At 46.4% G+C, this 72,089-nt stretch overlaps 1 protein-coding gene across 1 annotated transcript; it reads right to left on the minus strand.

Moving 5' to 3' along the window:
• Positions 1 to 311: 311 nt before the first annotated feature.
• On the minus strand, positions 312 to 24,301 carry TSC22D2 (TSC22 domain family member 2). The gene is made up of 3 exons (XM_084212226.1): positions 21,986 to 24,301; positions 2,686 to 2,737; positions 312 to 1,920 (listed from the first exon to the last, which is right to left on the minus strand). Exons 1-3 carry the CDS (start codon positions 23,953 to 23,955, stop codon positions 1,681 to 1,683), a joined length of 2,262 nt encoding a protein of 753 aa, XP_084068352.1. The 5' UTR covers positions 23,956 to 24,301; the 3' UTR covers positions 312 to 1,680.
• Positions 24,302 to 72,089: the final 47,788 nt, after the last annotated feature.

The following is a 72,089-nucleotide window of genomic DNA, read 5'->3' on the forward strand; positions in this document are numbered from 1 at the left end:
ACATAAACCTGAGCAGAGTTAGACCTGCTCAAGTACTGAAGCAGATATTCACAGTAGTGACTGAGCAGGCCCAGATGTTTATTCAGAGCTATCAGTGCAAACCCAAACCCCTGCAGCCACTGACAGCATCAGAAGATGCTTCTCCTAGAAGAGAAGAAACCAGTCTGTTGCATGAAAAGTGGTAACCCTGGCATTGGTCTGTTACTGCCTCAATGACACTGCGCTTCTCTATGTTGGTCAGAAAAGAGCTACTGAATTTAATTACACTGCAACAACATCTACAGACAAAAAATTCAACAAAACTGGTTTAATTTCAGAAAATGTGTTAAAATATATATATATTTGTACATCAATTTGACACACTGCATTAGTTTACACAAATGATGGTCTTTTTTGAAACTGTATTTATGAAATGTACATTTTTAATTTAAATACTCAGTATACACTGCATTTAATCTGCATGTTGCATTTATTAAATACATTAAATCTGCAATGTAACAAAACGTTTTCTGCATACGAAATTCAAAACACCATTTTAAATGAACAAAAGATGGCTCACTTCATTTATTTGTTTTAACAACTAGTGCCTAGCACACTAGCTTAGCTCCACCAACACCAGCTGTTCTTTCTCTTTACTGACATTGTTCACAGACTAGTACATATTACACTAAGAGTGCTGGATAAAAACATGAGGTACGGAAGTGGTTCAAAGATTACAGGTCATGCAGATCATGCGAGACAGCAAAGAAAGTTGTGAATGAGAAAACACTAAATAAAAAATACATAAAGAATGTGCATTATAAAATAAAAAAAAAAAAAAACCAAAACAACAAAACAAAAAACCAACAACCAACTCAATTATACAGCTTTGCTTCTTTGGTTACAAAGTAGGTTGAACAATTTCACAGCTTTTTATTCCCACCCAAAAAACCAAACCAAAAACGAAATGTCAAAAAGCAGAGGAATCATGGCCCCCTTCTCTCTATTAAAAAGTAGAAACAGAAATGAGCAAAGTTTTCTTCATCAAAATAGCCCATCACTCATTTATTATATCACAAGGACTGGTGACTACCTGTACAGATGCACTATGGTCTTCATACTTACACTCTATACAAAATTTACATTCAAGCTGGATCTTTACTACCGTAAATAAATACCAAAGGTCAATTGCCATTAGTGTTAGAAATATGCCAGGATTCTTTGTTCAATTATTGCCTAGACATTTTATCTATTAACGCAATCCCACCTATCATTTTACCCATACAGACGTTTATTAAAAAAAAAAAAATTCAAAAGTTCTGTGACATTGTTCATGTACATTATGAAAATAGCAGCCCTGTAATAAATAAAACAAATAAATGAAACTAACGTAGGCAAATGTTACTTATATGAAAAGAACAGTGGCTCTGAAGAGGAATTGTTGCTCCTTACCAGACAGCAAGGCTCAAAGCAACCCAGGAGCAATGGGAACCTCGGAGAGCCACGCAAGCTCTGAGAGAGCTCCCTCCCGAAGCCAGGGAGCCCCGTGCGGCCTCCCGCGCGCAGCCAGGGCACGCGGGCCCCGCGGCCGCGGCGGCGGGCAGCTCCGGAGGGTGATTGTCTAATACTGAAAAGGCCAAACACACAACAGAAGCAGGCTGCTCGCTCGGGGCTGAGCCGGCTGGCGCAGGACGGGCCGGCTCACGCGGAGGAGACGTTGGGCTGCGGCGGCTGCGCGGGCGGGGGCTGCGCCTGCGAGGTGCTGCTGGGGGCGGCCTGTTGGCTTGACAGCTGGGATAACTGATCGTTGTTGGACAGGGATTTTAACAGTGCATTTTCTCGTTCAAGTAAAGAGTTTCTTTCAACTAATTCTTTTATTTGTTCCTTCAGAACCTCCACTTCTTCTCTCACTGCATACATCAAATGGCTTTTCACTAGATCCTGCAAAGAACACGTGGACAGTTACACCATGGGAAAGAACAAGTTTCCTTCACCCCAGCCCCAGAACTTACTGTTACTGCTTCCACTGCAGTAAGCCTGGGAAAAAAAAGCACTCATCACCAAAAATTTATGAATAAATCAGCCTTTGAGCACAAACAACCCAGCCCTTATGTGAAGTGGGCCTGATATGAAAAGCTCTGTCTCCAGCACTCCAGTCACTTCAGTTCCATGGAAGCCAAGGACAAGAATGATGACCCAGCTCCTCAGAAGGAAAGCACCAGCTCTGATGCTGTGACCTGAGGGTATGGGTCTGTGGTACACAGGCTCAGTCACTGAGGAGTGTGAGAACCAAATCCACAAGAAAGCTTTTATGCCATCAGAAGCAAAAATCCAACAGCTCTAACTGAAGCTGAGCAGCGTGTTACGGATGGCATACCCGACCCTTCAGAAAAACTAGTAATAAACTTGGCTAGAGTAACAGACAGAAAATATGCACTCTATTCTCAGCACTCCTTCAAGTTCAATCACCTTGTTCACAGCAATTTGTAAGAAAATTAACTGAAAAACATTTCTGGGACAACAGTAAAAGCAATAATGGTTTGTGGTCATTCACAGATGATACAGAAAATCCTTTATTGATGCTCTCAGTCTGACCCACCTGGAGGGCTATCACAGCCTCACAGAAACACAATACAGCAGGAAAACTTATGTTTGGTGATGAACCACATTAATCTTATTAGAAATAACAAATTATATTTTACTTACCATTGCCTGTTCTATTTTGTTGTCAATGGCAACAACACTTGCACCAGACGCACTGTAAATACAATGAGAAAACTCCGTGAGTGTTATTGTATCATCAGGTAAAACTGTGCACCCGCAGGACTCCTGGATCATGCTGTCACTGGAAGGCTGAAGCTTAGAGTCAAGAATCCAGTACACACTCACAGCGGGGGGTGTCCCATGTCCCCCCCACCCAGTTGCCCAGTACAGTTGTGATTCACAAGAAACACTGCTCCTTCAGTTTGCACCTTGTCATACTGGGCTTATGACACCCATAACCATAAAAATGCATTAGAATAAACACTAAATCAACTGCTTTGATTCCTGGCCTCATTTACCAGCCTTCTTCACTGAGGGAAAACAAAAATTCATGGGATTCTTACCACTAGCATTATTGATTCCAAACTGTTTTTATAAAGCAATAAAGAAAAAAATCCTGTTTTAACACCTATTCTCTGGACACACTTGAGTCCACCTTCCAGGTAAGGAGCTCCTGGAGCAGCACTGCCCCTGCAGCCTGTGGCAGCAACCAGCAGGAGTGTGAGACAGGACCAGAGGCCTGAGCCCGCAGCCACTCCTGGCTCACAGTGAATTCTCCCTGGATCCTGTCTGACAGCTGACAAACAAACAGCTGTGGGCCACAGCTAGGGCCAGGCTTGTTCCACAGACACACTGGTGCAGGATGCCTACCAGCACACCTCAGTACACTGTGAGGGTGTTATTTACTGGGCCAACAGGATCCCAAACTGGGATCTCTGACTCCTCTGTGACAGAAATCCAGCCCTTAATAGCCAGGGTCTGTTTCCAAGTCACACCACAGGCACACAAGCCAGTCCCTCACTGGCAGCTCTGGAGTTGGGATTTCGGCAGGCTGGGGATATCCTGTTCCCCCACAGACTCTGGTTTCCCTGTTCAGAGAGGAGCTGTGGCTCTCCCCAGGGCACACAGGGCTGCAGCCCGCAGCAGCACCTCCCCACCCTCCACCCACACCAGCCTCCCATCCCGGGTCTCAGGGTCCCATTTTCCACCCAGCCCTGGTCTGACACAGACAGTAGTTCCTGGGCTGTGACAGCACCACCACTGAGAGCTGCTGATAACACTCCCAGCCATGGGCATGGCTATCAGCAGTGTGCAGCCACGTTTAGTAGAGTTAACATGGGGAAAATGCAAGGCTAGAAGTAATGCTGGAAAACTTGCCTCTCTGGAGGTGTGCAACTCACCAAAACCAAGTGTTAAGAAAAAAAATCACTCAAGGCTTTTTACAAAGAGTATGGCAATGTGCTCAGCAGTACTAGTCACAGATGTGAAACATGGCTTAGCTCCTGAAAAGTGATACTGGTCAGAGAAGTTAATTTTAAGGGCTCCCACAGAACCATCAGCACTAGAACTGGGCTTTAACAAGTGGAGGCATCAGATCTGCAGACTGAGTAACAGCCTCTATTTCTACTGAACCAATCTTGAAACCCAAACGAAAAGCACTGAATACCCATTTCAGAATAAAATTGTTCCAATCTCTTTCTGTCTTCTAAGCGTCTTCCAAACCCTATCTACAGTAAACCTCCTCAGAATAAAAGCTATTTATAACTCATGCCAAGCGAAGTATGCCTTTCCATGCTGAGTTAACATATATCAGACTCATCTGACACTGTCAGAAGTATCTGTGTTCATGAGCCACAAAATCCCCAAGACTCCATGTCCTCTCGCAGTCCTTCATGGACACTACTCTACAGGTCACATGATGCAGCTCTGAAGAGGTAACAGCAAGAGGAGGACAATTAAAACAAATGGCACACTTGGCAGCGGGATCTACTTTCCCATCTCTGCACCACAATCGTACAACTTTTGTCAATACCCATCTAGTCAAACTTGAGATTGGAACTTTGTTCTTCTATCCCTGTTTCAGCCACCTTGTAGTGTGATTATTTAAAACAACAAACCCCACTATATGACTCTAAGTAAAGGCATTCAAGAGGTCTCATGAGAAAGACAGGCAACCTTCTCTCAGCCTCCCAAAGAGCTGTACCGGTGTGGCATACTGCAGAGGCACCTTTCCTGTGTGTACCTTGTGCTCTGAGCTCCCCTCTGCCTGTTGGGTGGCTGTAGGAGCTGTCCCTCTCCCTGCAGTGAGACTGGAATGAGCCAGGGAAGCCCTGCTTTACTACACACAGCCTACACTTGACATGACACCAATAGTGCTGAAAGCTCTAAGCAGCTTTATACACTACTTCATAATGCTCCTGCCGCCCTCATCCCCAGAGCAGCTGCGCTGAGATGCTGAGTCTGGATTCAAGCCCTGCTCCCTGTACACATTCTAGGTCCCAAATTCAGCAGGCAGGGGCTGGCACCACTCAGACCCCTACTCACCCACCCAGGAGAAGCTCCACACTGACAGAGGGTGCCCCAGTTTGCCATCAGGATAAAACCAGCTGACTATACTTCATGTCACTTTCTCAAAGCAGATGAGAATTACATGTTATGGTAGCACAATTCCCACATGATTTTGTTTTTTATTCATCTGACAGTGCTCCCAACACCAAGTAACTCCTGTGGGACATTCATGAGCAGAGCCCTCCACTGACAGATGCTCTCATGGGAAACTCCAAACATGCTGCCAAGTCTTAAAATTTCGTATATTTTTCCCAAATCCTAAACTCTTGACATCAAACTCCAGTTTGCATGAAAATATTTTATCCCATGGCTGCAGAATGACATTTATAAATACAATCAAGTCCTTATGAAAAGGCCAGGAAGAAGAAACCCAAAATATCCCTTAAACAAGTCTTTTTGGATAACTGAATGGAGAGAGAGTCTGACACATTCTGTGAGTGCACCATACACTGTAGAGCCAATGCCTCAACTTGAAAATCCTGGAATTAGAAGAGGAAAGACACCATTTAGCTCTTGTAAAAAAAGACCAATTGCTGATTGCTCCAAGAGGTACAGAAGTCTGACAATTATTGTCAAAACTGAAAAAAAATCCACATCAAGTATCACAGGGCAGATGAAGGGGTGCATTAAGCATGTAATACTTGTTTTTAACAGCAAAACCCCCATCCCACGCTGAGCTTCTGCAGCCCACAGAGTGTCGAACAGATACACTGAACACCACACACTTCACTTGACTTGGACCTCCCAGTTAAGGTCAGGTCCATGAAGGCTCTAACAAAAAGATGTTATATTGGTACACCAAGTTCACACTGAAGCCCACAAGGAACATGGCAAGATTTACTGTCAGCAAAAACATCAAAGATGCCCCAAGCACAGTTTGTCATTCCCAGAGATGGACAGTAATCCCAGTGTTTTCCTATCTTAAACACCGGGTAGACAAAACCCCATTTTGTCAGAGAAGTCCTCCTTTTGATGGTTAAAAAAAAATCTCAGTGGCTTTTGCTTTACCTATTAAATTGTCTTTATCTCAACTGACAAGTTCTCTCACTTTTCCCATTCTGGGAGGAGGAGGAGCTGAGCGAGTGGCTGCATGGGGCTTAGGGCCAGCAGGATTAGACCAAGGCAGCCCTTTTTGGCACCCAACATGGGCTTGGAAGGGTTTGAGGACCAATTTGACTGGGATGTTCTAGATTGAATGGACAGCTGTTCCTTCTGTGCAGGTATTGCCTGGAAGCTCCAGTGCTTGCCATGGGCTTGCTTGCCTGAGTCTGTTGGAGCCCATTGCTTGCTAGTGGCCACTCTTTGCTCTCACTGCTGCCAGACTGCTCTTATCACCTCACTGCTCTGCCTGGAACACTTGATAACAGCCACTAACTACCATGTGCCTGGGCTGGAAGGTGCCCAGGGCAGTGCTGCCACACTGGGCAGGCTATTTATTCCTTCCCCTCATTGCTTACTCATTTATGAGCTACTGTCTCAGCACTGGTTGAGCTATTCAGCCTATCCAGAGAAATCTTTTCTATTCTTGAATGAGTTAAGGTCTATTTAATTAGCCTCCACCCCATAAAGAGATTTTATAATGATAGCATCCCAAGCAATCCAATCACCTATCCAGCCTGGAAAGAGGATCTGTGTGAGTATCGCAGACCTCCATTATTTTTCTTTGTCGAAGCCACATGAGAATGCGTGACAACCTGAGGCAGTGAATTCACTGCCTCAGGAGTTCCCACACACACTTTATGAGTTAATTTATATTGTGAAGGCTGAATGCTTCACACAAATGCAATGGAAACATAAATCCTATTACTTTAAATTCACGATTCCCAATTATGTCTGTGCTTTAGGCAGACCCACCTAAAGCTGTACACCTTTACTGTGTGAAGACAACCCAGGCCCAGAAGAGCAATCACCCAGACTCACATGAATATGCCAAGAAGCCATTGTTCCCCTTCTTAAATCACATCAGCTGAAAAAACCAACACATGAGACTTGTGCCTTCCGCAACACCTATTCGAGCACCGTGCAAGAAAACATCCCTGCTAATGTGTCAGTAACAGTATCTCCCTAACACCTACTGGTCTGAGTGCCACCAGCACTCTACCTGCCACAGCATGTTGGTGAAAAATAAAATAGTTTCTATTCACTGGAGCAATTCAGCAATCTCTTGTTCTCTATTGCAGTATCATGTGTCTACCTCTGCTGACTTCAGCAGGTCCCCAGAGACAGCTACTCATAGGGGAATAATCCATATTTGTTAGAAAAAATACTAGAATTACACAGAAAGATTTTGTTTACCCTGAAGTCTCCTAAGTCAAGCCCGTCAGGTTCACAAAGTACTTCTGAAAGAACTGCAAAATGTAATTAAGAGTTCACTGCCAGCAGACTCATGGTCCTGGTGCTCCGCAGTGCGTCAACCCCCGCATTTTGTGATGGGCAAACAAAGGAATTCTAAGGAAGTCATACAAGTTATTTTTCTTTCCCAAACCAGGGATGACAAAAAGAAGCCCCACACCATGTTCTTCTTAGAGCCCCACTGTGTCCTGCCCAGCTCCATCCTGCAAGGGCTCCCACCACTGGCTGCACTGCTCACTGATGCCCTGGTGTTCCCTCCACCAGCTTTTACTGAAGTTTATAGCTGACAGCTTCTCAGTTTCAGTCACTCAGTGAAGGAAAACTGCCTAATATGACCTTAAAATCCAATAACTGGGGTATAAATGCAAAACCTGCAAAATTCTGTCAAAGACTTTGGAATTTGAATGGATTATAAGTTTAAAACATGCATCAATCCTGATGAATTGCATTCTGTGTTGTCACAAACGCTTGTTTTTACCACCAAGAGTTCACTGGCAAAGATGCAAAGTTATTTTAAAGGCAACCATTTACATTCTTCTACCTGAATTTAATGTTCTATATCCCATATTTCCAGCATTTGCTTCAGGCATTGTACATAAATGTCTGATTTGTGAAGTCTCCATCTTAACAATTCATTATTTGATTTTAGGGTTTTTTGAATTAGCTTCCTCATCTTAAGACTTATTTCGAGGCATGAAAATAGAGAAACAGCTAAAGGCTAGACCACAAAGTGACCTTTTGGTCTACAAACCAAATGTGTATTCTAAGTCCTGAAGTTTGTTCCAGTGAAATAACAAAGTCCTTGAAACCTAAATACCAACTCTGTTCCATAAATACAGGGAAAGTGGCATCATCCAGAGCTTGAAGCAAAAACATAAATTCATCCAACTTACTGCTGAAAAAGGAAGATGTGCTTTGAAACTGAGCTTAATGCCAGCACCCCAGCAATACAAAATAATTTTTAAAAGAAGAGCAGAACACTTAGCATTACTTATAACCTTCATCATTGTGCAGTATACAAACTGTTGCCAAGCAAACTTTAAAGGATTCAGTTGAGCTGTGCAAGTTGAGAAGCCTTTCAAGTCAATTACAGCCAGGACAGTGACGAAATGGTTATCAATACTTCAACAGCCAAACAAAATTTACATTCTACACAGCTTGTTAAGCAGAAGTTTTGACAAGAGCAGCACAAGGCATTAAATCACATCATCACTAGGACTTTGACTTAATGCTGACAAAAAAAAATCCCTCAAAATCATTAAAGCACAGGAGAGAAACAGTTTGCAGCTACTGATGAATTAGTAATGCACCTCTCTCAAGTCTTATCCATGCCAGATAAGACTCTGTTGCACTTCACTGCAGTTTCTCACCATGAGTTCAATGCTAAGCTTGGAGATTTACTTTGTCCTTGTCACAGTTCACCTATGTTCCCCATCCAGCTTTACTTGAGCAGAATGAAAGTAAACCAGAAAGCTTTTTTTCCTGGTTTAAAGATATAAATATCTTAACTTCGCCAAAATTGTGTTTAAACATAATATTTTCACGATGTGTTTTCTGATACAGGACTCAATGCCAAAAAGTTTCCTCTTTTGGAAAAGGAAACTGAATATTTAGGCGAAGGTTGCCTAGGAGCTGACTAGCATTAAACTCTGAGCTCACACATCATGTATGATACATGCATAATGGAAGAAGGACGAAAAAAAGTCATGTCATATTTTAGAGTTTGGTTCCATGTTGCAGAACAAACACTTCATTTCCATGACCGCTTTCACCTCTTCAAACTGTAGAAGCCCAATATGGAGTTCTGAACACAGGCAGCAGTTGTGTGCAAACAAAAACAATGAGAAACTTGCATAGAGCAAAGCAGTTCATGCATACCTCAGCATGTATGCATTCCATACTCAAGCATCCATACCTATCCCAGGTGGTCTTTGACTCGTGTAACTTGTTGAAATGGAACGCTTGGTAGAATGCAGTTGACGGATTCCTATGAGATCCAAGAATCAGACAGACATATTGAAAATGGGTACGCAATAAAAATACCAACTCTCTTAATTCAATCTGCATTACAAAGTGAATTAGCTGTCCAGACAGGTTAAACTAATGTTTGTAAGGCCTACTGTTTCTATGGGTTTGCATTAAGGACACAAGGATCCAAAACAAAACAGTAATTTCTCCAGCCCCATGGATTTTCAGGCTATATCAAGCTGCTCCTGTACAAAGATGAGACTGTAAGGCCAACAATAACACATCTCCCGTCCTGCTGGCAACACTGTATAGTTTAGCTGACCACCATCCTAATGCCAAACATACCTGAACCCAAGAGACACCTTTCCCATTTTTGGTATGTCCCAGACTACCTCTGCACACAGTACCCAGTGTTTCCATCCTACTTAACCCCCTGCTTTACACTCAAAAGAGATGATTCCTTCAAGGGGACCTGGAAGTTAGAGCTCAATACGCCACATTCAAACTAGAACAGATCAAGTTACAACAGAAAAACAGATCCAGCCAGAAATGAAAAACGGAAACATCAACTACCTTTGTAAGCACCTCTCAGCCACCTTCCCCTTCCTGAGGTGCAACAGGGCAAGGGCTGATGGAGGCCCCTGCCCTGCACTCCCCAGAGCACTCTCACAGCCACGAGCCCAGAGCACAGTCCCCTTGCCAAAAACCCTATACTGTGGCCCCATTCCAGTGCCAGTGCCCTGAGGCAGCCTGACCCTACTGCCTCAGCCCCACCATGGCAACTACACTGACAGCAGAATTAGAAAATTTTACTTCTCCAAAGACTCATCTGAATGCTTGTTGTAAAGTGGATACTGGATGAAGCAGACAGTTCTCTGCTGCCAGTGGCTGCAGCAGTGTTATACTGAAGCTTAGAAACTCCCTTCCTCAACTGCTCATCCTCATGGGCAGACCTACACCAGCCCTAGAGACAAATGCAACAGCATTGCTGAAAGATTTTCAGAAATGCAAGCGTGAGTTCAAATTCCTTTTAGAATCTGTTTTAAAATGAGAAGTTTATATCACATTGGAAGCACAGGTATCAATCTCTTTTCTAAGTTTATGGCAAGAATATTTTTAAAAACAACTGTCTTTAAGTTACTTAATTATTTCAACTGAAATACAATTACCGCATAATAAAAATCACATAAAAACATCACAGAAGCAGCACCATAACAAAACACTATCAGAAGTAATTAGATTCTCACGGCAGGTGTATACCAAAAATCTTGGAAGGATAGTGGTATTTGTGTACCAGCAATGATCAGGAAGTGTCTGAGTTTAAAGTGTCTGTCACTCCTTTTCCCACCTTCAGCACTGTATCCTTCAAAAAAAAAAAAAAAATCACGCAAGTCTGGAATTTAGCTTAAAACCTGTTACAGAAGTTTCTTGATCGAAACTGATAAACACCATCCTCCGATGTTGGTAATATCCACATTTTCCTAAGAAGCACTGCATACAACTCAACAAAGAATTACAGGAAGAGCAACACAATAGCTAAAGGACATTTGTGTAATAGGACTTCACATGTGGAAAACAATTGGCATCTGCAGATCAGGAGAGCGCTCCTTTGCTGAAAGCAAGGCCCAGGCTCTTCTTTCTAACACAGCTGTCAGGAGCATGTACAGTCCCTTCCTCGGAATGAGGCTGTAAATAGAAAGTCATTTAACTTCCAAGATAAATTTACTCATAGCATATAAAGCCATGTTGCTACTGTTAGGTATAAAAAGTGATTTATAACCACACAGCACGTATTCCATATAGTCTACTTTTGTACTGATACACTCTATGCTCTGTATTTATGTATTGTTTTTAAGCAAGCATCTGAAGAGATATAGAAAAATTTTCCTTATTAGATTCTCATTTGTGACCCCTACTGTTAAAATTGCTTTTGCATTACTTCAGACAAGAATGTTTTCTACTCCACAGCTATATATTTTAAAAACAATTAATGGAGGTGTGTGTACCTAAACAGGAAAAGTAAATCCACAGAGGCATCATGAATGATGTGTCACATGCAGATCTGAACTAATATGACTGAGTTGCAGACTGCTGAGGCATCTAGTTTAACCATAAGAAACAGTGAAAGGTTAGAGAACGACTAAAATGCCTTTCTGTTTGCAGAAACAACTGAGAAAACAGCATACAGGAGCACTAAAGCCTAGCCTGCTGCCGCTGTGCCACAGCTGGAGCCCCACAAGCGCCCCTGACACTGCCCTAAGTGAATGCAGGGACAGCCTGGACCAGAAAACCAGATCGACTATGTCTCTTCCCTGGCAGAATGCCAGGTCTGAGGTCAGGACTCAGTCCCAGTCCTTGGCAGATTGATACAGAGGAACTGAGAGCCACACAGGACAGAAATGTCCCAGATTCTGACCCAGAGACATAGCAAGCACCTTCCACAGAAGGTACTCTTCCTCCATCTCTGGTGAGAAAGACCAGGTATCCCCAAGGGTACACGGGCTCAATTTCATTCCCAGCACAGTACACTTAAACACTTGAAGTGTATCTCAAGTGGCCAAAAATGCCTCTATGCCTCTCTAAACAAGTCCTACAACACATACTGCACTTATGTCCTTTAAAAGCTCATGAATGCCCATATTCACAACTCGCTCCCACACTCTTGTTTCTAAGTACAGTTTTCATGCAACAGAAAATTTGATCCAAATTTAAAGAAGGAGCACTTACTCAGTTCTCTGAATGCCCAGGACATCAAGCTGTCCCTTTAAAAGGGAAGCCTAGACCTCATCCCATGTCTCACATAACAGTTGGAAGTGTATCTTCCCACTACCATTCATCAGGACAATATGGCAAATACAAACTTCATCCTTGAAGGCTCTGTTTGCTAGAAACCATGGCTGTGAAAGCTGGCAAATCATCAAGTACACAGATAAATGCCTTTTGGTTCAAGTAATGATACTGGCTTTGGACTGGGTACCAGCCCGACACACAGTGGCTGCCGCACAGATGCCTTGTTACCAGCTACTTCCTTTGAAAGAAATAGTAAGTCATTGTTCATGAACAAGCCCCAGTCTTCAAACTACTGACCAAACTCAGAAATTGAGGGCAACAACAAGAACACGTGTAAAATAGCACTTTTTTCCCAATAAAAAATTAATACCACCTCAGACAGCTCTCTCTCAACCTCACTGAGTTATTTTCTTTACGTTTGAGAATAGAAATGATGCAAAACATTCAGAAGGCCCGACCACCTGTCTTGAGACAACAGGTCAGACAATCCATGCCCAATACCTCTAAGGAAAACCAAAGAAGAACAGAAACACATACTTATAACCCAGACAGAAGCAAGCACACATGGTGACCTTTACAGAAGCTGACTTCAGCCATAATTCCCTCTGAGAATAATTAAAAGGTCTCATATAGAAAACTACAGGAGATGTGACCATGTCATAAAATGAGTTGAGCTTTTAATGCCAACTTGAGTGACATTTTTTTTTGGTAACAAAAGGCTGTTTACTGGGGTACTGACTATGACCTGCAATGGGCACTGATTACAGCTGCTCTCAAAATTACAGCACTTGGCAGGGCTCATCTGAGATCAGGATGAGGGATTTGATGATCACTTGATCACAGTTTATCAAGAAACTCGCAGCATAGTTTATGGCATTTTGAGATTATGTTTACACTAGTAACAGAATTCCTTCTCTATCCTTCTCCTTTTAAAAGATGTTTCACTTTATTTTTAGCACCTTCTATTTAAAGCAGCTGCAATTTTGAATTAGCTTTCTTTCATAAGACTCAATCTACAGAACAGTAACTGGAGCACAAAGCTTTGCAGGAGAAAACTAAGAGGGACTGAATGGGGGGGAGTCAATGCAAAATAACATCACAAGCTCTGAAGCGACGTGTTTAACTGCATATTCTGTTCACGCAGTTCCTTAAAGCCATTATACTTGCTATACACACCCCAGAAGACCAGCAAGAATTCAGAGCTTTAACACCCAGTTTTAGGTGCGTTCTAGCTACAGATAAAAGGAAAGACTGACTCAATGACCAACCCACATGCCAATTTTTGGGACAGCGGCTCTCAAACATAACAATGGATTTAAAGGGGTTTCACATGCTACTACAAAACAAAAATACTGTAACAGCATAGAGAAAGCACACTGCAGGGAACTGATCTTCACTGGATAAACCAAAAGCAGTAGCCCATACTTCTTCACCTTGTTCTCAAAAGAATATTTTGGCAAATAATTTCCTGCAGTGTCCAGAAGTGTCTAAGGAGAAGGAAATACCAACAACTGTCTCAAATACACAGAGTATGAAGTCTGGCAGAGGTGTTTCACTGATCACTTGCCTGCTCTGTTGAAACATTGGCATCAACCTTCCCCTGCTCTGGGTGGGCTTGAGTATTTAAAAACAAGACCAGGAATATTTTCCAAGCCCTACCAAGGTTATTACTTTTCCGATGTAATTATGTGATTTTAATAAATTAAAAAAAAAAGTTTCATTATTACCTATACTGGGTCATAACCATACACTAATTCTGAAGGAGCTTTGCTGAAGAGTTCAAATAGTGAATTCCAGTGTGACTATTTAATACTAATCATAGAAAAAATACAATAATCTTCAAAGTATCTTCTTATTCCTGATTTCAACAGCTGCAGCTCAAAACTCTGGAGTCCAGTTCCCTTGGGTCCCACAGATTGGTCCCCAAGGCTCAGGAGTGCTGCACACAACTGTAATCATAACAGCATTATGATTTCCAGATCCAGTGATGACCCTTTCCATCCTCAGCATGCTGCCTTCCCACTTCCTGAAACCAGGCTCAGTGCACTCCTGTCCCAGCCAGGCACCCAAGGCTCTCCTGCCCCTCCTGTCCCAGACAGCACTGCCACAGACGTAGCAATTAACACAGCACCTGCTAATGAAGCATGGCTCTTCTGTGAAGGCTGTCAGTCAGGCTGAATGTCACTTCACCTTACAAACTGTGTGAGGACTAACGTGGGAGCTTCTGTTCTTAAATCAAAATATGTAACAAGTGTAAGGTTTTTTGTACTAATGATTTGTCTTCTCACTGGATATAATCAACCTTCAGTTCTTGGGGGGAGGATACAGAACAAAGTAGTTGACATGATGCACAGCTTCGCTTCCAGGCAAAAAAAATACGCAGCAGATCACATTTTCAGAGAGAAACTTATGGATGACAAGCTGATAAGAGCAATGCAGAAAATCTGCCTGATCTAGTCAGGGACTCTTGCCTCTATTAAGTAGATTTCAAGAAAAGCCAATATTATCCACGTTTGAATTGACTGAGAAAAGTTAAAAAAAAAAACCAAAACAACAAAACCAAACAAAATCTTATTCATAATAGCACCCATGGTCTCAACAAACACCTTGAACTCCACTTTACACGGAGTGGAGCCCTTCAGCATCTACTGATACCTGCCAAAGAATATCACTATGCCACCATACTCTCCCACAAATTACCCAATCCATTCCAGACAGCAAGCTCTGAGTGCTCCTACCCAGCACACCCTGATACACTGGTATAAAGGAGGGAGCAAAATAATAAATTCATCATTTCTGAAATAAAAAGATCCACATTTGCTAGTATTGCATTATAGATCCAAAAATCTGCAAAACCCCTCAAAATTACTGACTTTTATACAACATGGCTGGTAAAGAAAAGGCATGTATTTGCATATATGAACATGTTATTGAAGATGATCGGGCTCCTGCTGCCTGTGATGCCCACAAACCCCAATTTTCTCAAACGCAGTGAGGAAGGGAAAGCTGCCTGTGATTTCTGCTGAAAGTGGCCCTGCATAGTGGAACAGGGCTTGAATGCTCATCCTCAAATAAAACGGCACTAAAATGAGATTTTTTTTCTCCCACTAAGTTGCAGTGACAACACTTTAGCTATTTCAGTCATCTATAAATACAAATGGCTGCTGTTTTTTTAACAACAAAATATTTCAGTATCTGTGCAGGGGGAAAAAATGAGTGGCTAAAACAGCTTCAAGCAGACTCAGATGAATCCCACCTGTCCTACTCATGTGATAATGGTCAGGAATGCATGTGTGAGCAAACGTTTCAAATTACACATTTGGCTTTTAAAAAAAAGATATTAGATCCTAGGCCATGTATGGCACTTTTTTTTTACACAGTATATTATAAATCTGTCTGCCTTCCCACCCCGTTTACAAAGTCTCTACTACTCAAGTTTCAGGCCAGCCTGTGCTGCCAGTGAGTGCTCACCACTTGGTTTACAGAAAAAGTATTTTTAAAAATGCATTTGTAGGGTTGGTCAAGGTATTTACAGGCCTTGCATCCACCAGAGAGTGTTCTACATAGGAGACATTCCCAGGAGCACTCATCCACACCCCTACAAAAATAGCCAAAGTAACTTGATGGAGGAGCAAGCAGGGTTTCTTAACCCTCATTTCTGACCACCCCATCCTCTCTTGGATATTAAATCTGCTTGAGATGGATGCAAAAGCTTCAGGTACTTCACTGAAAGCAGTATCTCATCTCCTATCCAATCTACACTCCTCCCCTGCAAGCTCACACACCTGCCACACTCATCCCCTCCCAGACAAATGGGTCAGGACTGTGCCCTCCCTGCAGAGGGGGTGAATGCTACCCTGGGCTGCACAGGGCAAAGTCCAGCAGGTGGAGGGAGGGGATCCCTTCCTCCCCTCAGCACTGCTGAGGCCACACCTGCAGGGCTGTGCCCAGATCCCCACTCCAGCTTGCAACCTTTAATGTGTACCAGACAAACCCACCAGCTGTCAGTGCAACTGACAGCTGACACCTCTCCAGGGCACTAATTAATATTTCGACCTTCTCTCTGCACTGACAAAAGCACTCAAGCAGGCTGTCACAATCCAAATACATCCTTCATAGCTTCAAAGGGAGAACAGATATACACACTCTTGGACTAATTTTGCCTTGATTGACAAAGAAAATTAAGACAAGCATATAGCTGTCCTTCATGTGGCCAAGTAATTCACCTGCCCTGCCTGAGTGAAAATAGACTATCCCATAAGGCAAAGATTTCCTGGCACTTAATACACATTCATATTTATGAAGTGTGAAGTTTAAAGATGGAGTAATTTTCAAGAGGAATGAAAGTACAACCTTACTCTGCACTTCAAGTGACCTCTTACGTCTGGAGAATCTCCTCAAAAGACAGTGGCTTTAGCAGTTACTATAAATACTTCTATCTTTATATTTGTCAAATATAGGGATAAAAGCAGACACCTGTGCCTGACAATCTAGATTTACTGAACAGAACCATCGAGATGTACTTTAGCAGGAGGAGTCTCACAGAAGTTTTTTAAGGAATCGTTGCTGACGCGTAAAGCACAAACAAGGTTTGCACTTCACCTGAGCAAGAGAAACAGCTAACTGCCAGCTTTTAAGCAGGAAAATTAATATACAGCCTGAACACGCAACAAGCTGATAACTCAAATATCCAGCAGAGTAACAGGGAGCAGCTCCTCTTTCCTATAGTGTCACCTGAAGTCATAAAAATTATCAGCAGCTCCCATAAAAATGCAGCCTCAGAGAACTTTCAGCCCTTCTGGTGTCTGAGAGCAGTTTGGTAGTCCTGCCTTTTCAAAACATCCAAATACTACAATATTCAACTTTTAACAAGAAGTTTAAAATAGCTTCCATAAATATATGCTGTTATTTCTGTCATACAGACAGCACTCAGAAATCAGCTATGGAACATCTTCTGTAGGAGATGAGGAAAAAACTAATCCCCAGCAGCTGAGCTGAACACTCGTGAGTCTGAGGCACAGGGAACATCTCCTGTCAGGGCTGGTCACTACATTCTTTGAAACAACCTGAGCAGTATCACTGTGAATTTCTTTCAACTACTTTCCCCATTTTCTCCTTTTAATAACTCTCTCATCTGAAACACTTCTACTTCATTAATGTTAAGACTATATTGACTCCTCCTTAACAAAGGCATTCGAATGTTTAAACTGGGAAACAGTACTGTCAAACAAGTAACCACAGTTTTGTTTTGCTATCTTGCACCACTCTAAAACTGACTGCACAGCACAATAGGCTTTCTACCATGCAGAAACCCATGCAGTGCTGCAGTTACCTTTGGTAATTTTTGTTATAGAAAGTACAGCAAGCAGCGAACACAACCAACTGGAGTTTCTTTCCATTAACCATTGTTTGCTGCCATGAGCTGCAGAGGCCACCTCAGAAGTCCCAGCTCAGTTTTCAAACTGTGCGTCAAACCAAAGGCTCTCCAGGCTCCAGAGTATGTCTGTCCAGGCTTCATTCTCACCTGCTTCCACACACTCACAAACACACAAGTCTGCAGCTGTAGGAGAGCTCAAACCTCTATAAAGTTTATGAGCAAGGTGAAGAAGGGGTAACACTGTGAGCTAATGCAATTCAAGTATCATGTACGGATAGGTACTCGCAGAAAACTTACATTTTTTCTTTAGAAGCACAGTAAAATATGCATCTAGGGCAATACTTAAGTGATCCCACGCCCAGTTTTGTCCTTATGTGATGAATATGGTCTCAACAGCACAGTTCTACCAGCAGTTAGTGCTCCATACAAGTATGTGATTTGAGCTCATGCAGCCACGCTGCGGAGAGCCCTGCACAATCGGGTTCTCAACAGCTCAGCTGCCATAGCTGACAGTTCACAATTGCAGCCATTCATTAGTGTTCCTGGAATACAGCCGGAACAGTTCAAGCCGGTCAGTTATCTCTGGAAAATGATCTATACTCTGCGCCTTTTCCAACAGCCCTAGTAATATTTTGCCACAAAAGTCTGCCAAACATGTAGGAGGTTTGAACAAGCTTTCTCAGTAACATTCTTTTAACAGAAGCCACATATTTCTTTTCCCCCAAGAGCCAAAATAAAGTTATTAAGCCAGATGAAATATTCTGCTTGTCAATTACAAATCTGTGTATACATGGGCATAAGGGCAAGCAGAAAACCTGACACACACTGATACCAAAATCCTCTCAGGTGCTCTAACTGCCCTCCATGCAAAATAATTAGTACTAGTGCTGAAGTCCAACAAAAGAAGAGTCAGAGCAATTTTGAGACCTAGTTCTAATATTTTTACACAATTAGTATTTTTCAGGCTCCCTGTGTGAGGCAGCCATACCATACCCACATCTGCCTCAGTACCAGTACTAGTTCCTCCATCCTTTATTACTGCTGCAGTTTATTTTATTTGCAGCCACATTTAAAGAAGAAAATGTGTTATGCTGTAAATATTTCATAACTTTCCCACAACATTTTTTTCTCTTTAAGAGCTTAGCAATTTGGAAACATCAACTGAAATACTGGCTTTGCTTTTCAAGGAAGGTGTGACACACTGAAGGCTTTTTTCTTTTTCATTCTTTTGGGCCACCTATCCAGCCTTTCTTCCCGCCCCCCCCCTCCCCTGGACAAGATTTTCCAATTAATTGATTCTTCACTATTCATCAGGTCAATGCAAGAAACCACAGGTTTTTATAGACTACTGTCAAAGTGTACTGGACTATGGGAACAGGAAATTAAGTCTTTGGGCAATGGCTTGGAAGAAAGCGATCTATAAACATAGTTCTCTTTATGTATCAGGCTAGATCACCTCCACCCCTCATAACCTTAGATGCTGTTCAATTTAAAACAGCAGACTGTAAGACAGGAGTAATAAAAAAAAAAATCAGAAATACATGAACCGATCAACTGTTTACATCATGTTTACTGTATTACCAACATGCTGCTTTCAAAGAATTTCCATCTTAACTATTTTACCTTTAAAAAGTTCCTCTTCATATTCAGAATGGTGACTTTCCAGGTAAATCCAGGGTATTGAGAGCTATACACTACTCCTTGATGAGTCACTGTTTCAGAAGATGACTATAGGAGAATGATCTACACAAGTCTGTGAAGCTTCAAGCACATGCAAATATTGAAGTATAACTGAAGGTGCCAGAAGAAACATGGATACCTGCCTCCACACTGAGCCCCCTTTCTGGGAATGTTACACATTAAAACTACAAAAGACAAAGAGAAAAATGCTTTCCACAGAATTATAGCTTCTATGACCACCAAGTAACCTCTCTGAACTGAGCTGTGCGCTAACTTCCTGGACCTGCCAGCACAAACCATGACTCATGATGTATCAGCTCCCTTTGTGCTTTAATAGCTTTATCAGCGTCAACCTCTAGCCTATTAATGACACTTGAAGGTCTTCATTAACTATTTCACCACCGATTCCAGTAGATAAGGCAGCTGGGCAAAGCCCATGGGAGTGGCAGCATAATTTAAATGGCTGGAAAGAGGAAAAAAGCAGGAGCAAGAATAGAACAGCAGACAAGCAGGAGACAGTTTTACAATAAAGCCATCTCAGAGAGTAAAGCAAAAATAAAAACCAAAAGGTAAAACAGTCTTAACAAGCTGCTAGGTTTTCATTCTCACCTTTCTCTGTCTGAAGTCAGTGGAAATCAGGCTACTGTTTGAGGGGAGCAAAGAATAAACTGTCATCTACTGTCTCTGTATCTATCTCCTACGTTATGTATGAGGTCTAGGTCTGTTTAAGGTGAGCTTTCATAGCTTACCAGAATCACCTTCCCAGCTGGGAAAGACTCTCACACCATACGTGTGCTCCTGGCTTTCTGACAACACAGCACACAGCACAGTTTTATCACCCAGTGCAGAAGCTGACAAATGACACATAGGCACTCCTTCACTGATAACCAGACATTCGTTTCTCTACTGAACACCACAGCATGGCCTACCAAAAAGAGCACACTGCATTCAGATCCCATTTCCATTTCTTACTCACAGTTCTCATGGCAAAGTGTCTGAAAGAGTCTCTTTAGACATGAACACCATGTAAAGCACCACTGCAAGATGGCAAGTTCAAGGATTAAACTAGAAAATTAACTTTAAGAATCACTGTTCTGGTAAAAGCACCAAGAACTGACCCACTGGAGTGCCACAAAGTTAGATGCCATTAATTTGAATAAGCAGGATAAGTTTTTCTCTATCTTTACACAGAAGTTATTCAGTTGTCACAGATAACTATGTTCATAGCCACAATTTATATTAAGTATTAGAAGCTATGGAAAACAAATATAAAATGCATTCCTTTCTTTCTGATTCCTGAATCAAGAGAATGATTAAACACCAGACAAATTGTCTTCTCAAAAAACACTGAGCTATGAAAAGAACCCACCAGCTTGAAACCAAACCTTATTTGCACAAGGCAGTTTGTCAGCCAGATTAGCAGTCCTCTTAAGGTAGGCAAACTGCGAGTAAATTTTAAACTTTTAGTCAGTTCTTTACCACTTTATTCAAAACCAGCACAGGTTTCCAAACCACAGCTTTTCCTTGCAGAAAAGCACAGCAGTTACTTTCTCAGACACAGCGTCAGCTAATGCTCCAGCGAGCACAGGCCTGCATTAAACCTGCAACCTGAACTCTTCCAACATCCACTTTGAGGTGCTCTCTCCATCCACTGCACCCCAACTCCACAGACACAGCTGCTTCACTAAAACAGGCTCAAAGCAATACTGACTATATTATCTTAATGTCTGGTGCGGTCTTAAGGTGAGAGAAGACTTACAGAGAAATTCACCACAAGCTCTGCTCATAATCCTAATGCTTGTTTTTAAAAACAAATCACACACATGTATTCCTTTCCTCCAAACTGCAGCAATTCTGACAGTAAATGTTGGGACTTAAATTCAGTGCTCCAACACCGCTTAATTCTTCTTTCCCTCAAAGTCGTCAAGTGGTTTGGCCTTCAGAGCAGTCTGACGTGTCCATGGGAACAGCAGCCACACACCCACTCCCTCTCTCAGGCCCTCTTAGGAGTCTGCTCACACCACACCCCTCACTTACAAGTCATAGTTCCAAATTACTTTCCAACTTAAAAAAACTCACTGTAAGGCTGTACTTCCCACCGTGTCCGCATCTTTGCCCAAGTAGTGTCTGTTTTCTCAGCACGAAGAACCATTCTCTGCAGAGCTTTCCCTGCATATGGATTTGCACACAAATCCACATTCGAGTGCAAGTACTTTCCTTACTAACTGACACTATAAAATGTTAACTCCACAGCAGGGTAAAAATCAAGAGTCTGTGTTAAAAGCCCTAAGAGAGCACCACACAGATTTAACATTGCAATACAGTGTCATTTTAACCCAGCTGTCATTGAAGGGCTTTATAATGCATTCAGGAAAAATGAGAACAATCCCTCTCACATCCTGAGCCACTGGCTACAGAAAGACAGCTTTCAGTCTTCTGATTTGGAAGAGGTAATATTTCATGCATTAAGCAGCTTCCAGGATACTTTGTACCCCATTTTGAGAGAAGAGTAATCACTCACACCCTGCAAAAAACAAGCGCAATTCACTACTGGCCTAATTACTTTGCTATGGTTTGCGCTCTTAAAATAAAAATATAGTCCAGGTGAACCTCGGCATGACTTTCTGAAAATATGAATTTACAAAAAACACTTGGCAATAACTTGAAAGTTGACTTTTTTCCCCCTAAAAACACAGGTTTTTAATGGCATTATAAAATAATTCATACCTGTCTTCATCACCATCAACAGGAATGGATATGCCAAAAACAGAGCTGGCAAGACTGTTCATTGGAGTACTTGCAGGTAACTGAAGAGGATTTGCTAGAGTGTCTGGAATGGGAGGCTTCACAAGAGGTTTATTTTCAGCTATAAGAGAAAGTGGTGGCTGAGGTAGGGGTTCCGATTTTCTTCTAGTATCATCAATCTGGCCTGCTAAGGACTGGGCCTGGGTCTGAAACTGTCCGAGGCTTGCCTGAGGCAGACTGGCAGGCGCGTTGGGCGCACCTTGCATCATCGAGTGTCCAACATGCTGGGACTGGACCGCGCCAGTGCTTCTGCTGGCAGAAGGGTGGCTCGTCAGCTGGGACTGGACCAGCGTAACAGGGACGTTTGGCATAGCAGCAGAGGTGGTGGTGGACGCACTAGGCACACTTGTACCGGGCACAATCGCAGGCACGCTCTGAACTCCAGGGACCACAGCATGGGGAGCACCCGGCATTCCTGACACTTGACTGCTTCCCCCCATTGGATGCTGAGTCACAGATTTCTGTTGCACAACCCCCGTATGTCCAAGGCCTGGCTGCACCACACCTCCCGGCTGCGGGAGGGCAGGCTGGCTCACTGGTGCCTGGCCACTCTGCAACAGCCCCGATCCCTGTCCGACTGCTTCGCTGGGCTGCGATGACACCGCCATCACTGGTGCTCCCACAGCTGAGGGGTTCTGGCCCGTCACCTGCCCCACAGGAAGGCTGGAGGCCACAGTACTTGGAGCAGAGCTTGTAGTAGCCTGCTGAATAGCTCCTTGAGACTGCATAATTGTCATGTGCTGCATGTATTCAGCCTGCCCAGGAGGCTGCGTCGGCAGTAGATGCACTGGTGGAATCTGGGACTGAGAATAAGCAAATTGTTGAGGCTGAGTCACTGGTATGCTTGCCTGCTGCACCTGCTGCTGGGCCCCAGGAATGCCTGACTGCCCTACTGTCACATTTGGAGGTGCCATGCCTTTCCCGTTGGGTCCAGCCTGTGAAACACCCTGTGGATTTACCTGTGGCTGTGGTTGCTGTGGCACTATCATTTGCTGACTTGCTCCCGAAGCCCCAGAAAACACAGGCTGAGCAGTACTCTGAGGCACGGCCCCACCCACGGGCTGTTGCTGTTGCCCAATGACAAAATTAGGTTGCTGCAGAGAGGACTGGTTCATTTTCTCTGTCTGAAGCAGCTGTGACACAGCAGCCAGGGAGCTGTCAGCTATAGAATCGGGGCCATGGGCAGACACTGGCACAGCTGAGATCACCACAGAACCTCCTGTGGCACCGAGGCCACTGTCTCTCTCTTGAGCAGCCTGTTCGAAGGTGCTGCTGTGCCTAATGCAATCTCCAGTCCTGCTCAGAACACCACCACCATCTGAGTCCCGGTCATAGTACTCCATACACGTCCATCGGCCTCGCCTGTAGGGCTCCCCAGTACCGTGGTCCAGCTTGATCACCCTGAAGCGTGAGCTGCAGGCAGCAGCTGCCGTCTGAGACATGGCCCCGGGGGCAGTGGGTGCAGAAGGCCCTGTGGAGGGCAGGGCAGCCTGAGCACTGCTGCCTCCCCCCACAGCAGTGCCAGGAGCAACAGCTGGCAGGGGCACAGCCGAACTTTTGGGCACAGCCCCCCCGTTGGGAGCTGCAGTTACCCCAGCAGCAGCCACAGCCAGCTGCCCGTCCAAAAGGAGATTGGGAGAGACGCTGCTGGGAGTTTCGGCCTCGCCCACGTTGTTGAGAGTCTCTTCGGAGGAGCTCCGCTCGCAGACGTCCTCGGGGCCGTAGTCGGTGGCTCGGGAAACATCAAAGATTTCAGAAGACACGTCCTCGGTGCGGGACTCATCCGGGTCATCCAGGCTCTCGGTGTCCTCGGTGATGCTGCTGGCCACCTGCGCCGTGGTCACGCTGGTGATCTGGAAGCAGCTCTTCTTCTTGGCCGGCATCTTGGACATGTTTCCTCCGCAGGAAGGAGTTCGGCCGGCCGCAGCGAGGCGAGCGGGGTGCTGGGGCGGGCTGTCACGGCGTGCCGGCCGGGCCCGCGACGCTACGGTACATCCTCCGGCGGCTTCCTGCGGCGGGCGGGGGGCGGCGGGGCTCCTCCTCTTCCTCCCTATCCGCAGCCCTCTTCCCGCGGCCGGGCCTCCTTCTCCTCCCTGCCGCCGCTCCGAGCGCCCCGCGGCTTCCTGCGGGCCGCAGCAGCGGGCCCGCGGCCCGCCCCGCGCGAGGGGCCCCGCGCTGGCCGGGCGAGGCCCGGGCGGCCCCGTGTCCCACCCCCCCCCCCCCGCTGTCTCCGCGCTCTACCTGGAGACCAGCGCCAGGCGCATCCTGCTCGCAACCGGCCCGCGGGCTCGCCCCACGGGGAAACCCCCGCCCCGGGCGGGGTGCCGGCGCCGCGGCGGCCCGGGGAGCAGCGCTCAGCGGCCGCGGGCGGGCGGACCCGCTGCGCTGCACCGGCCCCGGAGCTCCCGGAGCGCGGTAGGGCCGCGGCTCCTCTCGCCCAAGATGGGGCTCAACTTGTGCGCTGCACCCTGGGAGCGACGTGGCCACGCCCCCGGCGGGTGACGTCACGGCCCGGCGCAAAGCAGCGCAGCGCGGCGCGGGGGTGGCGGGGGAGCGCGGCCTGCGGGGGACAGTTGGGATATGGCGGCGCACTTCGAGTTCCCCCCTCCCCCCCCGGGGGTTGGTCGCGCCCGGCCGCACGCAGCGCCGGCCGACGGCGAGTGCGCGGCCCCGCCGGAGCGCCGGCGAACGCGAGAGAGCGCCCTCGTCGGGCGGGGCCGGGCAGCGCTCCCGCTGCGGTTGGACCAACGCCAGGCCCGGAGCTGCGCGGAGGCCCCGGCCCGGCCCTGACCCGCGGCCCTGACTCGCGGCACCGCTGCCTCATTCCGGCTGGAACGGACCGCTGAGACCGAACTGTGCCCCATGCCCACCTTGTCACCCAACCCAGAGCACTGGGTGCCACGTCCAGCCCTTCCTGGGACACCCCCAGGGATGGGCACTCCAACCCTCCCTGGGCAGTGCCAGTGCCTGAGCCCCCTTTCCTTGGGGAAATTCCTGCTGTGCCCACCCTGAGCTGCCCTGGCCCAGCCTGGGGCCGTTCCCTCTGCTCCTGTCCCTGTTCCTGGGAGCACAGCCCGACCCCCCGGCTGTCCCCTCCTGCCAGGAGCTGTGCAGAGCCACAAGGGCCCCCTGAGCCTCCTCTGCTCCAGGCTGAGCCCCTGCCCAGCTCCCCCAGCCCTCCTGGGGCTCCAGCCCCTTCCCAGCTCCGTTCCCCTCCCTGGACACGCTCCAGCCCCTCCGTGTCCCTCCTGGGCTGCGGGCCCGAGCGGACACCGGCGGTGCCCGGGCAGGGACGGTCCCCGCTGCTCCGGCGGCCGCGCTGCTCCCGCCCGGCCGGGCTGCCGCTGTCAGGAGGGCGGCCAGGAACGGCTGTGGCGGCGCTTAGTGCGGTCTAGCGAAGAGAAAGGGAGATTAATAAAAGGGTAAAAAGGTAAAGGATAAGGAACAAGAATGAATAAGGTGAACTGATTCACTAACAAACCAGAAAGGTTTCTGAAAAGTCAAGTACGAAAATTGCTACAGTCCACAGCCAGATTAGCCAAGATCCACACAGTAAACCACACAATGGCCTTGTCAGTGTTACACTGATAATATTTTTGCGACGTTGAATTAGTGCTGAACAATATTCCAGTATGTTGGGCACAAATACACTGATATTTTTATTAAGTGTCAAGCGTGTACATATTCCCTTTTTTCCTTCAAGAAAAACATTGGCCACAGTTAGTTAAAAGGCATTCCCACGTGCCTTCTGTCTGCGTGTGCGAGCACCAGCGCTGCGGCACCCTCCTGGTGTCCTTGTGCCGGTTGTTTAGACCTGGGCAGGACAGCAGGAGCAGGCAGGGAAGGGCAGCAGTCTCCTTCTCCGTGCTGCTGTTTCACCTGACGGAGGTTTGAGTAATTCTGCCCCGCTCTCTCCATCACCTTCACCATGACACTCTTCACTAGGAGCGTCCCCATACAGGTTTCAGCGGCAGTGAGACCCTTAGTGGCTTTCCTTGTGGTTCTCCTTTTCTCACTGCGGGTGATTTTACATATTTTACATACTTTGCCATTGAAAGATCATGCACCAGTCGTGTGAAAGAAGCGTGTCTCACACAGACTCTGGACTGAGGGCAGAAAGGCTCCCACAAGTGATAGAAGACAAAAAAAGAAGCTTTTCTGGAGCTGTAGGTATCCAGTGAAAATGGTACCGCAATGTTCTGTTTGTTTCTAGAAATTGAAATAGTCAAAAGTGGGTGCTTCCAACTGATGGTGGCTGAAATCTGTGTGTCACTAGCACACACTAAACCCCTGAATGCTTATGGAGTGCACACAGCCACACATGTGCTCACACCCAGAAATGAATGCATGGCTGGATAAAGATGTATATTAATATACATATATTATATATTATTATACAGTAATATTAATGTATATTAATAGGTGTATGTGTACCTTTAAGCTTTTGAAAAGCCCTGATATAAACTTTAAAATTACAATGTTTTTCAAAAGAAAGATGTAGGAATATTAAAAGGAGTCCGTTTATTAGTATCTAGAGTGCATGCCTTCAGATATCTCAGCCTTTAATAACATTAGAGACTAAAATCTCGCCTGGGGATGCCATTGATCTAACAAATAGGGCATCTACTCAAGTGTCAGGAGTCCAGGCTGAGACTGTTTGAGGGGAAGTCAGTAGGAAATGTTCAGGGGATTGTTTTTTTAGCTTCAGTCTCACCCCTCAGTTGGCTTTGATCTGCAGTACGGCCTTGTACAAGTTATTTTTCATTCTTTGATCTTCATTTTTTTCTCTCCCATCTATCATCTGCCTTACCTGCAGATACAGAGAACTGTTGAGGGCTCTACTTACCATTCTTTTGTGCATTGAGTACTGAGACCTAAATTTTGGTCAGGCCATGTGATACTGTCTTAGCAATAGTAACATACTGGCACAGTAATGAACAAGTGACAAGCAGTTTATTTATCCCTAGGGTCTTTTCAAATTTGAAGAGAAATTTAGGAGTTACTAGAAACTGGGTATTCTAAGATTGTACTCTGTTTCTGACGACTCATATCAAATCCTGCATTAACATTATAAATTTTAAAATAAACAGTAGTATCAGAAATTCCTTACCGTAAACTGTACATTTTTCTTTTTATGAAACTCATGGTTCTAGACCGTAAGACATTGACTCAAATTATTCTTGTTTTAAAGACTCTAAATTACCCCAAATCATCTCAAACCCGACTGAGATGCAATTGTAATTTGAATATCAAGTTCTTTTGAATTTCAAGCTGTAAGACACAAGACCTGGAAGACAAATATCAAGTTACAGACTGCTGGAGGGAAGAAGGGCACAGAAAATAGCAAATTAGTTATTTGAATGTCTAAGTGGGATTTTTGCATTTATAAAGGCCACTAACTATCCAGAGAGCCATGAATAGTACTACAGTATTTAGCTTCAGGCTCTTAAAGTTTCATGTGACAAAGACCACAGAATTTTCCTCTCCCCTGACTCTAAAAAAATTGCTCTTTTTGTCTTTGTAGTGTTCATAGTCTTCTACATGGGAAATAATAGGCACTAAATCCAACAAGTAATGAAAAAAATCATAGGAATGACAAGTGAGAAAAAGGGACACTGTTTCACACATTGAAACACATTGAAAGGGCAAGCAGAAATGAATAAATGTTATGAAATGCCATCATCTGTTGTTAGCCTGATCCTGACCCCTTTCAAGTCAATGGCAAAACCCATCAAATGTCAGTTGCAGGTGTGTCTTTCTTTACTGAGAGATGTTAAAATCTAGGATGTGCATTTGTACAGATCAGCAGGTTTAGCATATTTGGCTCTTCATGATGGGCACCTTTGCTTTTTCCTGTAGATTTTGTGCTGCTCTCAGTTGTGGTGTTTGAATAGGAGCAGCTCCTCTAGTCAGAACGATGTGTCAAACGCCACTGTTCTGTAAATTATACTGTAAATAACAGGGAAATGACAGCATTCTGTGGAGACTGCCCTTCCACTGGGGGGTCTGAGGTGTCTGCTGGTGGATGGTCCCTGCCAATGCCTCCTGGGCTCTATAAGCCCCTGTATTCCCAAATCTGTGGGATTTGGCTGTTCTTATTTACCAGAGCTGTTCTCAGCCTTGCTGTCTACTGTATTTTCAACCATTTGTGGTTTAGAGGCAGAGGGAAGAGAAGCATGGACAAAATCTGAGCTGCAAATCTAGTTTGGGATTGTAGTTTGGGATTGTTCTTGATGCTAAAAAAGAACTCTGGATTTGGAAGTCATCATAAGGCAACTACCATGTTTTGGCACTAATGATGAATTACTGCTGCAAGAACAAGGCTTTTAGGGAAGGCACAGAGCAGACCTGGGTTTGGGCCATAGCTTTAAAGCCAGGAAATCAATCCTGGCTTTAGGATAAATAAGTCAGGTTGGTCTGTCTTTTCTTTCTCAGTTTGAACGTGAAACAGTTTGTGCACTGTTGCTATTTAGCTAATACACTGGAATGCAGTGAAATTTAAAGACATGCAATGTTTCTTCAATTTGATGTATAAATAGATTACAGCATTTTCAGCGTTCCAGTCTTATGATCAAGTGCAATCCAGATCAGGTTTCATTTAACCTAGTAAAGAGAGAAATGTGAACGGTTTCAGAGAGCTCACGTGGCGTTCAGCAGCATATTCTCTCATATATTTCAAACTCATTTTAAGTAAAGTGTGATACCAATATTGGAGAAAATCCACATCTCTTTGATAGACTTAGTGTGTGTGAAATATTTCTGTTCGGCATGGTTTTATTTTAATGGACTTTTCAATAATTCATTGCTGGATTTCCTAGAATCTAGGTTGCTGATTTTCTTGAAAACTTCTGCTTTGAACAGCAAGTAATCACTTTGCTTTGTGTATAAACCCTTCTTCAGGCTTTCCACCGCTGTATCAATTACATCTCAGTGTTAAAAGCATGAATAATGGCAGGCCATTTGTTTTTAATATGTTGTCTAAGCAAAAAGGGGAATATAGACAAACTTCAGAGAGTTTGTCAGATACTTTAAATAAGTACTATGTGGCACAATTTGATCTGTAATTATAAACCCATTTTCTGGACTGAATTCCTAAAGGACTTATGTAATACTTGGGGTAGAAGACTAATAGGAAGTGTGGAGAGGAAGATGGTCTGTTTTTAAGGTGAGAGAGCAGTTACCGAGTAGACATTAAAGCCATTGCAAGTCCACAATAATAATGTTTAGATGGCCTATTTCAATAGACTTCCCAGGGAGTCCTGGTTGTTTGGAGGGGTGGTGTCTGTGCTAAGGAGCCATCTGCTTGGTTCAGGTGTGTGGGATGCTCAGGTTCCAAGGGGAATGTGTACCTGCACCCCTCACATTTCACTTCCAGAAGTACAATGACCTTTCTGCCCCTTTTACTGTTAAGCAGGAATTCAAAAGCAGAGATCAGAGCTGGATAAATAAAGGTGTGGGGAACTGTACACATTTAAGTTCTGAGCAATTTTTGACAGCTCTATTGCTACCACATCATGTAGGACACAAGACAGCAGTCAGCCAAAACTGGTTCCCTGGCCTTTTTTGCATATACATGCTTCAGAAAACTTACAGTCTGGATTAGCTCTGACTTTGCTACAAAAGCACAAATGTGGCGTTTGTAGCAGATAGTGGATTGATGGATTCCCTGTCTCCACATGGAATCTGTATGCAAAATACATACCAAAAAAATACTACTTCTGTGACTAATTCTTGCTTTTCTCATCCAACTGTACAGCTACTATCAACAATCTGTGACTGCGTCTGCTGAAATACTCCTGCTGTCAGACACTAAAATGATGTGGTGAATATAAACCTAAATTCTCTTCATGTAAATCTCTGCTTTTCTGCAGTTAGTTTTGTTTTAAATCTTATATAAGTAGTTTTGCTGAAATCCACTAAAATAGAATCATCAGAAATGGAGAGCTTGCTAAGCAAAACTAAAAGTGTTTGGGGTAGACAAATAATAGTTGTTTATGAGGACCTGCATTTTGTATTGTTATTATTTTTTTATAATTGAGCACTTCCATTATAAACCTGATTAAAAGGCACAACTTGTCTTTCATTAATGCTGAAGAAGTGATCTCAGTGTGCATTGGGTTTGCAAATTCAAACCAGTTTCAGAGGGCTGGTTTTGGAGCCTGAGAAAAAAGAGAAAACAGAACATTTGGGGAAGTGAATGTTCTGACATTTGTCAGAGTAAACTGATGGAAGTGATACAAACTACTGGCTCAAATGAAAAATACCACAATAATTAAATTACACTACTAGGATTCCCAAAGTAATTACCTGTTTCATGGCAAGCCCTAACAGATTCTCCATGAGAATTTTGATGAGTGGAATTGTCCTGTAGGTGTTAAATGGTGTGAGAGCTCTTTAGTAATGCATTGCAAAGAGGTGATATACTCAGCATCGTCATTTGGAGGATTTTTTTCTTCAGTTGCACTATAAATAATTCCATATGGATAAAAATTAGCTCATAAATTCTGCAAGTTAAGACTAGAAATTTTCTCTTCAGGGGCTTGTATTCTGTTAAGACATCTGAAAGTCATTAAAAGCTCTCAACATGGAACGGTCTCCAAGAAGAGGAACTGTGGTCTCTGTGGGGACTAGTCAGGACATAGAGACTCCCTCCAAAAGAAGGAGAGGGGGGTTGTTGGCTGTTTTTCCAACCACAGTCCCACTTGCTATTGTTTGCATGAACCTGACAGCACCTGAAGGGAACTTGTGGATGTTCAGGTGTTGCTCTGCAGCAAGTGTTGTGTGGCAGCTGCCAGGTCAGGGTGGGGAAGGATCTGCACAAAATGCAGCACCTACAAACCAGACACAGGGACAGCAGAACTGGGCTCTGGCTTTACCTAGGGGAAATCTGGTGATGGTGCCCCCACGAGTGGCACTGACCTTGCAGTGCCCACTGGTCACCCCGACACACACACCTGTCCTGCTGCCGGGGCAGCAGAGCCAGCAGGAGCACAGATGGGCGGGGGGTCGGGAGCAGAGCCACTGTGGCACTGCCTGTGGCACGAGGGGTGCACTGCTCACGCCACACCAAGGCTCCTCCAGCACCCAGCTCCAGCTAGGCTGCACCTGGGGGAGTCTGCCCTTTCCTGACATCACTGCCCTGCTGTTACTACCACTGCTGCTGTCCCTTTTGCCTCTGATGCAGTAAAAAGCCTATTTCTGTTAGCTACAGCTATTCTCAGAACAGTGGCTGTGGATCTCAGACCATCTCAGTTAGATGGTCTTCTGTTGGAGAACTCGTAACAGGCTTTTATCCAGAGCCCAATCAAAAGATGAGCACAAATGCACTCTCTGGCACAGTGTTTATGTGGAGTTTATCCTACAAACCCCCAGTATTTCACCTTTGGTCTCTCCAGCATAGGAGGTTTTGGCATATATTCAGTATTAAGTCATAAACAATTTTTAAATGATGTAGTCATACAAAGAAAAGATCAGCTGAAGAAAGTGGGAAGAGGCTTTTTTGTCATTTTCATGGTCTTTTGGCTGTGGTATGCTGCCATACAAAAGCCACTCAGTTCCTCACCTTTCCCCTTCAGTGAGATACTCAGAAGATTACAGATCTTATTATGAATTGAGCAGTGTCTAGATCAAAGATGCCCTGGGTTTTTAAGTTTCAGGACATTTCTCCCCCTAATTAACTCGGAGCTGATTTTTCTGGTGCCCGTGTCAAGGGCAGGCCCAGCAGCGAGGTGACCTTGCCCTGTGGGTGGCAGGAGGTGGCACGGTGCTGCCCGGGGAGGGCACGCAGTCGGACAGAGCTGCCATCCTGCCGTTTGCTGTTTGCTGTGGCTCGTGGCGCCCGTCCCCAGCAGCCCCACGGTCAGCGCTGGTGGAATGCTGGCCTGGCTGAGCCCCTGCAAAACCAGCTGGGCACACGGTGCGAGCTGCGTGGAAGCTTGCTGAAGGAAAGGATGTAGGCTCTGAGAAAATCTCCCTGCCAGAGGCGCAGGCTGGGGTGGTGGACACGTCCCTGTTCTTCTCTGCCCAGCTGAGGGGCACTGTGGCAAGCAGCTCCTGCAGCCAGCCAGGGCTGGGTCTGGGGGAGACCCTGCGCCCCTCTCAGCCAGGCGGCACCCAGGGCGAGCTGCCCGGGCACAGGGAGCCACACCAGCCGCTCCTCGGGAGTGCACATGGCTCAGAACACGCCAGAGGAAGGAAAACCCTGTGGAGGCAGGGTGCTGAAATACAGAACAGCGTCGGTTTATTCTACCTAGCCCAATATCACAGTCAACCTGGGTGAATATTTCTGTGTTTACTCATGTGGTAAAAGACTTTTTTAATGGTAAGTAAATACCTAGGAGGATAGATTTAGCATGTGAGAGGGCTCACAGTGAGCTTTGTAAGAACGTGAAGGATGAGTAATACCAATGTACGCGCAAGCAGCAGAAAGGGGGTAGTTTTTTAAAAGTAAAATTTCTGCATGCAGGCATGCTGTTCAGATTAGCATGGCAGTACATACAGAATTTATTTGAAATTCCTCTTTTTAAGAACAGACATATTTAAATATCTTTTCCTAGGGCGTGATGCAGAAGGAAATACCTGTTTTCTTCCAGTGTACTTCACAGAACCAGACCTTAAACACCATTTTCCACCCCATTGTTAAAAGAAATATGCCATCTCTTCCGTACCGTGAACTTTTCCGGAGTGCTGCCTCTATGAAGGGTACACAGGCACATCTCAGCTTCTGCTGAAATGTAATTAACAGGTGGATTTTAGGCAAATTTTGTGGAAGTTCTCCAAGCTTTATAAATAATACCTCCTAGTTTTTTTCAGACAGTAAAACTGAAACCTAAATTGGATATTATTCCCCTTTACTCAAAACTTCCGACCAAGTCACTGCCCAAAGTAAAATCTAAGGTTTCTTGATCTCCTACCTACTCCTGTGAACACTGAGCAGTGCCCTGTGTAAGCTCTCTTGAGCACATTATGCAGTGTATGATGCACGTTGCACTTCCCCGTTGTTTCTGCATCTGTGTTTTTGCAGATGAATTGGTACCATGTAGGATATGAGGTGGAAAAGTTGAGTGCTAAATGACTAAAGGATTTTCAAGCTTGTACTTCTTCATGGTGTTTCTCAGACAAGGGAAACAAGGTTCTGTTCTGCCTGTAGAAAAGGTGATGAACAGCAGAAACTTGGAAAGCTGGAGCTGAAGTTGTGCAAGAAGAGAGATGCTTTCAGTTCCCTCCCACATTTTCTGTTTATATCTTTCCCTATCAGAATTGCTTTCTCATTCCTGCTTCCCCCTTTGCATGTGTGCCAGCAGAAGGAATGTGCTGGGCTCAGAGCAGGTGCTGTGTGGATGGTCAGTGCTGCTGGCTGCCCTGCCACGGCGCTCCTAGAGCTGCTGATCCAGCACAGCCCCTGCAGGGCTGCGAGCCAGAGCCACACTCTGGCAGGGCTTTGGCATCACTCTCTGCATGAAGGCACATCAGCTAAAATCAGTTCAGGTGGAATTGGGTAGATCTCGAATTTTGCTCCCAAAGACAAGGTGTGGGATGTGAAATTGAGCCAGTGACAGGAACCCGACAGGGACCTGCATTCTGTACAAAGAACCCCAAGTGACGAGTCCATATGGCTTTTCCCTGTGGAATATGGACTGTGGATTGCATCCTCCTATGACTCATAAACAGTTGCACACAGGTAGGATCCCTGTAACCCTGATTTCACTTCATAAATCATTAGATTTAACACTTTTCTGACTCCTCGTGCTGAAATACTAAAATGAAACCCACAGCCTGGTAATGTCTGCTGGCCCTGGCTCCACCTGGGCACGCTCTGCTGCAGGGGTCACTGGCACTGGCCCACTCAGCTGTAAAGGAAAAAGCTTTCTCACAGGGTGCTTCTGGTAGGATCATGACCTCAGGACAATCCCTCTTTTTTGAAGTCATGTTTATAGGTAAATTAAGACATTTAGAGATCTGCAAATCCAAAGCTGGGTACTGTAGAGCAGTGATGTTTCTGGTCTATAAACAATCTCACTAGGCAGAATGCTGGTTCACACACTAACAAAAGGGTTTAATGATGAAAGTGATCAGAATATGATCCATAGCAATGTCACTGCAGGCCTTAACGCTTGGTTGGACTCAGAGTTCTTCAGGAGGACAGTGAGGGAACAGAAAGGCAGAATGTGAGCGGAACTACATGGTGAAAGAATGCACAGTAGGGCTCTTTCCTGCAGCTGCTGAAGCCCTCTTTTCCCTCATAACAGTCATTCTTTAAAAAAAACAAACGGAGAGAAGGGAAGATTTATTGCCTAGTCCTTTGATGCCATGGTCTGTTGAAGCATGGAGAATGGCCATAAGAAGTGGGTTTAGTGTTCTTTTGTGGTAAGTTACAAATGGCACCAGGAATGAGGAAATGTGTCTAATCTTTGCATGGACATCAATTGATTCAATGGTATCGAGTGAGTTTCTTCATCTCATTGCATCACAGTTACTCCATTTTTGAAATCAGGTCGATAACTATCAAGCATTGTTCATTGTTTGAGATCTGCAGTTATAAAATAGGAGCAGCACAGGCAGAGTCAGGATGCCCCACGTGCAGCTGTGGGGTCCTGCCCTGTGGCAGGAGCTGTGTGCTGCCTAGATGGGTTATCCAATAGCCCACAGCAGTTGCCAAGTAACCACTGGAGATTATGAAAAATCTAATACTCAGAACTAAAAACTGTGGAAAGATCCTCCAAGCTCACTGCAAGATCTCTCCCAAGGCTTCCTTATAATTCCTTGTTTGGGGAACATTTTAAATTCATCACTGACATTATTTTTATGTTGTGAATTTCCAAAGCCCTATTCAAGTTTTATGCATCAAAAAGGATAATTGTGTTATCCAAGTAGGTCTTCAGAAATTGACTTCTATCTTTGATACCCAATAGCTGAAGTCATCTGTAGGTGTTTGGGTTTGGCATCAATATAAAAACCTATTTATGTATTCAACACTTATCTAGATATTGCGTAGTTTACAGCAAGCAAAGGTGTTCAATATGGAGTCTGATCCTTTGGATATTGCCCAAGGAATAGCATTTAAAGTTATGCTTGACCCAATCCTGAGCAATTCCCACCATTATGGAAATCTCTGTATGATACGATATTTGTTTTCTGTAATCCAGGATGTGCCTTTGTAACCATAACTTTTTTTGCACATATATGTATGCCTCTAAAACTGTCTGGTTCTGTCTGACAAACATAAGAAATTTTCAGAATTATATTCATTTTGGGGACATGCACTTATATCTTGGACAAGACTAAATTTATAAGCCTTGAGGGTGTAAGGTATGGCTTTCATCCTAAATTTAATTTAATTTTCAATTCTGTTGATAAATTCTCTGTTTCAAAGTCATAGGGCATGTTAGCTGGATGGCTAAAATTTCTACAGAAAGGGGGTTGTGTATTTCTAAGGATAACAGTAATATTCAGAGTGACATTAGTAAGGGTTATAAAAATAATTAAAAGAGTTGAATTTAAGAATTAATACATGACCACACAGAATAACAAGTGAGGAGAAGGAAAATGCAATTCCTCTGTTATGCTGTCCCTTCCCTCATGGTACGGCAGGGTTGGACACCAAACTGGAACCATTCCTTTAAACAGAATACCTCTTCTGCTCCCCAGGTGAGCAGACACCAGATCTGGCAGTCCCTCAGAAATACAGCCCGGTTTCCCAAGGGAACATTTATGGTTTTGGCGGTACACGCTGTGAGACATTTATGGTTTTGGCTGTTTCATGCTGTGGGAAAACCAGTGTGTTTTCTCTGCTCGGCATTCTCACCTGGAGGTTGCCTGTGCCTGTTTGCTCCGGCAGTTTGCTCCCCGTCCCTTCCTGCAGAGCAGACCGGTGTCAGCCTGGCAGTGAGTGCAGTGTGCAGGAACTGGCACCGGGATAAGATCACACTTGTTCTGTTCTCTGACCTGAAGGAATGTAAACTTGCTGACCTCATCTATCTGCTGACGTTGGCAGATGCTCTTACTCACACCACCTTGTAATTCAGCATTATGCTTATTCCCCACACTGCCCAGTGCTGTGCACGAGCTAACAACAAGGGCTCCTGTGAGATACCCCCACGCCGTGAAGCACAAAAGCAAACTCCTCAGGTCAGCTGGCTGGGGGGAGAGATGGCCAAGGAGGCCCAGAGTCCCTCATTCCCTGGGCACGTCCATGAGAAGGGGCCTGGCTACTGCGTTGGTTTGTTCAGACAATGCCCCAAGGCAACAGTGTGATGGGCAACAGAATCTCTAAGTCCACCACCTGAGTCCAGGTGAGCTGTGGGGAAATCCTCTGGAACATGGAGACAGCAGATGCCTGCCTCCATAGCTGCCTTCCTGCAGACGTGGGAGCCCACGAGGAGGGGCCCTCCCCAATTCCCTTTGGAACATTTTCATTGCCGGTGTGACTTCCACATGGAAATCTGCTGTCAGCAAACCTCGCAAGTGTGCACACTGCATCTGCTGTCTTACCTGAAACCTGCCTTCTCCAGGCTCTGTTGCAGCTCAGGTTGGCCCCAGAGGCAAATCGGTGACATTCCAGTTGAAGATGGTTATGAAGGTGACAGAACCCTCTGTTCCATGGGGGCAGAGCAGGGGTTCTGCAGAGGATCCACCTCTGAGCAACGTGGAAGGAGTAGATTGTCCCATACAAAACTGCAGTCACTGCCAGGAAGTGAGAAGCTGGCACTGACCTCTCATCATGTATCCTTCTTTTCTCCTATAAAATGGGGGCTGGAGCACCACACTTCTGTGTCATTAGGGAATATGTCTGTGCTGGGCTATACATTATTTGGCTTTACTTTGATTTCAGAAGCTGTAGCAATATGGCTCATGATTTACATCTGTGGTAGGTTGTAGTAACAAGAAGAAGGAAACAACTGTTCTTGGATTTGACATTTTAAGTGCTTTTTAGCAATGTTACTATCCAGACAAGCAAACATTACTTTGAAAGCTACTGTGGAAATTCACAAACGATAATATAGCCAGAGACACTTATAAACATGTAAACCAAACAAAGGTGGCATTTTCTAAACATGAGTCTAAGGGTTGACCACTGGCTCTCCATCCTAGGCACTCCAAAGGGTCTATGGATGTGGTATAAAGAGTAAACTTGTATATATAGCAAAAATTTAAAAATAGGTCATAGTTACACGCAGAACTACCAGTTCTCCTTTAAGGATGACTGGCTGAGAGCCCTATCTCCCCAGGAGCAGTTGCCAACTCCAGTGGGGATAGCTGTGGGAACAGAGGGACCTGAAGTCATGTCCAATTCTTGTTTGCTTATTCTAGCAAAGAACCTAGTCAGAACAATAAGAAAAAGCTCTTTATTCCTGCAAAACTTGTGGCATTATCCCCTGTAACCTTCCTGAGGGTGGGGAGTCACTGTCAGAACCTTTGCACAGCTTCCCTCTGAGGAGTCATCACAAAACCTGGCACTTCTCAATGCAGAACCAAGTTACACCAACACCCTTGCTTCAAAATGCAAAGGGTTATAGCTGCAGGAATAAATCCTCTGTCTTAGAAAGAGAGGCATAGAATGGAGCAAGGAAATTGAAAGATTTAGTCTTGTTCCTGCTGCAAACACTTGAAATGCCTAAGACTGAATTATCTAGGGAGCATGTCAAGGGTCTAACAAAACCTGGCAGTTTTAATTAAGGGCCTCTGTTCAGCTATCAGGATCCAGTGGGTCTGCTGACAAGACAGAGTGATGACAGATGAACCTCCACTGACATCCTGTGCAGATGCCTTTAAAGTAGTAAAACATACATTTAAAAATTTATACTTAGGCATGTACACAGAACTTGAAGTCTTTCACAGGTGCTCAGATTTGTATCTCAATTAGAGATTCCCTTCAGTGAGGCATGCAATTTAAATCCCCAAACCAAGTCAAACATGACACAAAAATGATTAATTATTGAACCAAACATATCATCATGACCATCCATGGATATAAAGAAGGGGGTTTCACCACTGCAAACACAAAATTTATAGTTGTAAGACCTGGAGCGAGCTTGGAGCTTTTTTAATTAGCCAGAGGAATCATGGATTTTGGAATCACGGATTTGTGTTCTGCAGGCTTGGATGAGTTTCTGTGTGCCTCTGACGATGTGTGGAGAGATGTGCATGAACTCCCTCGCAGGGAAACACAGCAGAGAGCACTGCCAGCAGCAGGTGAGGGCACCAAGCTGGCATCCCTCCCTGCTGGGCAGCTCTGATCTCCAGGGCTTGCTCAGGGACAGGAACCAAGCGTGACTTGCACCTCAGCTGAGCACGTAGCCAGTAGGAAAAGCACTCCTGGCAGGAAAGACAAAGCAAGAAAGTGAAAAGGGACAGAAATGGGCCTTCAGGTTGGCACTTGTGTCCATATCACCCCTGAGAGTGAATTTATACGCCCTCAGACAACCCATTCTTGAGATCCCCAGTGTAAACTGGCTTTCCCTGTGCACACACCAGCCCTGTGTGAGCACCTCTTGTGCAGCTGCTGGCAGATTTTGGAACCTATGACCAAAAATAGGTGGGTCTGGTTTCCCTAGTCATCGTGTTCAGTATTACACATGCCATGATGATGAAGCACTGTAAATCATGAGTCTGCTTGCATACACTGATAAACCAGTCATGCAGAAGGTTCCTTGGAGTAGGAATTCAGCAAAAGGCATTTCACATCTGTCAGAAATAATTCAAGGGTGTGGAATGACTAATTGGGAACTGCATGAATAATCAAGACTTTATTTTCAGCAAGACAAAGCCATGAACTTTTGTCTGGCGCATCAGTGGGGAATATGTTCCCTTTGTTAAGGCCCCAGTTCTGGGGACTGAAGCTAGCAAAAATACCAGAAGGAGGGATTTTTGTGATGATCACAGAGCGTCCATTTTTAAAGTGCAGCTCGTAAAACTAGCTAAAGGACAGAGGTATTTGAGAAGCAGGTGATGCTATGTAAACCTTAAAAAGAAAGGATTAAACTGAAAATAAAGACATAAAATTTGAGAGTAGAATAAAAAAATGGGAAATTAAATCAACCTAAGCCAAGGTTTTTAATATTAAGCAAGGACTCAGATCTTTCCCTTGTCCACGTCTAGAAAGCAGCCACTGGTCTGCCAACCACTACTGGTTCCCACTCGTGTGGAAATGAGGAGCTGGGACTCCTTTTTTTTCCTCTAAACTGCAGAACAAGCAACAATAGGAGTTGTGCTAGTCTGAGGTTTTGATTTGCTGTGCTGTGTAAGAACAACGATGAGAAAGGGGGAGATGGGATCATTTTCCATCTGTCCTGTGCCAGCTCCAGAGTCCAGGCACCCTCCAGGGCCAGGTGCTGGTTCCACCAGAGCTGCCAGGTGCTGCACCCCTGCACACAGAGCTGTCTGCCCCAACAGCTGGAGAGCTGTAAATGCCGGCAGCACTCAGGGACTGGAGACTTGGCAAATGTGATAGATGGCAGGAAAAGCTTTAAAAGCTGAGCACAGGCTGGGGGAAAGCTTGTGAACTCTGATCATGGGTTATAGAACAGACAAAAGCATGTCAAACAATGGACATTGCTGGATTTCCATGTGTACTGAGGTCCAGAGATTGTCACTACAGATAAGGTATTTCCAGTACATTTTTTCTTTATACAAATTGCAAAATAACCTCCCAAAAGTACTGGTTAGGTGACAGGATCTGTTCTTTCAAGGACAGGGCTAGGGCTAAACCCATCATGACCATAATTTGCCAGCACTTCATATAACCTGATCCCATGTGAATCACAGGTGAGTGGGAGCTCTGAGAGCTGAGCCCATGAACAAAGCATGTCTTTGGAGGGGGTGAGGAATGCAGAGGCGTGTGCTGCAAGGTGTGGCAGGTATGTGTGAGGTGTTAATGACCATGCTGAAGAAATCCTGGTGATGCAGAGGTGAAGGAGTCCAAGAACTGGAGGAGTCCAGGACCCATGCTGTAGGATCAGCTGAAGGATGGATCTGCATCCATAGCAGCTGCTGTAGGTTCCTGGCATGGAAATGCTGTTCAGCAGCAGCACTCCTGAATCTCACACTAGCAGCAGGTATGCGCCTGCACTGGCATAATCATAATTTTCAAATACTTTACCATGCTTTTCAGAGCCATCCTAGCTCTCATTTGAGACTTCACTGGATAGGGCACTCCATGGCTACTACCACTGTTCTCTGAACCAGCCTCTCTGAAGGTGACCTCCTCCACTTACAAGTGAGGAAAGGCAGAAAAATCAGAGTTTAATCGGGGGAACTCTGGATGGAGCATGAAGTTTAACAGATGGAAAATGGCAAAACCACTGAGCAGCATTTGCAGAACTGAAATGCAAAAAGCTTAAGTTCTGCAACTTGAAAAGTACGGAGTCTGTCTAGTTGTGAGTCAAAACTGTGGCAGGATCTGACCCTGCCTGCTCAGCCCTGCAACTGAGGCTCTCTTTCTCCATGTTATGGGCTTCAGCTGTAGCACAGCAAAGGGGTCTGCACCATCCTGACACGAACACTGCTCTGCCTGCCCGCCCTGCCTCGCTGCAAAGAGTGGCTCTGAATTATGGGTGAGCAACATTCACCAAAATGGATTTCCCCAGAAAGTTTGGTGCCATTCACCTCATTTGCTCCAAGGGCTTTCTCAACCCCCTTGAGGTCCCAGGCCACTGGGGAGGGCTCTAACACCCCTGGAACAAGGTACACCTTGCTGGGGAAGTGACCTGTGGGCATAAGGGATCTTTCCTAACACCTGGCAGTTGCCCCACCCAGGCTTCACCTGCATCTCCTTCAGCCCCAGGAAGGATGGGGATCAGGCTGCTGGGTGAACAGCAGCTCCTGGCCCTGTGTCCAACCAGCACTTGGTGACCAGGCATGCCACCAACAAACATTCACAGGAATTCCAGGCAGGAGACATGCCATGTCCATCTCACCTTGATTTTTGATATTTTTCCACCCTAAACACTTGGCTAGGTGATTGCTGGATGGCTTTTTAAACTTTTCTGTGTGGTAACTGAAGATGTTTACTACCAGGCAGGAGTTTTGTTTCCCTAAGAGCAGCTCCTGGAAGCAGGCAGCTTTGGTGGCTGCACCGGGCATCTGCTGACCTCAGGCCTCATTCTTTTACCTGTCTTGTCACTGACCTGTGCCTGCTGGTGCTGAGGGATTGAATATATGATGCCAACAGCCCTCTCCTCTGGGGAGGTGCAAAGGAAACACCAGACGTTGATTTCTAGTTGTCTCTGTTCACATTTTGTACTGGAAATTCACTGATAGGCATTCAAGCATGAAATGCAGAGATTGTTTGGAAGGTGGCCAGACAACCCTGACATTCTGGGAGCAAGTTAGCTTTCTGCAGTTTGTCTAGCAGAGAGGCAGTGTGGTTCAATGAAATTTTTCTGCCTGTAGCCTGTGGTGATGCTGGCTGCTTCAAGTCATAAGCAACGAAACCTCAGGGCTGTGAAACCCTCCAAGCCAGGAGTGGCATCTGTGTGTTAATACAGAAGAACACAGAGCTTGTTTCTGACCCATTTCCATGTCATAGGGCATTATAATTCTGTGCTGTTAAGTTGTGCTGAATCTAGACATGGTTAATGGTGGGGTGAGGCAGCTGGGTGCTCACTGCAGGAGGAGGAGGAGGCTGGTGGGGCAGGGGCAGCTTGGGGCCCACCAGCAGGCTGGCCTTATCTCAGCTGTCACTGTGAACTCTTCAACCCCTGCGCTGAAGGGCTCAACACGTTCAGCAGCTTCACATTTGTCTTCTCTCTCACAGACTTTCTCCTCCAAAAATTCTGACTGCTAAGGGCCACAGCCAAGCTGGAAGCCCACTATGCCCTGGGAGCCCCAGGTGGGGAGGGGGCTCTCTCCCTTCCCAGGGAGCTCCAGGCTGGGAGCAGGTGCCCCCTGTGCCCTGGGAGCCCCGGGCCAGCTGTGCAGGGCAGGGCTGGCACAGCTGGGATCGCTGCTGGGCTCAGCAGACACCGAGCACGTGTGCCCAAGGATCAGGCAAGGTAAGCCTCTGGGCCCAGTGCCTTTACCCTTCTCTGGGCACGGGGTATTTAAGGCTGGTGTGTAAAGGCCCTGGATCCCTCGGGAGGACACCTCGGGCTGGCAGGACGTGCTGAGCCCACGCCCTGCTGCTGTGGGCAGGCACGGCGGCTGGCGTCTGGTGTCTGCTCAGCTTCACTTTGAGGTATTTAAACTTAGCAAAGTGGCTTTTCTTAGATCCATAGGCATAGATCAGGTGGTCACCTGGGTCAATATGTTTATTCACAGATCCTAGCTGCTTTCAGGGACCAGCCTTCTCTAAACATAATTAGGCTATTTAAGTAGTTACTCGCGATTACCTCTCGGTTCACACAATTCCCTGAGCAAAAACACCATAAATTCCCTGAGCAAAACCTCCGGGTGGCACGAGGGTGAAAAGCAACAAGGATTTTGCTGTAAGTGCCTCAGATATTTCTATGATCCTACTGTCAATGGATGTTTACTTCTGAAGAGCTGCCCACTGTGTCTACTCTGCCATTAAATCAGTTTTCAGACCAGCAGCTTTACCAGGGCTGTGACAGCCATTCCCTCCTGTCAGCCTCCCTCACCCTGCCTCAGAGCTAATTAGGCTGGAGGTATATGCAAGAAAGCCTGATTTGGGGCTGGATGTGAACAGAAGCTTTTCAGCTTTTGTCCTTTTGCCTGCCCTAAAAAATTTGATTTCTGGGATTGCAGCAAGGCCATCAGGCTGTGTGTCTGTGTGAGTGTTGGTGAGCAGAGCTCGGCCCCACACCTGGCCCCAGCAGGTGCTGAACCATTGGGTCATCTGGAACATGAGTCTCATTTTCAGCAGTGCACAATTTTCTCCACACTGATGTTATCTTTGCCATCCGCCACTGGCATGCAGCAGCTCACATATGCCATTAGCAGGTGGCAGAAGACATAAATGGAATTTTCTCTCAGAACATTTCTTCCATTCTTCCTCCCAGACTGATGAAGTGCAAGTTCAAGCTAAAGGCACGCAGTGACTACAGCCCGTTCCCAAACAGGGCCACGGAGAGTTAAAAGCAGGCTCCAGGAGAAACTCTCTCATCTTTCAGTCTCTCTGCCGTGGTTAGCTGTCAGCACACTGCCCTTAGAGCAGCTGTGTGTGGCTGAGACACTGCCCCTGCTCCCAGCAAGCTGCTGGCACTGGGCCCTGGAGATGAGCACAGAAATTCAGGGACCAGGCAAACAAATGGCCAGAAGAGGCGAATTCAGGAACACAACATGCTGTGTGGCCTCCAAAAGGAGGAGGCAGAAGCATGAGGAGCTCCACACCACCCCACAATTATGCTGCTGTGAGCTCAAGTTTACCTGCCTTCCAGCAGAGCCACAGTCAGAGGAGCTGGGCAGCTGCTGCTGCTGGAACCGTGTGCCTGAGCACACTCCTGACTCACCATTCACTTTTGCATCTGGGTATCTTATAGAAGATATAAATGGCTTTTTGAAAAATCTTATTCAGGGTTCTTCTTTTATTTTTAATATGATTTTTTTTTCTGTCTCCCTCAACTGCAGCAAATCCTTCTCAGAGTTGCTCCTGAACTTGATGGAAAAGAAATATATTAAAGACTATGGCTCAGGACCCCCTTCGTCTCCAGACCTGACATGAGCATTTATTTTTCATCTATTTTGTTTTGTCCCAAAAGGACAATTTCATTCCAGCTTCATGAGCTCATACTGAAAAACAATAGGACATTTCCAAAGTCACAAAATTCTGTGGAATTGCAAGTCTAATGCTTTGGATCCAAAGCGCAACTTTGCATTTTTTTCCCCACAAACATACTTAGATACTTGACCAAATGAAAGGTGCCTCAGTGCTACAAGTGCCACATTGATGCTCTTGTCTGTCTGACCTGTCTTTGTTCATTTTGTCAGATAATGCAGACGAGGGAGGGGACTGTCATTTGCTTTTGTTCATGAAAATCTTTACATTCCAAGGTTATTTAAAATAATTTTCTTCCACACAAACATAGTTTCTATTGCCCAGCGTGCTCTCTCGTCATATGTGGGAATGCCATTCCCTGGTTTCAAGAAGTCTTTGGGTTTTTGAATGCTGCTCCTTTCCCACCTGGGGGTGGTCTCTGCCCCCTTCCCCCTGGGTTGCTGGGGGTCAGGGCAGCGAAGAGAACACTGAACTATTGAAGCCAGACTGCTGTGTGCACCTGGGCACAGCTGCCACTGGAAAGGTGCAAGGGAGAGGCACTTTGTTCCAACCATAGAAATAATTTCTTAGAGAAGTATTTTGCCTAAAGTCCACTACAGAGTGCAGCCCCAGACAACTCACTTGCTTTGGTCCAGGATCAGAGCTGGAACTCTGCAGAGGGGGCATGGCCAGCCCTGGTGTGAGCACTGGTGGCCACACAGCAAGGGATCTCCTGTGCCAGATGACCCAGGGCAGAAGGAAAAAAAAGGCAGTAAGGAAAACAGGGGTTGTATTAATTTTGTTGCACTGCGGGGAAAAAAAGAACTCGTCATCTGGCTAAGAAAGCAAACTCCACTGGATCCTAAATTTCCTACCTACCTCCATGGAACAGCTTCTGTCAAGTGCTGTCAACACCTCAGAGTTCTCCCATGCTACTTTCTTTTAAATTTCAAAGTCAAAAGGTGACTTTGAGGTAGCTGCATCTATTTGCCCTTTTCTTCCCTTGAAGCAAACAACCAGTAAAATTCCCTGGCGTTATTTTTCTCCTTTCTGAAGTTTCTTTCCTCCCTTGCCCTCCTCCATAAAATCAGACCCCTTTTCACACATGGGTGAACCTAGAAAGTCATTTAGAGTGGGAAGCATGTGAACCACTTCAGTGAACATCAGGTAATTGTATATTAGAGGCCTTTTGAAAGGTCATCTATTTCTGGGTAATTTTTCCAGCTATTTTCTTTGTGAACTGAAGCTCAGTGGCACCAAGTGAAGAGCAGGGTGGCTTTGCACACATCTCCAGCTCCCTGGCCCTGTGAATTGCCCACCCTGACCCCTGGGTGATTCCTTTGATGGTTTCTTTCCAGATGCCCATCTCCACCTGCCTGTGCCATGTTTGCATCACTCACCTGTGTCCTGGGAAGGGCTGAGGTTTTCAATTAGACTCTGCACTTTTCTGAAAAAGGCTGACTTTTCAGTTGCATCAGGAGATGAAAAACAACCTGAAAATCATGAGGCACACAAACAGACTCACAAACAGACAGAGCACTGGGGTGCTGGTGAACCTGCCCGTCCATGGTTGCTCCCAGTGCATTCCTCCCACAGTGAGGATTCCAGGTGGGCTCACGCTGCAGCTTTACCTTCTCAGCATCACAAATTTGGGCATTATTCCTAACCAACCAATAAACTTTGCTATAAAAAATAAGAAACTAAAACATTAATTTTAATGAACTGACAAGTGTTACAGCCACAAGATGGTCATATAATCCCAATTTCCATTCAAAACCAGACAAAAACCATCAAGCAACACTAAAGAAACTTTATGTTCTTTAGTAATCCAATTTCAACTACAGAAGTAAATAAATTTAGTTTATACTAAGAATGGAAGCACAGAAGGACTTCTCTAGATTAAATTTCTGTTTTAGCAGAGATTTAAATTTCATAAACTGATCTTGTTTTCTGAAAAACAACCCAGAATGGAGAAAAGAACAATGACATTTAGGCTACACATTCATTAAAGTAAAGGCTTTTTAAAAACTGCAAACCTGGTAACTGAGACCCTGATTTGTCCTCCTGGGAATGCAAGTGCAGTCAGCTCCCAGTCCCAGATTCCTAACTGCTGCTCCAGACACTGCCCAGGTTCTGCCAAGTTTTCCTGTGCAGGGTTCTGTTCCTGAGGCTGCATTCCTGGGTTCTGACAACAGCCACCACACAGCTCCAAACATGGCAGCATGCACAGTCAGACATGTGTGCACAGAGGCACGTGCAGAGAGGCAGGAAGAGCTCAAATTTTAATTAAGGAAAGCGTAAGTAACAAATCTGTTTGAGAAAGAGATGGTTGTGCAGTGCAAGTGTGCAGTGCTGACCTCCAGAGCTGCAGTGCCTTTGCTGCAGGAGAGCAGGAGCCCAGCTCTGCCCCCATGCCTTACAATTCTTTTTACTAGTTATTGCAGTTACTGTTTGGAATGCACTTCACCGTGGAGGCAGCAAAGCCCCATGGACATTTTACATGAAGGAAACATTGATGTGACTCTGTTAAAGAGACCAAAAGGCATTTTGTGGATTTCTGGGTTTGCCCAAGTCCCGTATATTTGTATTTCTCGATACTCCTGCAGAGTCTGAGATACTGAGAGCTGTGCCTTGGCAGCAGCGCTGGCCCTGGCAGTCTGTGCCAAGGTCACGGCCAGTGGCCCCAGAGTGCCCCCAGCACCTCCCTGACCCCGCTCTGACCGCGCTCACCGCCACACAACATTAACTCTGACTTATCCAGGACTATGAACAATTTTCCAATGGCAGAATGGACTCCAGTTGGTGATCATGGCAGGCTCCAACCAGGTGAAAGTTGACCCTGTTACAGTGCTGTGAGCACCAAGGAACGCCTCGGCCGTTCTTCTGACGTGGAGCGGGGCCATAAAGCAGCTCTGACCCCCTGGCACTGCCAGAAAATCCTACACTTACATGTCTTAAACCACTCTAGGCTGAGCTTGTCCTAAGTCTCTGATCTCTGCATGGTACTCATTCCAACACAGACTCTAGGGCTAACCACAGTAGAGAGAAAAACAGCTGAGAACACAAAACACCAGAATAATTTTAAGCATTCACTACTAAAATACTGTATAAATTAAAAATGCTGTCAGCATTTACACTAAAATCAAAAGCATCCCTAGTTTTAGGCTTTGTTTTACATTTCATGCTGAGTTCAACAATAAATATTCAATCACAAGAACTTAGTTTGAAAGTTCAGCAGTTTTCAAGACCGCCCAAAGCGAGTTTGAAATGGGCCTTTCCCAGCAGGCAGAGCCTGCAGAGGGGCTGTGTGGCACTGGCAGTGTCACCCAGAGCCTGCCTGTGGCAGGGGGCTCTGGGAGGATGGATCCCTGAAGGAGCCAGGGGCGAGGTTTGCTGTGTGGCTGCTCTCAGCCAGCCAGGGCCCAGCCCAGCAGGGACCAGCCACAGCTCCCGTGGCTCTGGCAGAACCTCCCTGCCAGCCACGCTCAGGGCAAGACTCACCCAGAGCATCTCCTGCTGATGTGGCAACATCCAGAGGGACGGAGACTGTCTGGTCAGGGATGGCTGCTCTGCTGCCCAGGCACCCCACAGAGCCCCTGTGCAGGGGCTGCACTCCCCCTACACTGTGGATGGCAGAGATGGCTGAGCTCAGCACTTCATCACCAGTTTTGCTTGTTAATTAGTGCTCTCCAGCCCCAGGAAGCAGCAGTGCTTCATTTCCAGGTGAGCCACCAAGAGGATGCACCCCTGTGGGTGGAAGATGGGGAATTGGGCCATGGGAAGTGAGCACTGCCTCGGCTGGGACTGGGCACGTGGGATGGGGACACCACTGCAGGTGAACCATGGGCATGTGCCCACTGCTGCCTCAGTAATTGTACAGACTTCAGGACCAGAAGTTCCCATCCAGAATGCCAAAGAGCAAATCTCCACACTTTCCTGCAGTAGTTAAATCTTTTCTTTATTTATCAGAGCAATATCCTTCAGAAACAAAAGCTCAGGTCCTTCCTCCCCCACGGCAGAGTTCATGTGATAGCAGCAACACCCGGCAGCAGTGACTCCTCTGCAGCACTCACCCACACCATGGCCATGCTCCCAGGGCTGGAGAGGCAGTCTTTGGGAAGTGTTCTCTGTCAGAAGTGAGTGTACCTGTCTTATACGTTTGCTGACCCCCTGAAATGAGAGATGAAATGAAACTCATTAAACTATTCAAAACAAAGGACTAAAAAAAAAATTACTCCAATGAGGAATACCTGGGTTTAAAAGAAATGATAGGTATTATCAGCTAAAGAGGCTGTTGTCTCTTCCAGAACATGCTGCTGCTGACAAGACCTTAACATGTCAGCTGGTATCACCACTAACACCTGAGACAGCAAACAAGAGCTAATCCTTACACCCTTCTTGTGCTAATGACTGCAGGAGATAACTGGTGTCCCTGGCAAGTGTCCCATTTAATTCAATTAACTCCAGCCAAGCCCTGGTGATTGCACTGGCAGTGTCAGAGAAAGCCAGAAGCCAGACTGGAGTCAGATGGTAAAACCAAGGCAGTCTCCACCATCCATCCCTCTGTGGCCCAGTCCCCAGCAGCCAATCCCAGGGCTAACAATCAACCTGGCAACCACAGCAGCTTCGACAAAAGAGTGTGGAAAAGCATCATTTTTGGCTGAAAATGAGAATCTTTTTTTTTTTTCCTGAGAAAATGCAGGCAACTAATTTTGCTTATTTATTCTGAAATGCTGGGTTATGTGTTGGTTTAAGCAGCAGTTTCACAGTGTTCTCACCCCCTTCCATGGGTCCAAGCCAGTGGGAAGATCATGTTTCTCCTAACACAAGGCAGATGTCTGCCAGCTGATCTGGGGGCACACAGAGCTGCTGGCCCCTCCAGGGGACCCTGACACTTGCAGAGATTGAGGTGTCTGAGGTATGAACTGAAACATCCTGATAAACATCAAAAATAAACTAACCATGAAAAATTAACAGGAACAATTGGTATATCCCCTCAGTTGATACAATTTCCAGGTCTGTTTGATAGTAAAAAAATACTTTCCAAATATTTTCTTTTCCTTTTGAACATTCTTCAGCTGTGAGCTTCAACAGGCAGTGATGTATCTGCCAACTCACATTATTCAGTTAAGAAGTTTTGAAACAGAAAGAGATATGCAGAGAAGTTTCCTTGGTGGCACTTTTGAAGTGTAGGTCTGGGACAGCAGGTGAAATCCTGAGATGTCTGTACACTGCCAACATAAACAGAAAGTGTATTTAAAGACAGGAGATTATCCATTCCTTGACAAGGCTGTCATACCTACTCTGTTGTCAGGTCTTAGTTTTATTTGAAGGTCAGTCCAGCACAAATAACGCCCAGAAAAGCTCTTCTGGTGGAAACCAAAGCCTTCAAACCTTCAAAAGGAGCTGTAAGGACCTATATGTGACCATCAGCTCGGACATGTCTCAGAAGCAGCATGAGCCAGGGGAGATTTCTGAAGCTTCACTGAGTTTCTCTGTGGAAAACTTGTTACGGCATTCCAGTCATCCTCCAGCCTTTGTGTATCCTCCAGGATGGCTGAGAGCACAACAGAGAAGCCCAAACAGTTAACATGTCATTGTGTTGCACCTGCAAATCCACTGGAGAACAACAATTCTCTGCAAGTCAAGTTCAGCTGCTCTATGTCAGTAACTGGTTTCCAAGTCAGAAAGCCTGTGCTGTGGGTACACTTATTAACATTAAATACATGTTTAAATAAACTTCTGCATCCTATGGACATTTTTCCCACGCTGTGGCTCCATTGGATAGAAGTGCTGAGCTCCTGCTACAGATGTTGGCACTCATCTCCTATTTGTTTCCATCTGTTTACCATGTGTTTGGTATTTTCCAGAAAAGAACCACCTCCCCACTGTGCTCCAAACCCAACTGTGCCCAGATGTTTCCAGACAGCCCAGGCTACTCTATCAGGCATCACTTTTACACTATACAAAATCCATGAGGAATAAATAACATGGGGAGACCAGAGCTGTGCAGAAATACTTGCAAGCAGAAGAATTCCACAAAGTGCAGCCACAGTTGGAACTCCCACCCCTGCCAGTGCCGAGGAATCCTGGGCAGGCTGAGCTGAGTGCTGCTGCAGCCCAGAGCAGGGGTGCATGGAGCACAGCACACACGTCCAGGAGGGCACTCAGACCATGCCAGCACACGTGGGACAGAGCTGGCCATCCTTCCTGGAGTCTCCCAGGAAGCCACAGGTGGCCACTGCCTGAAGGACACTCCAGTCCTTCCTTGCTGCTTACAGGTACAGGGTGCATGCCTATAGCATCCTGCAATTAGCAGCCTCCCCCCTTCAGACCCCAGCAGGCCTGTGTTGAGCCTTATCATTTGCCAGGTGGGGTGTCAGCCAAGGGGAAATTGTGCCTCATGAGGGCCGGTGCCCACGTGAGCCGTTTGTGTTATAGCAGTGGGACAGCAATAAAAATATTGTATAAAAATCCCAGGGCCTTTCAAAGCATTTCCAAATGCTGCCCCAATTTCCCTGCTGGGTGTCAGGTTCTAGGAGGCAGCCACCCACACAAAGCAACTGTGGAGCCACATCTAAGACTGCCTCACCTGTGGTACAGAAAGAGCTGACAATGGCATTAGCATGAAACTAAAATTAGAGGCTAATTGGGTTCTGCAGTCACTGAAATTGATGACAGCTCAGTAATTAACATCCCTGGATTTTCTTGACTAAAATAAACCTAAAATCTGCTCCCATTCATGCTTCTCCCTGCAAGCACAGCGTGAGCCTGGCACGCTTTGCACACAGGGGAGTTCTGGCACCTCTGCCAGGGCTTGTGGGGTTCCCAGCAGTTACTGGGGCAGGCACAGCTCTGGGAAGAGACTGTGTATCTGCAAATCAGTATCATTTCACAAAAATGGGATGTGATGTTCAATGCCAGGGCATGGGAACCATCACTGGTGCAGAACACACACAAGACGCCACCCAAGGGAGACGGTGAGAGGCAATGGCACGGCGTCACCGGACCTTCGTGCAGCTAGGGCTGGCAGCGAGGCCAGACCAGTGCTGCTGCTGCTGCAAGCAAAGCAGGGAGATACCAACACTAAAAAGTGAGGGACTAAAAGCATCTGCTCAGGATGTCACTGGGACACAGGCCCAAGCCTCCATCAGTACTTCTTGAAAGTGAATCAGAACATCTCCCATTAAGGTGGGCAATAACACCTACCGAAGGACACATGAACCTTCCACTGGACCTCCCTGGGGTGCATCACACATTTGGGGCACAAAAAACCACACCCTATTTAACTGTACATGTTATTTTCAAGTTGAATGGGTTGTTGTCCAAGATCCATAATGAGACACCAAATGCACTGCCAGTACAGCTGCAAGCTCTGCCTTAGACAATGTGCTGAAGACTTGCTGTGCAGGATATGGTGACATGCAGCCTCTTTCAGGCTTTCTGTGCATGTGTGCTATGCTCACCTGCCCTGTGCTCATCTGCAATTTGTGCAAGAGTTCTGTGGTCTCATTTTTAGTTCATTGGTCTGTACAACATTTGGAGTGTCTGATCCATAAAAACATCTTATAGTGGGATCCATAAAAACATCTTATAGTGGTACATTCGGAAAAGCCACGGCATGCTTCTGCCTCCACTCACAGCTGAAGGCTCTGACTGCTGACAGAGCTGTGCTCCCAAAGCCAGCCCACCTTCTGTCCCTTCCTTCAGCACCTGGCTTGATTTTGCTGTGGCAAATTTTTGCTGTGGCCAATTTTATCTGCACTCTCTGGTCAAGATGCTGCCTGTGGCTCTTCATGAGAACCTCCCAGTTCTGCTGTGACCCGTGAGGCAGGGCAGGGGCATGGTACGAGTTCCCCACCTCAGCTGTGATGAAGACTGGGTCAGGGCTGGCCCCCTGCTGCTCCTGCTCTCAGAGGGTAACTCACTGCCATCACCACGCAGCTCACTGCAGTCGCTTGCTCCACTCTCCTCCTCCCTTCTCCTACACCTCCTGCAGGCACAAAATGTTCCAGGCTCCCACAGCCATGCCTGGGGCATGCCAAGTCCATATGCTGCTGTCCCTTTCACACACATTTCCAAAGGGCAAGAAAATTCACTCCTTGGAGATCCCCTTCTCTGTGCACAGTTCATCACGCAGAAAGAACAAACCTGGCCAAGATGGCCACAAAAACATGTCATTGTTTAGAAAGGCTTCACTTGACACCCAAAGATATTAAGTATATTATTTTGGGGTAAAGTAGTATAACCAATTCTATTTCCAGTGCAACGTGCCTAACTTTTTCTTAAGTAAATTGCTTTTGTACTCATTTGGTTTACAACTCTTGGTGTGCCAGGAAGAAAAATATCTGCATGCATATTATATATATTATACTACAGACATCCATTCCTTCCACCATTTGTATCAGTATTTCAGATTATGATCAGAGCACTCTTGGCTTTGTTCTAACACTCACCCCCACAGTTTAGAAGCAAACGAGTTTCTGCATTAAAGTCCACAGCTCACTGTCCCAGGCAGTTAACCCTGTTGGAGATGCCTGCTCTGTGCTGGCTCTGAGGGGACCATGACGTTCTGCTGTCCCTGTGGGCACAGGGGCACAGGGGCTGCAGTCCCTCTCTGTGGCTCTGGGTCCCTCCATGCCCCCTCTGCAGATGCCATCGGGCTCTGTCCCCAGGAGCATCATCACGGGAACTGAGGCTTCAGTTACAGCTGGCTGCAAAACACAGACTGTGAACAGCATGGATTTAAGTGCCAGATCTTCTCTTGACTGATGCTCCCAGCTGATGGTGAGTTCATATTTCAAGGTAACATCACATTCATCAGTGTCACAAACAATCGCTGCCTTAAGGATCAACAAAATCCTTCACCCTATTAAGTCTCACCTGAAGAATCCCCACATGCAAGGAATGTGTCTGACAGCTCTCTGGGATGCCATAAGCTCTCTGGGAAGCAGCAGAAAGACCCATGTGCTGGGTGAAAGCTCAGGCCCAGGGCTGGAAATGTCCTCCTGAGCAGCAGCAATCGCAGCTCACGTCACAACATTCCCAACAACAACAGCTGAAGATCCCTGTTTCAAAGTGACTGAAGGTTATGGCCAAAGCAGAACTCTTGTGCTCATCACTGCAGCAGCCTCGTGGGGCTCATTCCCCTCCCTGTCCCCCAACATGTATGTGAATTATCCTCCCAAGCTCCTCGTTTCCTACCAACAATACGCACATCTTTTCCAAGGCAAAGTGGGAATCCCTGCAAGCATTTCTGGTACCGCTTCCAGTCAGAAATAATAGTAATCTGATCCACGAGTGAATTGCATTTCTGTTGCTGAATTCCTTTGTACAAGTATCTTTGCTTTGAAAGACTTTGGCAGCAGTGAGGCACAGGCTAATTTTACTTATAAGGTGTGAATCAAAGAAGATTTGCAAGTTTCTGAGTCACAGAAAGGAAGCGTCTGTGGCCTTTCACCACTCCTGTCAAGAGAAAATGTCACAGTTCAGCTATTTTAGATGTGATTTCAGACTGCTCACTGCACCCTGCAGATCCCATCTCCCACCACGCTCACGCTCTCCCCAGGAGACCAGGACAACTCCAGTCCTCTCTGGGGACTGGGGAACTCCCAGCCTTGCTCAAACCTGCTGCTGTTAATGGGTGCATCACCACGGGCTGCAGTGTGAGAGAGCTGAATAAATGATTAATTTGGCAGAATTCAGCAGACACTTTGTGGGAACACGGGGTGACCAAAGAAAGGGTGAGCTCCGTCCCACATCACACAGCACTGAAATCCCTGGGAAGCTGAGGGCCTGAGCTACAAACACTTCCAGGGTCTGCCCCTTGCCTACAGCCTGACTCTGCTACCACGTGAACAAGGACTACCATCACCAACTCCTCCTGTTCCCCTGTGCTGCCAGGAGAGCTCCCACCCGAGGCCGGGCTGTCCTGAGCGTGGGACAGCTCTGCTGCACGGGCTGTGCTGGCTCCAAGGAGAACACACAGGTGTTCACCCCACTTCCTCCAGTCCCAAAGACTGGGAGGCTGTTGAGGTCAGCAGCTAAAGCCGAAGGTGGGAGCTCCTCTGCCCGAGGGATGGGGTGGGACAGCCCCTGCCTGCCCACGGTGCCTGGTGGCTCCCAGCCTCCCCGTGGCTCCCAGGCTGACGTGTGCAGGTGCTCCTCTCACTTCTGCTCTCTCCATCCACTGCTCACGGCACACCTGATCTCCTCCAGGCCCGCAGGGACATGCCAAGGACTGGCATGTTACAACATGTCATTCCAGTGCCACCACCTGCTGCTCTCCAACTGCTTCCCTGTCCCTGACTGGGGGTGACAACGCCGTCTTCTGCCTTAAAACAGGTCCTCAGGGTCTGCAGACAGCAGGCATGGTATAAAAACTGTGCAGCAGCATCAGCAGGAGTGGAGGGCCCCCCACCTTCCAGTCTGTGGGATCTGCCCATTGAATACATGGACGAATTCTCCCATAAAAATCAGTATTGGGCATGCTTATCTGGCCTAATTATTTCCATTCACTGCCACCTTCAGCCTCATCCAGCACAGCTCCATGGCTCCACAGCCACTGTCAAACCAAATTCTTCCCTGGTAGTCTGTGGAGATGTGTTTTTGTCATCTGCAATCTATTCCTTGATTTCTGGCATGTATTTTCAGTGCTTCCTCTTGAAAGCTTTTTCAGATTTCCCTGGGCTTCTTCCTAACCTCTGTGAGCAAAGCCTCACTCAGTTTAATTGTTGACAGCTGTGTCAGAAGTTTTTGGGGTTTTTTTTACGTTCCTCTTGCTGCAGCACATGAGCCACTACACAAAGGGCTGCCTGGCTGTGTAATGCACTAAAACGTGGAAAGCAGACCATGTCGTCTGAAGGGGAGGTTTTAGGGTGTTTAGCTGTTTGTGATGATTTTCAGAGATAATTGCAGCTCCACACATGAAAATGCTGACAAATACAAGGCAGCTGAGCAAACAAGTGGAAAGCTTTAAGTACTGGGTTGGATAAAAGTGAATCTCTCCTCCTTTCCAGGAATTTACATTTTGGTTTCACAGTAAAGAAAAATCATGTTGAAAGGAAAAAAAGAAACTCACTTAGGATTTTTTTTCCCAAGCAAAAGATGGGAAATGCAGGGGACTAGACTGATATCCCTTTTCTGCCAGGCTGAACTCAAATCTGAAACATCTGTTCACATAACTTGAGACAAGCTCTCCCAGGCAAATAATGTAATCTCAAACTCTTCCTGCCATCAGTGTAGAACTATCAGCTAACTTTTTGTGGAAGCCTAAGAATCCAGACACTTCTCATGTTCCCTGCAAGCACTGAATAAGGATGGGTTCTCACTACCAGCAAATCACTTGCAAAGAGAAATTAGCACCTTTTCCTAGTATTCTAAATCCTAAAATCTTGCTGCACACAGATATCCTTCAGGAGTTATTCAAACTGGGCAGTACCAGGTATATAGAAGAGTATCTCACCCAGCACAGCAGGGTTAACTCAGTTGATTGCAGATATCAAGGACAGGGGAAAATATTCCGTTTTCAATACAGAATCACAGACTGGTTTGTGTTGGAAGACACCTTTAAAAACCATCTTGTCCCCCAACCCCACCATCAGCAGGGTCACCTTCCCCTATCCCAGGCTGCCCCAAGCCCTGTCCTGGCCTTGAACACTTGAGGGATGGGCAGCCAGAGCTGCCCTGGACAGCCTGGTTCACTATTCAGCTATAATCTGCAAGGCAAAGAGTAGGATTTTAGCAGGAAGTATTGAGAAGCAAATTTGCTTGCAGAACTTGCATACAGGCCTGAGTCCAGGGCTCACACCCCTCACTGCATCCCCAAGCCTGGCAGAGCAGGACCTGTGGCTCACACAGAGCTCCATTCTCAAATAAATGCCTGGCCATGGGTTAGGATAGAAGAAATATGTCTTGGCTGTACGAGGACAGGAGATTCAGAAGCAGAGCACGAGCAGATCAGGCAAGAAGCCCCAGAACTGTGGGGCCTGACCCTGCTCTTGCTCCTGCAGCCCTCCAAGAACTCTCTGTATTCAACGTGTTTTGGAGCATGAACCCCATCCTGTCAGATAAACAGACTGGAAATCAGGTTGTCTCAGATTCTGCTTCCGATTCTCCGTGTGTTCGTACAAGTCACTTTGTTTCCATGCTGTTTTCTCCAGCCTCACATGCCATGATGAACAAGCGGGGACCGTCCCCAGCTACAGACCCGCACAATGTCCCCGTCAGGGAACTGGATTGGAAGTGAAGGGCTCTGGAAACCGCAGGGGAGAAGAAAAAAAGAAGAGAAAACAGAAAAAAAGAAAAGCACATGCAGTTCACCGTCCCCAGCCGCCTTCCCGTGCGGAGGAACGCCGTCCTGGCTGTTTTTGCCTTCTCCGCACACAGCGGTAGATGGAGCCCTGCCTCGCTGCTCTCGCCAGGACGCAGCAGCAGCAGCGATCCCGGCTGCTCTCACCCTGCCAGGACCTGCCAGCGCTGCTGCAGGGATAAACCCGGGGGTCACACGGGGGGGAGCTCGGGCTCGCCGCTCCTGCCTGACTCATGAAATTCGCTGAAACTTGTGACTAACAAAGGTATTCGACTAACCACAATACTGCCTTTTTTTCCATTTAGGCATTGGGTAATGTTTCTTTCTTTTGTTAACTGTCATCAGGATTACATGGAATTCACCGGTTTTATTTTTTTTGCAAAATAAGGAACAGCAAGGTTTGCTCGCCGTACTTAGAAAGAACATATGTAAATTTGTACCATGGCTGTGAGCACTGGAGACTTCTTATCCAGAGGATTTTGCAGGAACCAAAGGTCAAGGGATCCACGGCTCACAGCTCTGATGCCTGCAGCTTGTGTGTGACAGCAGGACAGAGAAGGGACGAGGGAACGCTGGCTGCCATTTGCACCTCTGCAAGATAGGAAAAATTATAAATGTGTATGTTGACTTTCTCTCCCCACTGCCATCTCCAAGTGCTCCTGCCAGTGACACCAGCACGGATGCAGGCAGCCTCTGGAGTCATGCACCAGAACTTCCACTGCAGCTCCATCAAGACAGGGCAGCCAGGTCTTCCACAGCAACAGCTCACAAATGGAATATTTCAGAACAGTGAGAGCAAAATCCACAGAATCACGGAATATGCTGAGTTGGAAAGGACCCACAAGGACCATGGAGTCCAACTCCTGGACTTGCAGCATCACACAATGTTCCTGAAGGTATTGTCCAAATGCTCCTTGACTCTGCCAGGCTTGATGCTGTGACCTCTTCTCTGGGAAGCCTGTTCCAATGCCTGACCACACATACCTAACCTAAACCTCCTCTGAGGCCATTCAGGCCTCTTCAGGCCGTTCCTTCAGGTCCTGCCACTGGTCACCACAGAGAAGAGATCACCTTCTACCTCTCCTCATGAGGAAGCTGTAGACTGTGATGAGGTCTCCCTTCAGTCTCCTCTTCTCCAGGCTTAACCCTCAGACACTCCTCATCTGGCTTCCCCTCAAAGCCCTTCACCATCCTTTCCCTCCTTCTGACCCCAACAGCTCAGTGCCTTTCTCCTGTTGTGGGGCCAGGGCTGCTCCCAGCGCTCGAGGCGAGGCTGCCCCAGCCCAGAGCAGAGCAGGACAATCCCTGCCCTGCCTGGCTGGCCCTGCTGTGCCTGGTGCCCCTCCTGGCTGCCAGGCACCGCTGACTCACGTCCAACCTTCTGCCAACACCGGCCCCAGGGCCCTTTCCAGGCGCTGCTTTCAGCATCTCATTGCCCAGCCAGCCCGTGGATCCAGGGGTGCACAACCCAGCACTGGCCCTTGTGGAACCTCACTAGTCTGGTGATTGCCCAGCCCTCTCACTTGTTGAGGTCTCTCTGCAGGCCCACCTGCCTTCGAGGGAGTCAACAACTCCTCTCAGTTTTTATCATCTGCAAACTTGCAGTCCTGCATCCAAGTAATTTATGAAGATGTTGAAGAGCACGGGGCCAAGGGTGGAGCCCTGAAAAACTCCACTAAGGGACTGGTGCCAGTCTCACGCCACCCTCTGCACCTGAGCCAGCTGCTCACCCATCCCATGACATTTTCATCCAGCAGTGAGATGGACAGTTTGTCCAGAAGGATGTTATGAGAGACAGTATTGAAAGCTTTACTGAAATCTCAAAAGATTACATCGAGTGACTCTCCTTGATCAGCTAGGTGGGTTACTTTGTAATAAAAGGAAATCAGGTTTGATAAGCGGGACTTTCCTCTCATAAAGCTGTGCTGGCTTAGACTGCTCTCTCTTTTTTCTGAATTTTTTGGAGGCTGTTTTTTTTGGTTTGGTTGGTTGGTTTAAAAGTGCACCATGCACATCCTGCTTCATTCTGCTGCACATCCAAGAGCAGGCTTGACTGTATACAAGAGCAATCCATGCTGCCAGGGAAGGCTGCCCTCAAAGCCAGTGTGCAACCTGTTGTTCCCTGGAAACACGTACTGCTAGACAATCAATATATAAAACCATATTTTGTCTTGTTTTAGATTATTTGAAGAAGACCATGTTATGCAGGTAGGAAAACTGAGAATATTGCAGTTACTCAAGATGCTGGATATTATATTTGCCAGCAAGGTAACTCAATATATATCTATTCTGGCACTTAATAATTAAAGAGAGGCCCCCAGCAGTGAATTGCAGGATGATCTGCTCATAGCAGCAGCTCTCCACACTAGAGAGGGGCCAAAACCTTCAGGCAGGCACTCACAACCACACACCTCATCTGCACAGTCCAGCTTCAAAATGTGAGTGGGCAGTGCTTTCAGCAGTGCTGATTTTTCATTTCTCCAAATAGAAATTAACAGAAGAAGGGAGATTAGACACCCATCCCTGAAGACAAGGGGTTTCTACTGATTAGCCTAGAAGTGACCGACTTTCTGAATTCAAGACCTTATGCTGGTTCTGATCCTGCCCCTGATCCTGACTAGATCTAATGGTCTGTTCATACAGAATCCATGTCCCACCCCTAACTTAGTACAAATCTAGGTAAGGACTTTGGCATTTGATCTTTACAAAGCAGAAGCTAACAACTGACAAATTAAATACTTTGGAGTAGTGAAAATTAAACAGTCCTGCAGTCACGAGTGTTGGCATATGGAAAGCTGCCACTAAGCTAATAATGGAATTGTCTGCCACAGGACAGAGGGAGCTCCCGGCATCCCAGAGCAGCCACACATCTGGAGACTGGGAACACAGCCATTAGCAACCTATGCTTAAGTAGCACATTCTTGCTACCTTCCTGCCAGCTGCTCTTCTCTCACCACAGGCCCAGGCAGGGGCTCACAAGAAGTAATGTGGCACTGGGGACAAACTGGAGCAGCCACATGCACAAAGGAGGGTCCCTCAGTAGAATCCTGCCTGTCTGTATACACCTGCTTTACTCACTTCACCACAAAATGGGCAACTGGCTCATTTGTAACACTCTGCATTTGCACATTCAGGACACCAGCCACTCTCACTGGCTCTTTCAGGTACCTGTGAGGAGTGTAAAGTGCTGGGGGATGAATGTTCCTGGCTCACTCCAGCCCGGCCCTTGCACAATTTTCATGTGTGCAGCAGAGCCACACTGCTCAGGAATGGGAGGAGAATCAGAGCCAGGAAGTGGAAGATGAACCAAACATGCAGATCTCACTCACAACCAGAGACAGAGAACAATTTCCAGACGGGTGGGCATGGAGCTTGCACAGGGTATTCACCCATCAATGAATGAGAGAAAACAAAATCGGGACAGTGGATGCAGCCAGACAGCAAACAGGCTACTCACCAGCAGCTGCCTGCAGAAGAGAGCCCAGGCAGGGATGGGCAGAGCAAAGCATGGACTGTGCTGCAGGAGGCAGCAGCAAGAGCACGGATGTACGGTAGGGCTGAGGGAGGAGAAGCAGGCTCTCCCAAAGCATCCATCACTACACGCACAGCACTCCTGGAGATGCCAGATGAGGCTGATCCACAGCACTCCTCTCAAACAGTGTCCTCCCCTCTGCAGCAGAGAGCTGACAAGAAACAACGAGCACTAAAGAGCACAAGGGAGATAAAGCACTAAAGAGAAGGATGTAAAATGCAGGAGAGGAGATACGCATGAACACGCAAGAACAAGCCTGAATATAAAGAATGGGCAGCTTTAGCACTGAATCACTGCTTCTCTTCCTGAAGTACCTGCCTCGTACTTGAAAAGACTTTCAAGGTACCAAGCTGTAGAGAGCTGTATCACTGCTGAGCAGGCTGGATAGCACAGGAGACACCAAGTGGAGACAGACCAACCATGCTTGTTAAGGATCCACCACTCTATAGAAGAGCAGCTCATGCTGGCTAAAGGTGGCTGTGAGAAGATCCTGCTCCCAAGGAAGCAAAAGGAAAGGAAATTCCAAGAAGTTTCTTGGCAGTCCAGTTCTGTACCCACTGACATCCACTGCAAGGGGTATTTGTTAGCTCAGGAGATGTACCATGGGTGTTGACAATGACTACTACTTGCTTAATTAGGCCATCCTCCCTCTTTGACAATAAAAGAGACCAAAGTGTCTCAGATTCACCGAAGCAGATTTCTGTCCCAGCTGTCCCTTTCAGAACACCTGTGAAAAAAAGGTCTTAGGATCTTGTTCTCCAAGTTTGTGCATAAAACACCTGGTGCATCCACACAAGCTGCTGTTCAGTCAACCCTGATACTAATTGCTCATAGCAATGACAAATGCACTACAGCGCATGCACACTCCAGAAAAATCTAGTCCTCTTTGCCTGCTATTGTAGCAGGAAAATTAAAACTCAAAAAGAATTTGCATGTTCTTCTATTTAATGTTCCGTGCTTCCTGGTCAGAGGGATGGTCCTGCACCTCTTGGTTTTCCCAGCAAATATAGCTGCTGTCTTCCATGTGTGCAAGGCCTGCAGCAGTAGAATTTAGCTGACAATTTCATCCCTTCAGAAACTTCACTTACTGGTACTGCATCATCTGCCTGTAGAACAAGGCTTTTACATCATGTCTGATTAGGAACATGAGTTCCCAAAAGCCCACCCATGAGTTCCCATGAGTTCCCCACCTTATACACAGGTGGAGGTTTCATCAGAGCTGCATCAGGTGAGATTGCTGTTGGCCTTTTGATAACATTCCTTTGAGCTGGCCAGAGCAGGGGTTTGACTCCTGCAGCGCTGACTACAGGGGACACACCTAGGACGGATATCTTCAGGAGTGGACAGGTTCTTCCACCTGTCAGGAGGAAGGGATGGCTTTTTCCTTGCTCAGGCTATGGATTACTGTGGCCAGGCATAACAGGGAACACCTCTGGAGGAGGCCAAAATAAAGGATGGCATCCTCCCTTCTTTCCCTGCGGCTCGTGCATTTCCTCTCTCTTTGGTCCCTTTATGCTCTCCTCTTCTGCTACCACCTTGGTCTCTCCTGCCCCTGCTGTATCTCCAGCAGTTCCCAGCACAGCAAATTGTGAAGGGCAGGAGGCAGGAGGAGGGAGCACTGGGAGGCTCATGCACTCTTCTCCCTTCATCCATTTCTGGGCAGGTGACACTGGACCATGCACGGTGATGGTGTGAATCCCACTCAGGGCAGCAGCTCATGTATTGAAATGGCAGCAACACTGACAGTACTCACAAGACTCAGAAAAGAAAGCTGATGTGGAACTGGCTTGTTCATCTTTTCCATGATGGGAAATGCTTCAACCTCAGCACAAGTATCGTCTGCTCCCACCGGCTCTCACCATACTCCATCCTGGGACCACACAAATAAAGAATGCCAGAGTGTTACTTTGGCCTTCTACAGGCTCAAAATGCAACAAAACTCAACCCTCTGCTGTGCTTTGCAGGCTCCAAATCAGTCAGCTGCTCAGTTTATTGTGTCACAGACCGTGGATGTTTCAGCCTTCTAAGTAAAGCAAGCTGGTCATCCAGAGCCAGCTGCTGCAAGTACCACAGGACAAGTGGCCTGTCCAGGGCCAGGAGCCCTTGGGCCATGCTGGCAGCCAGACTGCCTCAGCCAGACAAAAATCCTCCATTTTCAATCCAAATACATAACAACTGAGTAAACAGGGAAGAAATAAGAAGGGCAACCAGCTCCCACAAGAACATATACAGCACTGTCTTCAGCTGCCATTTTTCAATTACTTTTCTGCTTCATGGCCCTTAACACAAGAGGAAAAATGAATGTGAGCTGCAGAAAGCAATCAGTCTCTCAGTTTCTCATGCATTCGCACCAAAGCAGAGCTTGGATCAGGGACACCCTCAGGAAGGGCTGGAAAACACATCCAAAGCTTTGTGAAGAATTGCTTTTACAGAACACAGGTTGTTTTGGAAATCACAAGCAAAAGACACTGAAGTGTAACAAGTTTTTGAAAGGACATCAGAAAATTCCTATGGCACTTCATACACAATAAAACCTTATGATTTCAAAATGTGAATCAGGAATACCAAAAATAAGCCTTACCAGAAATCACAAGTGAATCCTAGGGACTTTGATCTAAGCTGGAATCTGGCTGCTTCAAATCTTGCTGCAGAAAGCTTCATAACGCTGAAATCAACAGAAAGGACACAGCAATAAAGTACATGTAAGAATAAGACCCATTGGGTCTTATTGGCCCTAAATCTGATTCACAGCATCCTATCTTATCCTGTACAACCAGGATAAGATAGGATGCTAGCCTTGGCTTCAATGGTTCTGAGCTATCCCTCAGATAGCATCTGTAGTAGAGGAGCTGTACTCTAAAATTAGACAATGAATTAGCTATATTTTTTAAGGATCAAATTCTTTGTATACTTCTCAGCAAAAGCTGACTCAAGCAATCTTCTCTTTAGTGACTGCAGAGCTAGATTTTGGGGCATCATGTACTTGCATTGGGCCAAATTGCTACAATTTGCCTCTTTACTTCAAGGGAAGATTTTCTGGGGAAATACCAGTTGCAGTAACGAGCCATCCTTGGGGCCCCAACAGCACAAAGTGTAGTTCACTCTAACATACCAGCCATTCCAGATTTCACTCTAACCTACCTTATACACAGGTGGAGGTTTCATCAGCTGAAATTTCACTTTATGCAGGAGGTGATTGTCTGACACAATGCAGCACCAGCCTGCACAACGGCTCAGCAGCCCCTGGGCTTTCAAGGCTGGGAGAAGGCTCCAGTCCTGGGGTGTTACAGGTATCAGATATTTGTCTGCATGAATGAGGTACACAGTTGCCCTAAATCTGGTATTTGTATGTGCAGCTTGGAAATATAAAATCAAAAGTTTTTTATAAAAAATTTGGCCATCAAAACAGGAAAGCAAAAGAATATATGAGCAGAAATCTGATTTCAAATGACAACCAATGCATGTTTGTTTACGGATATCAGTTATCAACATAGGCCTTGAAAAACACTCATAATAAAGCAGGGATGTCCCATGGTTTTTTCCTTTTCACCCAAAGACAGCCTAAAGCAGCAGCTTTGGTCATTTGCTTTCCAGAGTTTCTCAGGTTATGATGTAAGAGGAGAAAAGACATCTATGACTGATCCCTGCCTCTCTGCCTCTCTGTACTTTATCCCTCTCTCCACTAAGTGCTTTTTTTACCTTTTCTCGCTATGCCAGTCCTGGTTTTCCTTCCGGATGGCAAACATCCATCTCCTGGCTGCACTCACTTGCAGGAAGCAGCAAACCTGCTGCCACACTCCCCACAGCACTGAAACAAGTGACATGAGACTAAGCTTCACTATAACCAACAATGTACCTAATCCGCTGAAAACTGTGGGGCCAAGCCTGCATGACAGGCTGCTTGCAAAAGCCTCAGACTAGGGGTACAACAGAGCACCAGTTTTAGGTGTATGTGGTAAATGGAGGCCACTCATTCCGCTGTTAGAGGCACATGAACACAGAAAAACAGTGTTAGACCCAGCATTAGCAGCTGACCAGTGCCATGTCAGGAGAGACTAATCCTTTAGCACCAGACACTAAAGTCTTTACAGAGCATGCCACCACTGGATCATGAGATCAGGAGACACAGACATACTGTAGAGATGACAAATAAAGCCCAGCCATAAAAAAGAGCTACAAAGACATCCTTATTTCCATCATGAGACCTAGACCAGGATGGAGCTCTGTTCTATGTGCCCCACAGTCATCACTACCCTCTTGCTTTGAGGGCTTCTCACCCCAGTAAGCCGGCACCCTCTGGAGCGAGAGTCGTGAGCTCTCTCATCAGGCACAGCAAAGGCCAGCAGAGAGCACCAAGCCTAAACCTTCGAGTCTCAAGTTATTTGAAGACAAAAGCACACATAGAAAAACCTCCCATTTAAAACACGGGTTACCAAAGCCAAGCAGTTGTGCGCAGCACTGCAATTAAATGCCATCCTTATTCCATCACAGGCTGAAATAGATTGGGTAACAGGCAAACAACTGCAGAAATCCCGAGCTGCTGCCAGTGCCCACGCAGCAGGCAGCAGCACCACGGCTCGCTGCGGGGCTTGGCCAGGGAGAGCCTCCACCATCCTCCAGGAGCACTGGCCTGTCAGAACACCCAGAGGAACCCTGCTGCTGAGCTGTACATTGCAAAGGCTCCACAGGCCCCAGCACTACAGGCTGGGCACGCTCAGACCTCTGGAGCACCCTCAGCTAACAGGACACAGGCAAAATTGCCCATATTTCCTTTACCCCGTCCATAGAACAAAAGCTAGGTGCGTGATTCATGGTCTTCCCAGATCTTCTGAACCCCCTCTCTCAAGCCTAGGTAGTTCCCTATTTTAGCTGCTGCCTGTACAGGCTTTATTAGTGCTGGAAGCTGAGGTTTTGTACCAAGCCCCAGGAGTTCAGTACATTCTGTTCACAGTGCCAAAGGCACTGAATAACCACTTACATTTGCATTTGCCTAAACATAGCCTGAACATATTGCAAACCAATAGCAGGAATAAGTTTAGCACTTGAGGCACAATTAAAAGCTAAAAACACCCATCAATAATTTGGTCCTTTTCCAAAAAGACCAGAAAAAGCTAATAAGAATAATTGAAATGGTATTTTTGTACTGCAGCAAAGAACAAAGAATAAAAAGCCCAAGATGTTTGCCAAGAACTTTAAAACCTATTTTTAACCAGTCAGTACATTTTATGAGCTTATCTGTAGATAAGATAAGCTGCTAAATACCATTTCTGGGGTTTAGACTTTTTGCTACAGGCATGTGCAATCTCTGTTGCTGCCTGAGCCTGGCTGTTTTCCTCTGTAGCTGCAGCAGGATCACAGAGGTAGCCAGCCTCACAGCAGAGCTGCTGCATTATGAATCAGATCATGCTCACCGAGGAAAGGAGGCTGGAGTGTTGAGGGTGGACTTGAGAGAGCCAAGAGACTCGGGGCGCTATTCTTGGCAGCACCAGCGATTCACCGCGTGACCTTGTGAGAGTGACTTAATCACTGCGCGGCTCCGGCTCCGTGTCAGACCGCAGCGCTGCGAACGCCCGCAGGCTCTCGCCTTCGGGAAGGGAGAAACACGACGAGACTGGATGGAAAAGAAAGGAAATGACGCAGTGCATGAGGATGCAGTTACATTGCTGTTTTCAAAGGCAGCTTGGACTGTGTTTGGAACAAAGACTCTAACCCGCGTAATAAAAGAGAGATGGTGCTAAAAAAAAGAGCAGCATCTCCTTAGTTATTTTATCCCTCTGGGCATTGAACGAGGCAGATACTACTGTAATCGAACGCCTGTGAGGTGTGTGGATGCTGCTACACCTGATGAGATTCATCCTCCCAACATCCCTGCATGAGCGGAGGAGGAGGAGGCTGAGCCCTGTTTGGTCTGGAGCTGGTGTACAGAAGAACACTCCCACAGTTAAAGACAGCCCTGTCGCAGTACGTGCGATGTGCACAGCGATGTTTCAGTGCAGCTCCGCCCGGTACCAGCACAGGATGCAGCCCACCGGTGCAGGAGAAATCCCCGCTCCCCGCTCCGTGCGCTCGCCCCGGACAGCGGCCCGGGAGCACGGCGGTGCACGGCCCTCCCGGAGCCCCGGGCCCCGCGGATGGCAGCTGGGCTGCCAGGCACCAGCAGTTTCACTGAAACCCTCTCAGCCGTGCCAGACAGCCAGTCACTCCCGGGCACGCCCGGTACGGCCGCAGGCCCCGCTGCCCCGGGCACGCCGCAGCCGCGGCGGGGCAGCGCCCGGAGCCGCTGGAGCCCGGCGGGCCCCGGCCCGTGTTCGGGGAGCTGCGGCCACGGCTTCCCTGGCTCTGCGGACAAAGCTCAGAGGCTGCTGCCTCGGCCAGCCCCCTGCCTCCCCACCTAACAGCAGGCACCCACAGCCCCGCTCGCTCTCAGCTCTGTCCGGCCGCACCAGAGTGCTTCGGCTGCTGGCCAAAGCCAAGAGCCAGCTCTGGGGACTTCAGGAAGCCATCAGCTCTGCTGCTGCACCACCGCAGGATTTCATGGCTCTGTAACAGGAGGCTCCAATTTGCACATCTTACCCCCATGTCCATACTGCAGGATCAGAACACAGCACAGATCACCCCTGGAAACCACCTGTTTAATCCTAGAGATTTTTCCAACCTAAGCAATTCTATGAGTCTGTAAAACTGCTCTGCCTGGAACACCGGCCTCAGCCTCCACTGCAATACATGGGAGTTTCCACGAAGAAGAAACCAGTCACCACCTGCTGTTGGTTGTTTCGTATCTACATTCACGAGGCCACTGTCATCAGTTATGCATGTGTGTGTCAAAGCTGTTTTTCAAAACACTGCCAGCCACAGCAGCAGAGAACACGACTGCCGTCTGATTGCCACATCCAGTTTCAGAGCCCAGGCAGATCCTAGATTGCATCCTGCAGCCTGGATTCACAGCTCCACCTCAACATGCCACTGCATGCTTTATTGGAATGAGCTGCCTCCTCTTCCTGTGCACCACATAATCTCACACTTGCTGTTTTCACTTCTTTACTTCTAAGTTAGCTGTACCTTTGCTGAGCAGAAATACTGCAATTCCAAGGAAAGCAACAGCCACAAGTCACTTCAAACAGTGGCATTAGTCATGACTGCTAACACATGGCATAGCAAGGCTCCCGAGCAGGGACTGTCATAACTATTTTACAGATAGGAGAATGAAGCACTTCAGAAGGCACAGATGCAAACTGGCACTTGCCAAGTGACCAGATTAACTGCTTTTGAATGCCAATAATCACTTGGCGTTTGCTCTCCATTTACCACGGAGCACGTGTCAGTGACTCACTCTCCCCTGTGCCCCTGAACAGCCACACCTCTTCTCATCTCACCCCTTGATCAGTCACCAAACACCCTGTTACTGGACAAGCTCTCTGACAAATCAGTTACCCGATTAACTCAATTTGGATAAACTCTGTACCTCACCCAGACTGAGGTGGTGCACAAAGGGAACACCTATTTGAAGCCCTGCTCTGACATAGACTATTCACTGAATCGATCTTTTTTTCTTTTTAATATTTTAAGTTCCTTCATTGTAGTCTACATTTTTCTCAATAAATTTATCTTCAGTATAGGAAGAGGTGCTTCTACTAAGGTGTTTCTACCGTTGTGCTGAAGCCATGGAGGAATTCAGGCGAAGATATCCTTTGAAGTGTATTCCAAACACTAAGCCCCATCCTGTCCTTCAGAAGCACCTGACAAGTGACATTAGTCAATGCTGCTCTGTGCTCCACCACCATCCTTTGGCAAGAGCTGGAAATGCTTCGTGGGCAATGTGGGCTGCAACAGGGCAGCAGACAAAGAGCACAGACACGTGTGTCTGCCTGGCTGGGTGGGGATACAGTTGTACACGTGGTTTTTTTCAAGAGCAGATAAGTTTATGCCTACAAATACACAGCTAGCTTTTCAGGTGGCAGTTTTTGGGGAGCTGGCAATGAAGCACAGCCTGTTTCTGTGGCCAACACCTGCTCCTTGATGATGGAAAGGCACAACCAGATGATGCAGCTGCTGCAGGACAGGTCTGATCGGCACAGCCTTGCACTCACTCACCGAACAAACCACCCATGCACAGACACCTCCTGCTGCCCACGTGCCTGCTTTGCCTTGGTCCAGTGCTCCATCCCACAGGGCTGATCTTTGGGGAGATCCCACAGCTTCTGGAAGCACAAATAATCACCACAGATCTCTACTGTTGGTCCTGTGGATGTCAGGCTGGTCAGGGCAGACACCTGACTGAAAGGTGCTTTACTTTGACCTAGCAGACTGGTAAACTGGGGTTGAAACTACTCAAAGGTAGAATATAGATAGACAAAGCCAACTAAAACCAAGCTATCTTTTCTTATGTAAAACATCTGTTGTTCCCACTCACGTGGCTGACAGCTGCTGGCCTGTCTCCATGAGCAGGGACTATTGCTGAGGCTCTCCAGAACAGACCTGGCAAACTGGAGGCTTGGGGCTGTGCAAACTGACTCATACTTGAGGGTGAGCAGAGATCTGTTTGCCTTTTTGATAATGGAAATAAAGCAAAGCTTCACAAGGAAAGATGTTATGGGCCACAGTCCACACTTAGCACTAGCAAGTGGAACATGTGCCACTGCCCAGCAGAGACCCAGGGCTCCTCTCCTGCTTCCAACACCCTCCCTCTGGCAGCCTGGCCCCATGGCAGGGCAGGAGGGCTCCTCTTCCAGGTGGAATGGCAGCACTGAGGCTTTCTCCAGACTGAGAGGTGAAACAGCTCTGCATCAGTAGGTGTAATGCATTTCTATACACTTCTGTTACAGAAGTGAACACTACAGTGTCTTCTGTGCTGTCCAAAGACACAAGTTGTTGCCGAGATGCAGATTCAGATTAACTCAAAGTAAAAATAAATATCAGTCACTGCTTTACAATTCAAATTCATGTGAAGAAGCCAAACTCTAAATGCAAAATTAGATCAACCCAGATCTTGTACATAAACAGACCAAGTTGGCTTAATCTTGGATTCATGCCACTTTCAGTGTTTTTCTAGTCTTGCCATGTTCGTCCTAAGCCAGGGACCCAGGGGAGCAATGCTCCCGATGTGCTACAATCACGCACACCGAGGCGTTCCTCTGGTATTTCTGCTCTCTCTCCCCACAGGTACAAGGGTGTTGCAGATGCAGTGTTTGGAATAACCCTACCTGCTTCAGGGCTACACCTCACAGCTGTCTCCATGGTTTATAGCACTGCCAGGCTACAACTATTCCACCTGTATTTGTCATGCCAAGAATCTCTCTCAAATGGAAGTATTTGGACTTGTGTAAAACAAATCAGGTAGCTTTAAGAACAGGGAATAAGATAGTACTTTAATTAGACAAACATTAACCACTGCAGCTTCAGCAGAAGGCTTGGCAGATGAGGAACCAGCAAGCCAAAGAGGAACAAAACCCAGAGAGAAGTATTGAGGAACGATTGTACTGCACAGCCAATGCAGACTCTGCCCTGAGGAATTATGTCAGAACAAGGTTAAATATTTCACTGGGACTAATATTTTGCATTTAATATTTTTTTATAAATCAATCTGCATAATGTATGCTGGCATCCTTCATGTTTCATTTTTGCTTACAGTAATAAAACTAACTGCAAATCATCCTTGGCTGTATGTTATTTTTACATCCAAGAGCACCGAGCGATAGAAGCTTGGCAGGACAGATCTGACTAAGAGAGAGAAAAAGCATTGTACTTCCCAAACATAGCAGAACAACCCTGATTTTAAAGTAGTAGGATGAAAATGATTCAGCCTACAGTTAAAATTAGAGTTATGGTGAGATTTAGACTGCAAGAGAAGTACTGAATTAAATATGTTTTTACTTGACTCCAACAAGCTTTTTTTATTAGTCCGTGGTAAATGAAATACTAACAACTTCAAAAGTCTGTGGAAGAGTCAAATCCACACGGTGTTTCATGGAGCAAATGCCACCTGCCATGGTGAGCACTGCAGGAAAGCCAGCAGTGCCAGAGCAGGGGTACCACACGGGGCAGATGCCATGGCTCTGGCTCCCCATGACTCTCTGGTCACTCATCCCCTGCCTCCAGTGCTGCACCGGGGACAGGGCAAGCCAGGATAAAAGAGAAGGGGCAGCAGTGTGCCAAACACACTCACTGACACACCCTCACACTCTCACACACAGAGACAGATACACACAGACACACAGACACACAGACACACCCTCACACACACTCACACAAACATACACAGACACACACAGACACACTCACACACACACACAGACACAAACACACACACTCACACACACACAGACACAAACACACACGCACACACACACACACACACACACACACACACACACGGACACACAAACACACACATGCACTCACACACACTCACACACAAACATACACAGACACACACACTCACACACACTCAAACACACACGCGCTCACACACACACACTCACACACTCTCATATACACACACCTGCCTCCGCAGCCGCCCTTGCCTCCTCCAGCCCGTTCACTGGAGTGGTCCTGGTGGCTTCCCACGGCCTCCCTCCCTCCCTCCCTCCCTCCCTCCCAGCCTAGTGGGGAGAGGCTGTGGGCAGCCCGGCCCCGTCTCCCATCCCTGCAGCAGCAGCTGTGCTGCTCAGCAAGCAAAGCCTTGGAACCCTGACACCTCGCACAGCCATGAGGCACCTGGCTCAGAGCCACCCTGACACCCTTTTCTGTATCTTCTGTTGCTTCGCTGTGCTCAAGAGACAGACACACAGTACTTCTGGAGCCTCTTATAATGAACAATTACTGAAACTCACCCCAAATATATGTATGCGCATGTGTATGTGCATATGTGTATTTTTTTAATAGACGTAAAGAAATATAAACCCCACAAGCATTTTGAATGCTAAATCAAAAAAATCATTAACGGGAAGAGTTCACTAATCCAAATAACCAAATCAAGATATTCCCATTCCCCTCCTCCCATACACTATTTACAGCCATCAGGAATGTGTCACCGCTCAGCATTCCGACCCACTGCCTCCACAGGCTTTTCCTTTCTCCAGCAGGAAATCCTCCAGCTGGCCCTACTTTGTTCTCTAGAACATTTTAAATTCAGATTCTTTGCATCAATTGAATGTAGGTGCATGCAGGCATGTGGTACCTGCATGTGGGTGTTCCTCCTGGTGAGATTTCCTTACTTTCATTTTCGTTATGAGCAAATTAAAAGGAAAAAAAAAAAAAAAAGAAAAGAGTAATTCCTTCAGTGATTTTTCTGCCTTTCTGCAATATACACACACACAAAATTCTTAAAGAAATGTAGAAAACAACAGACACTGCAGGACTCTGCACTTCCCAATTGGATTGACCAAGTCCTGCCTAAGTTTATGTTGAAGGGTTTGCTCAAATCAGTGCTGCAGATTTCTCCTTAACAGGAAAACTTTTGATTTCCCCAAGCCTTTATGCTTAGAAGCAATATTATTTGCAAGTTAGCATCATACCACACCATGGGCCAAATGCTACCCTGCACATGGATTCCGTGGAAACTTAAGGAAATGTGTATTGTGTCTCTCTCAAGCTTCCTTGGGGAAGTGCCATGCCCACGATGGGCTTTTGGGGTAAGGGGCTTGATTCCAAGGGCAGAGGGACAGAGAGGAGGCAGATTATGGGTGAGCAGGAAAACTAAACCTCAGTCTGGCTGTGGGTACAGCTCAAGGGGGTGAATCACTTATGTTTCAGGAGCAGTATCCTTAGCCTGGGGCTAAAAGAAGTAAAATAGGGAGTATGGTAGGACACTTGCTAGGCAGAGTGTCCTTGGTTTGGTTTGGTTTGGTTTGGTTTGGTTTGGTTTGGTTTGGTTTGTTTGTTGTGGGTTTTTTGATGCTCGACAGCTATTACCACTAAATAGCAGAACCTGTGAAAATACAGAGAATGGAATTGCTTTGCTCTAAGAACATGAGCCACGTTTTCACCAAACAAGAATGGACGTGTTGGGTTGTTTTAATTCCTGATCTAGTTGGGCATGTCTTATCTCTGGCTCAAAAAAATGGAAATGCATAATGAAGGCAGCCAGTTGTCTTGTAGGTAACTGAACACAATTCCCACCACAGGATAGGATTGTTGGCAAGATGTGGTGTCAGTACAGGGAAACTTAGTACTGCCAGCTGAATAGATCTGTCGAATTTGTTTCTGCAAAATGTTATGTCTACAACTACTAGAAATAGCACAGCTGAGTGTGATAAAACTTAAACTAAGTGTGAAAAAATATTTGCTTTATTTTCAAGTCTGTTTCCCTTGTGAACCCGACAGCATTTGTTTTCTCAAAGTCATGTTTCATGGGCCCAAGGACTGTACTTTTCCACCCCCCGCACCTGTATTCTCATAAACAGCAGCAGTGCTTAAACAGATTCTGCAGCAGCTCGTACAGAGTTAGCAGGCAGGCTTGTTGGACCCTTTCATCTAAAAAGAAATAGGAATAAAATAACGTTATATAAGAATATTGCCCCTAAAACAGTGAAGT

This window comes from Fringilla coelebs (assembly GCF_963513975.1).
Source record: "Fringilla coelebs genome assembly, chromosome: 10".
Classification (NCBI taxonomy): Eukaryota; Metazoa; Chordata; class Aves; order Passeriformes; family Fringillidae; genus Fringilla; species Fringilla coelebs.

Excerpts from the sequence above, each read along its gene's own strand:
- TSC22D2 (XM_084212226.1), bottom strand. The coding sequence starts at position 23,955 with ATGTCCAAGATGCCGGCCAAGAAGAAGAGCTGCTTCCAGATCACCAGC. Across the intron at positions 2,738-21,985 it reads GTTGATGGTGATGAAGACAG|TGCGTCTGGTGCAAGTGTTG; the intron begins GTATGAATTATT and ends TTGTATTTACAG. Across the intron at positions 1,921-2,685 it reads ACAAAATAGAACAGGCAATG|GATCTAGTGAAAAGCCATTT; the intron begins GTAAGTAAAATA and ends TGTTCTTTGCAG.